Here is a 72,089-nt window from a genome sequence, read left to right as displayed (position 1 = left end):
TTTCCGAACTAGTATAAAAACTCTTGTGTGTTTGTTTCCTTCTTCCCTACTCTTTTACTTTCCGCTGTGCATTTAATTTCCGCTTTTACTTTCTGTTAAGTTTCTCTTCTACTCCTCATTCTCTTAACAATTTAGTAAAAGCCTTAGAAGAGTAATTTTTAATTAGTAAACGTTCAGATACACTGGTAATCGATTACCAATATATTGTAATCGATTACACCATTTAAAAAACAATTGGAACATTGCAAATTCAGTTAAAAGATTTTTGAAATCAAACTTTGCCACTGGTAATCGATTACAGGAAACTGGTAATCGATTACCAGATAGTAAAAACTCTGGTAACTTAGAAAATTTTGAGAAAAATCTTTTGAAAAAAAAAATTGTGCTGTTTGTTTTTTGAAAAATCTTTTCAATACTTCCCTTGTGAAGTCTTCTTGATTTCTTCTCTTGAATCTTGAATTCATCTTCTCTTGAATCTTGAAATCAAACTTCTCTTGATTCTCTAATCTTCTTGATTTCTTCTCATGAAACTTGAAATTAATCTTGATCTTGAACTTGTTGACTCAATCTTGAAATCATTCTCTTGGGTTTTTTGTCATCATCAAAACTACTTGAATCAACTTGATTCATCATCATGAAGCTTGCTTCTACACTTGATAACGTAGCTGAGGAAAATGATCTCTTTATGAGAGAAATGGTAGCTCCAATGAAAGTTAAGTTTGACAAATATTGGGGAGAATGAAATCTATTGATGGCCATAGCTAGTGTTTTAGACCCTAGGTGTAAATTGCACATTCTTCATGCTTGCTTTCCTCAAATATTCAACTGTCAAGAACTTGCTGAAAAGAACATGAACAAAGTGAAGTCTTCTTTGTTGCTTTGAGTGTTGCATAATCATCTTCTAATGAAAGGATGGTTAGTGGCAGCAACGCTTCTACTAACTATGTGAACAAGTCTTTGGTCACCACTAGATTTGATGAAATACTGAATATTGTGTGTGCAAAAGAAGCTTGCCCCCAATGAAATCAAAATTAGGTGTTTATCTTGAAGAAGGTATTTATATTCTTGACAGCAATAACTCTTCTTTTAATACTTTGGAGTGGTGGAAGAGCTATAGTTTGAAATATAAATCAAAGATGACAAATGATATATTAGTTATCCCAGTCTCAACTGTTGTAGCTAAGGCTACTTTTAGTGTTGGAGGCAGAGTTATAGATGAATATCGATCTAAATTGAATGAGGAATCCATTGAAGCACTCATTTATGGAGGAGATTGGCTTCGCCATAAATATAATATGAAGAGGAAGAAAAAGGTTTTATACTTTTTTATCTCTAAATTGTTCATTCTTTTTATAACTATTGAAATTATTTGATGCTTTTGTCTAATAACAAATTTTTTCTTTGTTTTGAAGGTGAATGAACAACTTCAAGAAATCAATTTGTAGATTTGATGCTTGTTTGGTTGCTTTGCATTTAGGAGATCTTGTTCTAAATTTTTCTTTTGACTTAGGAGTTATTGTTTTTAATTTGTGGCTTGTTAGTTAAGGCATTATATACTTTGTGAAATTTTGTTGTGGACTTGTAGCTCCTCTGGATATTTTTTGGAGTTGTTTTGCGAGGAGTTTGGATCTACTAAATTTATTTTGGATATATTTTTGGAAGATGTCATACCCTAATTTCGTCCGGGGACTATCGTTTGCTGATCTTTTTATCCTCGCTAGCTGAATTGAGCTGTTCGACACCAGTTACTGCACAAGACGAAAGATCATTCGACGTTTTGGTAAAGAATATGAAAAATACCCAAAAGGGAGGGCAAAATGGTCATTTTAAGCCTTTTCTGAACCCTGGCTCGCCTGGGCCCCCAAATAGCTTAGGGGTGAAGTAACCAGCTTGCCTAGGCGAGCTACCATGACCCCTAATGCCATCTTTTGCTATAAATAGGCGTGAGGGAGGCTAAGTAAAGGGTTCCAAGGTCCAGCATTGAGAGAAATCAGAGAGAACAAGAAGAAAGAAGAGAAAAATGAGGCGGAGGCGCTACCGAATTGCGACCGTAATTGACTTCTTCATCGTTCTTCGTTCGTCATCCGATTAGTTTTTGTTTTAAGGATTTGAAGGCAATATATGCACCCTTAGGGGTCCTCTTTCTTGTTTTGTGCATCTTCATCTCCTTTTTCTATCATCAGTAATCTCATTTTCTTCTTGTAAAGTATGTTTTAACTGGTCATTAATGCCGCAAGTTATCTTTAAAGAAAGATTGAAGGTTAATAAGCAAAACCAAAATAAAACCAAATCATAAACTTCTTCATTTCATCAAATATCGCTTGAGATCGTTTCAAGGTCCAACGCCTTAACGAATCTCCCTACTTTTCAAAGTTTAAAACATCGTTTCAAGGTCCAACGCCTTAAACGAATTTTATTCGCAATTAAAATCATTCCTTCAAAAAACATAAAATCAATGTAACACACAAACTTTCATACTTAAAGAACTACATAGGTCTGAATTCCTCATCACACCTGAGGATACGTAAGAGCAAGGGCAACACCCTTGTCGACCCCCAAAAAATAAATATGAAAAAGGAAAATACACAATTTTGAAGTCATGTTTTGCACACTCGATTAAGGACTATTGTGACTTGTGACGTGCACGTGGGATGCTAATACCTTTCCTATGCGTAAACAACTCCCAAACCCCCATTTTCAAAATCCGCAGACCTTCGTCTTTTTGGTTTTTCTAACATTTTCCTTGAATAAGCATTGGTGGTGAATCCATGCATTTTCTTCATGAGAAGACGCATCTTTGGCTTTTCGCCTTGCCCTCCCGCCGAAGGGTAGGTTGCGGCAGGTGCCTTAAGAGATAAAAACATTATGTTTTTACTGACTATAATGTGTGGGGGTAAGTATTTGCTGCTAGTTCTTATCTTTTTCACCAATATTTCGTTTTATATTTATAGGTGTTGGTGTGGTACTACTTGTAATTAAGTTTTATGCAACAATCCTTTGCACATTTTGTGCTTGGATTTGACTATTAATAATTATACATTTATAGGGGAAAAAGTAAATTTGAATTATTTTCTTTTTTTTCTTTAATATTATTAGTCTTTAGAAAACATCAAATAATTTAGGTGATGAACAAGACCCATTGGCCTAGTTAGACCTATTGGTTTGTTTATATGCCCTTATATAGAATAGGACATGTAAACAAGCTTTCAAGCCAGGGTCAAGCTTTTAAACAGGCCAGGCTAAAGCTTAAAAAAAAGGCTTGTAATAGGTAAATAGGCTAGGCTTAGGCTTAGTAATTATAATGTAGGTCAGGCTCAGGCCTGCCAAAGCCTGACCTAGCCTGTTTCCACCCCTAGACATGTGTAATGTTCCCTGCTCACAAAGATAAATTATTTGAAGTCTTTTTCAAATTCTACAAAAGGATTTAAAATGAAAAAGGAATATGCATTACTTTAATCAAAAGTGATCATGGTGTAGAATTTGGAAATGAAAATTTTCATCTATTCTATGAAGAAAATGATATTCTTCACAACTTCCCAACCCATAGAACACCACAACAAAATGGTGTAGTTGAGAGGAAAAATAGATCATTGTAGGAAATGGCCATGACCATGCTTAATGATAATTCCACTCCAAGCACTTTTGGGTTGAAGCAATGAATATTGTTTGCTATTTACAAAAAAGAATTTACATTAGACCAATTCTGAAAAAGACTCCTTATGAATTGTGGAAAGGATGCAAACTCAACATTTCATACTTCCATCCATTTGGATGTCAATGTTTCATATTAAACACTAAGGAAAACTTGGAAAAGTTTGATTCCAAGAGTGATATTGTAACATTGCTTGGATGCTCTGAAACATCTAAGGCATATAGAGTATACAACTCTAGAACCTTGGTAGTAGAAGAAGCAATCCATATGAAGTTTAATGACACCAAGCCTGATACAGAAATATCAGAGTTGGAAGAGTCATGTGCAGATCTCAAACTAGATGATGGAATCATGCCCTTAACAACCAGGCAGACACCAGAAGCAGACACACCAGATCAGGCATTGGATAACCCTCAAGAAGTAAGAGAACCAACTAGATGATTGCTTAGGAAGAATCTTTCAGAAAGTCAAATTATTGATGATCCCTCAACAAGAGTCCAAACAAGAGCATGACTTAGAAATCAAGGCCATACAACACTAATATCTAAAATAGAATGCTATGGAAGTTGAACATTGGGTCAAGGTGACGCAAGAAGAACTTGACCAATTTCAAAAGAATGATGTTTGGAAGCTTGTGGAACTACCCAAAGGAAAGAAGGTAGTAGGCACCAAATGGGTATTCAAAAACAAGTTGGATGAGGCAGGTAAGGTTGTGAAGAACAAGGCAAGGTTAGTTGCCAAAGGTTACTCACAGCAAGAAGGTATAGATTATACTAAAACTTATACTTCGGTTGCACATATAGAGGCAATACACATTTTACTATCATTTGTAGCTCATAATAGAATGAAGTTATATCAAATGGATGCAAAGAGTGCATTCCTTAATGGACTCATCCAAGAAAAAGTCTATGTAGAACAACCCCCTAGGTTTGAGAGTGATACACTTCCCAATCGTGTTTTCAATCTAAACAAAGTCATGTATGGACTAAAACAAGCTCCTCGAGCGTGGTATGAAAACCTTAGTTCATTTCTCTTAGAAAATGATTTTGAAAGAGGGAAGGTAATACAACTCTGTTCCACAAAAAGTGACTCTTAATTTATATTAGTTAAAGTTTATGTAGATAACATTATCTTTAGTGCTTCTAATGAACCTTTATGTGAGGATTTCTCTAACTTAATTGAGACTAAGTTTGAAATGAGCGTGATGGGTGAACTAAAGTTCATCCTAGGATTAAAAATCAAACAAACAAACCTTGGAATATACATTCATCAAACCAATTATGTGAAGGAGCTCTTAAAGAAGTTCCACATGCATGATGCTAAGGAGATGAAAACATCTATGCATCCAACCACAAATCTTAGACTGGACGAGGAATCCAACAAGGTGGAAAACCCTCAGTACATAGCAATGATTAGATAATTATGGTACCTTATAGCATCAAGACCTAACATTATGTTCAACATTTGCTTATGTGCAAGATTTCAATCAAAGCCAAGGGAATTCCACTTAATAGCTATTAAAAGAATATTTAGATATTTAAGTGGAACTATTAATCTTGGTCTTTATTTTAAGCAAGGGAAAACATTTAGGTTAATAAGCTATTGTGATGCTGACTATGCTAGTGATAAACTTGAGAGAAAAAGCACCAATGGAAGTGGCCACTTCATCGATGGAAATCTTGCCAGTTGGATTTGAAAGAAGCAATGATCAATAGCTTTGTCCATTATAGAAGCTAAATACATGTCAGCTACAAGTCATTATTCTCAATTGATATAGATCATGAATCAACTCGAAGACTACAACAACTTTGAAAGCAGAATTCCTATCTACTATGACAACAAAGCAACAATAAGTTTATCCAAAAAAATTAATTTGCATTCTAGAGCTAAGCATATAGAAATTAAACATCACTTTCTTAGAGTCCATATTCACAAAGGGATAGTGGATCTACATTTTTTACCCACTGAAAATCAGCTTGTTGATATCTTTACAAAACCCCTCCTTGAGGAAAGGATGATTTTATTAAAAAAATCAACTAGGAATGGACTTTATAAAAGAATGATTCATTTCTAAATAACTTTGAGATCAGAGTACTCATCAACCAATGACTCCTAGTTACTACATTTGCATGCCTGGATGACCTATGACTAGACGCATACATACATATTCTTGCATTAAGTGAAACACAATGCTTTAAGGTAAGAAAAGTGTTGTGTGCATTGCTAAGTTGGCACTTGAGTAAAAAGCTTATTAAATTCCCTTCAAAAGCACAAGAAAACTGCCCATAATCATTTTTCTTCCCTCCTATATTGTTGCAACATGCCCTTTTGCGGGCGAGCGAAGGCGAGGCTCACGGGTGCGCTTTCCAAAGGAGGAAAGATGCGCGGAGTCGCCACCAACATTTATTTGTGGAAAACGTCGGAAAAACTGAAGGAAACCGGTCGAAACGAAAATTCTAAGTTCGGGAGTTGTATTTACGTTTGAGGAAGGTATTAGCACCTCTCACATTTGTCTCAAAGGACAACAACCTATTTTTTAGAATTGTGAAATTGTGTTATCTTAACTTTTATTTCCTTTTTATTTTTGAGGTCGACAAAAGCGGGGCTCTTGCTCCTACGTACCCTCCATCGAAGAGGAAATCAGACCTACGTAGTTCTTTCTTAAGAGTGAATCAAGCGATTATTTTTACTTGAAAGGTGATCATTTTAAGGCGTTGGACCTTAAAAATGATCCATTTACTTGATAAGGAAAAAACTGAAATGATAAACTTTCAAACCCTTTTTAGTGACTTTTTTGTGGACGAGCTTGACTAGGCGAGTTGATTTTAGCCTTAACTTCACTTTAGTTATTAGTCAATTCGATTAAGAATGAAAAATCCCAAAGAGAAAACGTCCGATTGATTTTTTGGTTTATTTTACTAAAAGATATTTTTTGATTATTATATTATTATTTTACCTCTTTTTGGTTTAACCGTGGTTACAACGTGAACAATCGGTTAGATTTTGTTTTAACAGTGATTAAAGGAGATTACAACACAAATGATCGGTTGAAATTCATTTTATCATTTATTAGGCGAGAAAACGGCTTAAATAAACGGTTAAAGCACGTTAAAAACGGAAGAAAAGAAAACTGAAAGTAAACGAAATTAAAGTGAAAGTACACAAAACAAGAAATGAATTGAAAGTCTCGGATTCGAAAACTTACCCGTTGAAGAATGAAGAACGAACGAACAACGGTGAAGAACGATGAAGAATTTCCACAGAATCGCTTACGGAAGCATTACGGAAGTACTTCGACTCGATTTTTCTTCACGAAAACGTGTTTTTTTGCCCAAAATAGCCGAAATGCATAGCCAAGGGTCTTGAACCTTTTGAAACAGCTCCCCCCCCCCCCTCCCCTATCTATAGGAAAAAAGGGACGTGCTTGCCGCCCATAGACTTAATGAAGAAGATTTCTAAGCGCACCCGAATTACTAAGTTCACCCCTCTTTTCATATTTTACGGAAAAGTTACGGAAGCCTTACGGAAGTATTTCGAATTTTATTTTCATCTTTTTTTTCCTTCCCTTTCACCAATGCTAAGTGGAATATGCTTACCTAAGGTTTTCGGAAATTTTACGGAAGCCATGGAAGCCTCGGAAACCATTTTTCAAAAACGTGGAGGAGCTTGCCGCCCAGTTGCTTCCTCCTTAAGCAACCCAACTTCCAAAATGTTCCGGAAGGGCCTAGATTTGAATTGCTATTTACACCCCTATCTTGATAAGTTCACCCCCCTTTACCTTTTTTGGTGATTCTTTTTCCGTAACGTTACGAAACTTTACGAATTTCGTAATGATACTTATTTTCTTTCCGTAAGGTTACAGATCATGTATTTACTCTTTTTTAGCTTTCGAAGAAGTTACGGAAACTCACGGATTGCGTAACAACACCTCCTTTTGGTTTCCGCCACATTACGGAATTTCACGGATCGCGTAAGCCTGCTTCCTTTTGATTTCCGGCATGTCTCAGGACTTCACATATTGTGAAACAAAGGATGCCAAGTATCTCAAAGCGGCCGATCAAAGGTTGCATATTATCAAGTAATAATCCCCGGACGAAATTAGGGTATGACATATATCATACACAAAAAGCATTTATTTCTCACACTATTGCAAAAGAAACCATCTGATGTAGCTCCATAAGGAGCTTGTAGGCCTTGGATCTTCTTCATCAATGGAGTCCTTTGCTTCTTGAAGATCAATGGCAGCAGAATGGAGAAGGAGGAAAGCTGATTGGAGACGCCACTTCAAGGAGAAGATGAGTCAAGAACAAGCTCACAACCATAGGAAGCCATGGATAAGAGCTTTAAGGTAGAAGATGAGTGGAGGGAGAAGGAGAGAAGGAACACAAAATTTTATGTCCCAAATGAGGTCAGAACTTTGAAGTGTAATTCCCAAATGATCAAAGTTGAAAAACTACACACATAAGACCTCTATTTATAGCTTAAGTGTCACACAAAATTGGAGGGAAATTTGAATTCTATTCAAATTTCACTTGAATTTGAATTTGAATTTGTGGAGCCAAATTTGGAGCCAAAATTTCACTAATTATGATTAGTGAATTTTAGATATGGTTCAGCCCACTAATCCAAGATCAAGTCCAAGATTCTCCATTAAGTGTGCTTAAGAGTCATGAGGCATGTAAAGCATGAAGGACATGCACAAAGTTTGACTATATGATGTGACAATGAGGTGTAGCAAGCAAATGCTCACCTCCCCCTTAGGATGGTCCAAAATTTAATTGGATTGGGCTTCTCCGAATTCAATTAAATTTCTCTCCAACACACCCACATCAAATAGTGCACTTAATGCATGTGAAATTACAAAATTATCCCTAATACAAAAACTAGTTTAGGTGCCCTAAAATAGAAGGGATGAAAAATCCTACATTACTACGATACCCTCTCTACACTATGGAGCCCTAAATACAAGGCCCAAAAATAATGAAACCCTAATCTAATATGTACAAAGATAAGTGGGCTCATACTTAGCCCATGGGCTCAAAATCTACCCTAAGGCTCATGAGAATCCTAGGGCCTTCTCCTGCATCTCTGGCCCAATCTACTTGAAGTCTCCTAGCCATGGCTCTGGTGATGGGTCCCCTCCTTGGGAAAATTGCATCACCATCCATGAGTCCATTCAAGTTGCACAGTCTCATGAAGTCACTTTTGTCCAACAAGAAGTAATTGTTTTCTCTACCAGCTCTAGCAAATTCTAAAGATATTCCTCCACCTCCATCATCCAACCCTGAACCACTTCACTTCCAACACCCTCACGCCAACCTAAATTCGTTCCATCTCCACCACCTACTCAACCACCATCAACCACACCTCCTTCACCACCCACTCAAGGACAACATTGATGTTCTTCATCATTCTTCTCGTTCTTTGTACCCCCTGCCATTTTGGCTAATGACAAAAGGGGGAGAAGACTTGGGAATTTTGATGTAACAAGAGCAACACACCTCACTTAAAATGAGTGTTTTTGGTAGTAAGACTATGTACATCATTTTTCCATTGTCTACATTTATATGAGTGCATGCATTCATCACTATCATTTTGAACATGTAGAAGAGGTCATTGGACTCAGTCAGAGTCTTTATACATACATTAAGCATTCATATATAAAATTTGGTCATCGTAATCCCTCTAAGCTAAATCCATATATTCATATCTCTTTTTTTATCTATGTAAGCTCCTTGAATCAAAATTTATATAGTTTGTCATCATAAAAAAGGGGAGATTGTTAGAACTGGATGATCCATCACTGAATGATCAATTATTTCCCTTTGGTCTTAATGAATAACAAAGATATAAATTTATGATTACTAATGATTTACATGTAAGAATACAAGACACATCATATGGAAGCATTACAGTAATAACTTCCTATACTTCAACTCAATTTATGATTATCGCCTACTCTATATTTTGTACCTACTCTTAAAAAGCAATATCCAGTGTCTAATGTGCTGCCAATAGAATAAACGTTGAAAAATAGTGGACTTAAACACTTACATAAAAATTTCTATCTTTTATAAGTGTAGTCCGATTACGAGTGGATTCGTTCATACTATAATTTGTTTGTTTTAGATTCTTCTTTATTACTTGATTTAAACTAACGTTTGAATCTAGCATGATTGAGACAGATTTAGAAAGAATTTATTCAAGAATGATCTGTTATCGGAATCATACAGAGCATGTCTTATTTAGAAATATTCACACCTTCAACTATCATTATGCCATAAAGACTGATAACTATCAAATATTGAATGTGTTGATCCCAATGAAGATATGTTCCTTCAATAGCTACACATGGCCACTCATTTCAACATTCTAGAACAACGAGAAAAAAGATGAGAGAAAAAAAAGAAGAGAAAAGTAATCAAGTCAAGAACTCGAAGAGAAAATGATATTATCTCAAGAGAAACATTGAATTTAAAAAGTTTAGTCTTTGCCTAGAAAATTTTAGTTCTAAGCTTAACATTTTCCTTATAAACACACTTTGTGAGTGTTGGAATCTCCAATTCTATTTTCTAACAGTTATTTGAGAAAGCCAGGACTAGCTTAGTGATAAAATAATACTTGGTTAGATTCAGGGGGAGTCTTAGGGTAGTGTCAGTAATGGCAAGAAAGAATACTTGTTGTAATCAGTTTGATTAGTGGAACCCTTTACAAGTTAGTAAGAGAGAACTAGATGTAGCTCAGGTTGAGTGAATTAGTATAAAACTGAGTGTTTCTACTACTCTCCTTCAGATTGTCAAAGTATTGACACATCTTTACACACCAGTTTTCTTTCAACCATTTTTTTTATAAATCACTAGACGACAACCTGTTATTGCTTGCGAAAAATGTACCTATCACTGGACGATAGTCCTTGTGAACTAGTTTGTTTATAAATCAGTTCCATTGTGAAAAGATCTAAAAAGTTTATCTAACACACTATTCAACCCTCCCTTCTAGTGTGATTTATTGTATTTCAAAAGTTTGCTTCTTGGACCCAAAGTTCTCTCCTTCTTCCTTTTCTTCATCTCAAAGCAAGTTCCTCGAGTTTGATAGGTAAGGGAATCTTTAAATTAACTTTAAGCTTATGTTTGATGTGTTAGATGATTGTTTTTAGATTATTATTTGTGTTTATTTCTATGTTCATGTTTGGAAATGAAATATTTGAGTTGGATAGGGATTGGAACTTATTAGAAGGGCAAGAATAACAAAAAATCATGATTTTGTAGACCTTGTTTCACCATGGCTAAAATTATTTTCTCTATGGCTAAAATTTGAGTGAGGTCTCTGGACCTTGTTTTACCATCAATAAAATTATTATTGTTGCAACTAAAATTTTTGCTGTAGCTAAAATTATTTTCTTTGTAACTAAAATAACATATTTTCGCTTCAGCAAGAATTTGTCAAGTTATAGCAAAATTTTGAGTAAGGTATCTGTTCCTTGTTTCGTTGTGGTGAACTTCAAGCTCGCCGAGGCAAAAATGGATCTTAAAATTTTCTTATATTTTCCTTTGAATTATTCATGAGCTTATGAATATTTCAAGAAATACATTAAAACTCTGAAATTCTGATATCGATGACAGATGTCGTACCGGATGTCACGACATCACGCTTCAGAACATGCAGATGATGTTTGACAGTATGAACAGATTAAACAAGTAAATAACACAAGAGAATTGTTAACCCAGTTCGGTGCAACGTCACCTACATCTGGGGGCTACCAAGCCAGGGAGGAAATCCACTAAAATAGTGTTAGTTCGAAGATCTAACAGCCACTGTTTACAACCTTCTCACCTAACCACTACCCGTGCAACCTCTACCTAAGAGCCACTCTTAGATATGAGAACCCCTCTCACTCCCTCTCAATCACTCTCCCGTGTTTACAATTAAATCAAATACACACCAGAGATTGCTCTCTGAACAATAGAGATCAACTCTACACACTCAGGTCCAACACTTGATGTTAGAGTAACATCAAGGTGGCTCACAAAACACTCAAGTCCCAAAACTCACAAAATAACTCTTCAATCCCAGACTTGGTACAAAACTCGTGCAGCCTTCATGTTTATATAGCAGTGTGCGTATCTGGGCTGCAACTACTTGTGCTGGATGAGATCTATCATTCTCCTGAAAATCTGCACTTAAAGATCTAAAAGGTACAGTTTGATCTTTTAGTTTTTATCTTTAATCTTTAATCCCTGAACGAACTATTCAAGTTTGTAATTCGAACTTTAATTATCTTTTAATTCGTTCCTAAAGATAGATCGCCAAATCTGTTGCTAACTGCACATTAATCTGTTAAAGATATAACAGATTTATGTGTCCAGTATTTTCGGGCAGGATGTCCTGGACATTGTATCCGACATCGTGGATCCTGCACAATCTGTTAAAGATATAACAGATTTATGTGTCCAGTATTTTCGGGCAGGATGTCCTGGACATTGTATCCGACATCGTGGATCCTGCAGCTTCAATTCTTCATTTGACATTTTATCTTGCCTTGTGCATTGTGCAGCCCGATCTTATTCCTTGACATAACGTTGGACATCATGTGCAGCAACTCCAGCTTTCCTTCATTGTCTAAGTGCTTATGTTTTAACAAAATTTTAGCCAATCTTTTAAAGCTCAGTAAAGCTAAGCACTAACAAACTCTATGTTATTTCTGGAATTCTTCTTAAGTTTATTGATATTCATATGTTGAGATTTATTGTTGGATCATGAGAACTTATGGTGTGTAAAGTCTCCTGATGTGTAGATGAATTATGTGAGAGCTCATGATTGGTGATAATGATATGAATAGTGAATTGATGAGAAATTGAACAAGATGTGCATGATGAATTGATGATAAATTGAATGAGATGTATGAAGTTGATGTCATGCTATTATCATGTAATTAAATTTGTTTTACAAACTAATATAAGATAATTATGATATGTTATGTTGAGTAACTATATGTACATGAGGACTCATATATACTAATTATTGAAGTGATGATAAACATATATGTCTTAATTATTGTAGTAAGAAATTCTCATAATTATATTAATTGATGAATGTCTTGAGTTAGGTTTGTTGATTTCTTGATGATGATATGAGATGTGGTTAAGATGATATTGTTTTATGATTAGAGTTGACATTATCTTGAGATTCACCTTCATGAGTTTTTGGTGGGTTGTTTTCTAGAATTCAAGGTGTTGGAATGTCTTGTTGTGCTTATTGAACTATAGGTGAGTTCATGAGCATGATGAGCATATGAATGGTGAATTTATGATATTATAAAATCTTATGGTGTTGAGATTGGTGAGTGAATTTGTAATGACATATGATATTGATTTGAATGATTATACATACATGCATTGGTTAATGACATTGAATGTGAGTAGGCATGTAAGTTGAGGGTGCTTGGTGGGCCCTCACCTAGTGTTAGAGGTTGTCGGTGGTGGCTAATTGAAATGAGCCTATAGAATGAATGGGTGTGTGAACCCCTAGATAGGTTAAGGTCTTTCCAAGCCTTACCAAGGTAAGCCATTACTCACGCTCATCAATTTTTGATAAAAACCACACTTCCTCCATAAGGTTAATTCAAGTATCCTCGAATGATCAAGGTGTGACTATATTAAGGGATGTACTTGGGTTAATCGCTCAAGGTGAAATCTTACGAGAGTAAAGAGTCATCATGACATAACATGATAGTTAGACATGTGCGTTGAGAATTGTGCTTGAGAATAATGTGTTGCTTGATGAGCCATGGAAATATTTTGATGTTTTATGAATGATGGATTGATGATGACAATGGAATACAATGATTGGATTTTATGTAATGGTCAATGAACTGATGATTATTTTGAGATACCTTGTTTTGAGGATTCTAAGACTTATGCTTTATGTATGATTTTTACATGTTATGTTATATATGTGATCATAGTAGATCATGCTTTAATTGTTAAGTTTTATTCTATTTTAGTATGCTTGTTTTAGTAACCTTACTCTTGTGTTGTTACACGTGTGGCTCATGCTTGTGATGGTTTCATGTCTGACATGTAATGCCTAAAATTTTGATAACTGAAAATAAATGTTTAATGTTTTTCTTGTGATATTTAATTACTTGATTAATTTGGATGAGTTAAGGTATTGTGTGAATTAGCCATGTGTGATTTGCTTGATGTGGATGTTGAGTTATGTGGAGTTTTATTGACTTACGTTGAAATTATGAGATTTCTCGCAATCCTGGATTTGTTAACCGTTGGATCGCCTTCAAATTTTGAATGTAGTCTTGCAACCCAAGTCTGCACGCTTTGACCGTTGGGATTTTCAAAATACTATTTGGAATACGACATATGATATTTTCATTGAAGCGCTAAAATTTGTTGGAGCAGAATTCGCCCAGGCAAGCAAAATTTCGCCTAGGCAACTCTGAGTTGGATTAGCTTGCCCAGGCAAGCAAAATTTTGCTTGGGCAAGTCTTGTAGGCTACAAATACGTCCAGTAGCATAAAACAACCATCTTGCTTCCATCTTCTTCCCCAAACCCTCACCCAACACCCCTAACCTCCTCCTCCACCACCACCGACCATCGGTGACCGCCACGAGCTATCGTTGCTTGCCACAAGACCACTGCACGAAAAGGAACACTTTAATCATAGTGAAATCTTCAAAACTCAACTCAAGGATTTGGTAGAGAATGGAGCCTCCAATCCTCCCTTCACAGTTTCTTCGAGGTAACTGAGATTTCTAAGCCTTCTCCTAGTTAGTTTCAGCCTATCTTTGCATCCCTTGTGACTTGGGTACCATTATTGGATTTTTTACACTTGCTTTGAAAAACCCTTGAAAATGAGATGTTGTAAAAGTTGTTCTTTTATAAAATAGACTTCGTTTTTGTAACCTTCATTGAACCCTAGTCACATTGGTGTGATCAGAATTTCAAAATGACGTCTCTTTGATGTAGATCTCAAAACACCCCTTTAGCCCTTTTTTAAATTGAATGTGTATTTGACACCAGAAGTTGAGATTAACCTTGTCTTTGAAATATATACTAAATTATCTTCGATTTGGTATATAGAGTTTTGTGTTTGGACAAATAGAAGTGAATCTAAGAGATCTTAGAACAACACCACAAGGAACTAATAGAGAGATATAGATAGGTGAGGGGAGTTTATTGTTTGTTTACAACTTTTGATACCATAGTTGGGGTCAGGAAACCCAATTATAGGGATGTATGCATGTCCCTGTGCATGCTGGTTTTCAAGAAAAATTGTGTTTTTAAATAATGGGATGTGATATATTTGTTATTGATATGCATGCTAGTTTTCAAGAAAAAAAATGTGTTTTTTAACTAATGGGATGTTATATATTTGTTATTGATGATTGAAATTGTCAATGATGTTGTGTTGTAATGATTGAAATTTTTGGGAAAAGTCTTAATTATAGAGGAGACTCTGTCCAAAATTTTATATTTGTTCTTCTATTTACTTCTTTACTAAAGTTTAAATAGGCATAAGAGTTTGTTTTGAATACCATATTTCTCCTCTTTAATTTAGATTTTTCCTTAAAATATCAATCTCATGATATTATGGATTGTTGTTGTATGAGGTTTATGTTGCCTGAAGACCTGGGGAATGTGAATCCTAGGCATGAATTTATATGGATGTATGTGAAATGTGATTGCTTGTGATGTTGATGAGATGATATTAATGTGGATGATAGTGTTGAGATGAGATGATGTTGATGCTAATAATGATATTGAGATGATATGATGTTGATGTTAATAATGATATTGAGATGATATGATGTTGATAATGATATTAAGATGAGATGATGTTGATGTTGATAATGATATTGAGATGAGATGATGTTGATGTTGATGATGTCATTGTGATGCTGTATGTTATGTATGTACATGAGGGGTGCAGTGACTATGTTGGATATCCATGGAGGGGGAAATTAGAGTGTTTAAAGAGTTTTAAGCATCCCTGGAGAAATAAGGGGGATGGCTTAAAATCTTTAACTATCCATGGTCAATGCATTGATGATGCTTATGTTTCATATTTCATATTGCATGGAAATAGTATAAACATTGTCAGTAAGTACTCGTAGTTTTTCGTGAGAAAAATTACTTGTACTTGGGGGCGTGTCACTCAATTTGGAACTTCCTTGAGACTCAGGTTGATCACCATGAGGGGGAAGTTTCTTGTGCATGATAAGGTGACCTCGACACTTGCTGCGTAGTTTTCCTAAGTGAGAGTGTCATGTGGACACGCTTAGGCTATTTCCTGATAAATGGTACAACATTGCATTTTAGAGTTGAGTTAGGTACATGCATCATTCTGAGCATAATTGGTTTGAATTATGGAAAAGTTGATGGCTAGTTTGCTAAGTGTACATTGAACTGATGGGTTATTGAGAATAATTATGGTTATTGTTATTGTTTTCTTGTTAATCATTTTCATTCGGTGTTTGTTGATCTTTTATAATAAATTCACCCTTGCAATTTTTGTACTGTGTGATTGGTGCCTGTGATGATCTCGAACTTTCGTTCGTGGGATCAGATGAGCAGTAGTAGGTGACTTGGAGGGAAGTCTTTTGTTGACGGAGAGTTATGTTTTGTTATCAACTCTTTCTTAGTTGGTTCCTTGGCTCTTTTTGATTGGGCATGTAAGTCCCAGGTTTAGATATATATAAAAACTGAATTATGTTTTGATATTTGAATGATGTATAGTGGTTTAATATATATATATATATATATATATATATATATATATATATATATATATATATATATATATATATATATATATATATATATATATATATATATATGTATGTATGTATGTATGTATGTATTTACTCACGTGTTTGTGTGTTGTTTGATGAATGTATATCGCAAAAAATTTACCATATAGTTAGTGATATCGTAGTGATGAGGCAGGTCGTTGCATGACGTATGTGGGGAGCATATAGATATGCAGTGGTCCCATGTCTCTGGAGGTTTCATGGAATGTGTATCTGGATGTAAAGACACATTATCTGTTTTGTTTCCTCTTTAAAGTTATCTAAAGTGTTGGCCAGCCTAGAGTTATCCAAAAGAGATGAAAAAGGCATGTCTTCAGCTTCTGCTTCTTATCTAGTCCAAATGGTAACTCCTAGGGGGTAGATTATAATTGTTTCTCGCACTTTATTTTTATGAGCAATTATCCTTGTTTTTATAGGATTTTTGTTAATAAATTGTTGCTTTTGTAAATAAATTGCATTAAATCATTTTAGAAACTAAAAAGATAGTTTTTAATGTTTTTTTGCCAAATTTTGATGTTACAAGGGCATTTTTGAGCTTAAAGAAATGAGGAGTTGTAGACTTGATCCTGCTACAACGAGATGAGCTTTTGCCACAAGGAAAAAGGACCAGTGATCAATTGGAAGAATGTGAAGATTTGCCATAGTGAAACTGCACATCACCACAACGAATGTAAAAGCTGGAGACCTTGAGTTAAGTTGAAACTCGCCATAGGGAGTCATCCTCTCGCCACAACAAGAATGGGTCAGAAGTATAAAGATTCAAGTGTAGAAGTCCTTTACAATTAGTGAAGGTTTGTTGTAGTGAGATATGTCCTCACTACAACAAAAATCCCACCTAGTATAAAATAATAATGTAGTTTCAACTCTCCTTAAAAGAGCCTGTAACATATTTGTGGATACCTATTGTTCATTTTTTTCATATTTAATATTGGAAACTAAAAAATTATCTTTCTCTCCTTTTTTATTTTCTTCACTTGTGAGTCTTATTTTGAAATTTTATTTGTGATCAACTTCAGACACAAGTTTATGATGCAACCTTGGAACTCCTGGGTTTGTCTCTACAACATCTTTAATACCTGGTTTGAGTATAGATGATTTAATCAAAGACTCAAGCATAGCTTCCTCCAGTGCTTCTTTCTCTGCGGGATCTAGATCTTCATATATAACTCCAGGTTAAAGCTCATTTGCTCTCTCCCGCTTCATATAGAGTCAAAACTTATACTCCATGCTCAGCATCAGATTGGAATCTCTTAAGCTCCACCAACTCTTTCATCCTCTTCTCTTATTTAGTACATGCCACAATGGATTCTAGAATAACAGCTTCACGCATTGGCTGACCATTTATGTCCATCATGGTATCCTCCTCAACAACTTTCCTCTGAACCTCTTCAGTAGACAAGGTTTTTAGAGAATCCAGCACCACTTCATCTAGAATCTCTTCATCAGCCTTGCCAGCCAAGGTAGCCAAATGAACATCCTCATTAGCCTTACTTTTATGTTCTTCGAACAAAGTTTTGGTGAAGGCTAGGATGCCTTCTTCCAGCTCAAAAGTTCTTCCTTCTTTTCTAGTGACTTGTCCATCTTGCATGGTTGAAGGAGAAAGAGAACCAACAGCCTGAATCTAGTAAAGAAACACGTAGAAGAAGAAGAAGAAGAAGAAGAAAAAGAGGAAAAGTGGAGCCGAGGCGCTGCAGAGTTGTGACCATGGATCACTTCCTTCGTCATTTCTCTTGTTATTCTTATGCTCTGCACAATGATCGGTTAATTTTTCTTAAGGATTGGATGTAATCTTTGTACCCTTAAGTATCCCTTTTGATATTATATATGTATTAATCTTTTCTACTTATTATTGGTAATTTCATTCTACTCTTAATGCTTGATTCTATTTGATTACTAGAGTCATGAAATTGAATTTTAAGTGAGACTAGAAAGTAATCTTAGAATTTTGTTGGATCAAGTGGCCTCGAAATAATTAAGAAGGCGAGTTAAATTAATTATTGATGTGCCTTGACTAATTAAAATGTATCCTTCTTAACGTCACTAGATTTAATTAGGCTTTTACTAAAAGTTAAGAAAGTAAAGAACAGTAATTGAAATTTAACCAAAAGTAAAAGCGATAATTAAAAGTGCACAGCAGAAATTAAAAGTGTAGGGAAGAAGAAGACAAACACAAGAATTTTATACTGGTTCGGCAACAACCCGTGCCTACATCCAGTCCCCAAGCGACCTGTGGTCCTTGAGATTTCTTTTCAACCTTGTAAAAACCTTTACAAGCAAAGATCCACAAGGGATGTATCCTCCCTTGTTCTCTTTGAACAACCAAGTGGATGTACCCTCCACTTGAACTAATCCACAAAAGATGTACCATCTCTTGTTCTCAATTACAACAACCCAAGTAGATGTACCCTATACTTGTACCACAAAGGATGTACCCTCCAATGTGTTAAGACAAAGTTCTCAGGTGGTTAGTCCTTTGAAACTTTGTGAAGGGGAAACAAAAGATATCTCAGGCGGTTAGTCCCTTGAAATCTTTTGTTTAAGGGAAAGGGAAGAATCAAAAGAATTCTCAAACTGAGTCTTTTTGAATTCTTTGAAAAAGGAGAAGGGAGACACAAAAGAATTCAGGCAATTAGTCCTTTGTTCTTATGGAAAAGGGAGAAGAGAGACACAAAAAGAATTCTGGCGGTTAGTCCTTGGCGAATTCTTTTTGGCAAAGGGAGAAGAGAGAATGGAAAAGATGAATAGCACAAGTTTTTTATCAAAGAACTTTTCTTGAAAGAAAATGTTTTGAACAAAAACTTTTAGAAAGATGAACAGAAATGAAACCAGAAAGTTCTGTTGAAAGAAATGAAAGAAGATGTTGAAAGATAGATTGAAAGATAGAATGATTGAAAGAAATGATGGATCGTCTTAAAATTCATGCCATGGTCACATATTTATAATCTTTTGATGACTCAAGTCAAAGTTTGTGACTCTTGGCAATTTCTTTTAAAACTAGTCACTTAGAAAAGTTGTGACTTTTGAAAGAATCTTTAGAAACAAGTCCCTTGAAGAATTGTGACTTTTGGAAATGAATTTTTCGAAAACAGTCACTGGTAATCGATTACCATTAAGGTGTAATCGATTACACATCAACAGATGTGACTCTTCATTTTGAATTTTGAAAATCTTAACGTTTTAAAAACACTGGTAATCGATTACAGCTTTGTAAATCAATTTGAAAAACAACACAGGCTACTGGTAATCGATTACTACCTTCTAGTAATCAATTATCAGAGAGTAAAACTCTTTGGTAAAAGATTTTGTGAAAACTTCATGTGCTACTCAATGTTTTGAAAATCTTTTTAATACTTATCTTGATTGATTCTTCTCTTGATTCTTGAATCTTGATCTTGATTATTCTTGAATCTTGATTCTTGAAACTTGATTCTTGAAAACTTCATTCTTGAATCTTTGGAATTTGCTTGACTCTTGATTCTTTGGCATCATCCAAATAACCTTGGAAGGCATTGCTTCCACAAATTTGAACCGAATGATTTTACTCTCTATGTTACGTTTCTAGGAATAGAACATAACGTTTTGATTGCAAAAATCACAAGAATATAATTGTAATGCTGGGATATTTACTGTATATGCAAGGGATCGATATTTAGTAAATGTTCTTAGGTTCCAAGTGCGAGGAATCAACTTGGGATAATTATGTGTGCATCGGTAATGTTAGAAAATGATTTATACATGTTAATCTTATTAAGATACTAAGGATATTAATGATGAAATCCAATTATATGTCTTCTTAAGTTAATTCGAGTCGTTATTATTATTTCTATAATTTACGTATTTCTAACGCACTAAATTCCGTATTTCCATAAATTCATTATTTTTACTTTAATTTGTCTTTAGTTAATCAAACCATAACCAATAACATTCAATTAAATTTGTACATAACTATTAAACTAATAACCTTTATCTGAACGAATTAAGTAAACTCAAGTCCGGAGACAAACTTTTTTATAAATGTGAAACCTACAACGACAATTGGTACGCTTGCCAAAAGTCTTAACAAAGATCACTATAGACAAGTTGACCTTCTTTCCCACCATCACATTGTAGATGTAGAATCTTCCTCTGTCACTCACATAATCTCTTGAGCTATTTTTGGGCATCACAATATTGAAGATGATGATGTGGATGATTCTGAATATATATGTCATATTTGCACTTATTTACTTGCTTATCAAACATGAAAGGTCAAAAATCATCATACAATAGTTTATCCATAGTTTTTTGGGTTATCTCCTTCTACCAATCCTTGTCAAACACAAGACCTTCCTCCAAGCATGCAGACAAAACAACGGTGGTGGTTGGAGAAACAATCACCTCTTTTTCGTTGACGGTGCCTCTAATGATGACTCTATCGTCATGAGCAGTACCCTAATAAAAGGCATATGGTCTATAATACCATGAACTAAATTTTTCAAGGAAGTTTGTCCACCCAGGTCGATCAAAGAGGTCTCTAATAGGAAATCCCTCTTCTTGATGGTCATTGAAGTTCACTCATCTTCCAGGGATGAAAGCGTTCTCGGGGTAGACCTTCTTAGCATCGTCTTCATTTCTAATGCCTAGGATTCTTATAAATTCATTCTTCTTGGGTGTCATTGTTCACAAAGATTAGACCTTTTTCATGAAAATATGAGATTTTTTTAACTTGATTTCTCATACTCAAAGAAGAAATAAGGGGATTTTTTAGAGATTGAAATTTCAAGAGTCTCTCTAAGTGCTTGCCTTTGACTTTTATATGTTTGAAAAACCAGAAAGAGAAATGAACAATAAAAGCTTGTCAAATCAAATTAAATATTTTTTGAAACTATCATTTCAATCATGGTGAAAAAGACGACACACATTCTTTGAGGGAAAAGCGAAATGTTTCTTATCATTGTGAATAATTTATTCTTTTGATTGTACATTTGGACAAACATCAATTCTAATAGATTAATGAAGACTATAAAAATATATCATCATCTGATAAAAAAGATGCAAAATCATTAATCTGATAAAGCATACATATTTAAATTTTCCCTTATACAAACAATGTGATCCTCAGACAAAGGCTTTGTAAAGATATCAGCCCATTGATGATGTGTGTCTACAAATTTTATATCAAAAATACATTCTAGCACATAATGACGAAGGAAATGATATCTTATTTCAATATGCTTTGCCTTTGAGTGTTGTATGAGATTTTTAGATTGGTTGATTGCACTAGTATTGTCACAATATACATGTATATGGTTTTCAAAATTAGAGTAATCTTTTAGTTGATACTTTACTCATAACAATATTGAGCAACAACTGGCATCAAACACTTATTCAACTTCAACTATAGACAGAACGATGGAGTTATGCTTCTTTCTTACCCAATATATCAAATAGGGTCTAATGTAATGACATCCACCACTTGGGCTTTTTAATTCTACTATGTCTTCTGCATAGTCTGCATCACAATATCCAACTAACTTGAAATCATGATTTTTCTTATAAAACGAACTAAGGTTAGTGGTGCCAACTAGATAGCGTAAGCATAAGATCCTTTTAAAATATTTAAGATGTGATTCTCAATGATTAGACTAAAATCTAGCGCACGTAAACAGATACTATACATGATATTAGGTATATTGGTTGTAAGATAAAGAAGTAAGCCAACCATACCTCTACAGATCATATGATCTATTGATTTACCTAATTTGTCCTTGCTTAGAGGATTGGAAGCATGCATAGGTGTTTTCATGGGTTATGCATCTTCCATCTTGGACTTTTTCATAACTTCCTTGGTGTACTTCTACTAATGAATGTATATGCCTTTGCTTTCTTGCTTGATCTGAAGCCCAAAGAAGAACTTAAGTTCTCCCATTATGTTCATCTCAAACTCACTTTTCATCATATCAGAAAAGTCCTTGCACAAAAATTCATTAGTAGCTCCAAAATTAAGATCATCAACATAAATATGCACTAAAATAGAATATTTGCCAACTTCTTTTATGTAAAGAGTCGTATCTACTCTGTCTCTCATAAAATCATTTTCTAAAAGAAAAGAGTTTAGTCTGTAAAACCAAACACGAGGTGCTTGTTTTAGACAATACAAAGCCTTTTTAAGTTTGAAAACATCATCTATAAGAATGGGATCTTCAAAAAGAAGGAGGTTGTTTAACATACACTTCCTCCTCAATAAATCCATTTGAAAAAGCTTTATATTTTTATGAGCATAAAAAAAAAGCCTGATTCTTATAGCTTCAAGTCTAACAACTGGAGCAAAGGTTTTGGTGAAGTCTATACCTTCTTGTAGGTTATAGCCTTGAGCTACTAACCTAGCTTTGTTTCTTACTACTTTTCCCTGTTCATCTAGTTTGTTTCTGAATACTTATCTTATTATAATGATACTTGTTGAGATTAAAGGACATAACTGAAAATTTATGTATTTTTATTCATATTCATTGACTTGGACTGTATATACAAAAAGATTAAACTAGTAAAAAAGGAAAGGATTAATCAAAATCTAATATAAACCTTAGAGATATAATCCTACTAGATAAGATAAAAGTTTCCTACTTTCCTAGAAATAAGCTAGCATATCTCTTAATCTCTACCATATCACAAATAGAATTATATCTTAATCTCCACCATATTATAATAGAATCATATGTTATCGTATCTCCCAAATATCTATCATATCATATCTTAACACCCCCTCTCAAGCTGGAGCATACAAATAAAATGCTCCAAACTTAGAGCATAACTAAAGCATCAAAAACTGAAAACATCTCCAAGGTAAAAGACTCTAGTGCACAGAGTACGACACCAAAAGCTAAAGATTAATTAAAGATTCTTCTTCTAACTTAGATGATGTGAGGGATCAAACTGAAACCCACAACAACATTGCAAGGACGTTACAGACTCAAATATCGGCACAATAGGACTTGAAATAAGCATAGGAAGAGTTGACGAGTCACATTTTCCAACACTCCCCCTTAAGCTAAAGCTTATTATGCTTTTAACTTGTTGCAATACATTACCATTCAAACTGATTAGAGAGTGGTTGAAAACAATTGGGATAAACTAATGTCCATGACATCAATGGATGAGACTAGTAAGCAGTTGCTGAAAAAGACGAATCTTGACTAGATCAAACCCCAAGGAATGTAATTGATTAGGACAATGCCAATGCATTTGGGACAAAGACAGATAAGGCCAGTGCAACTATGACAAGGACGAAGCTAGCAAAGACGGATCTAAGGGGGTTAAGCATGGACCATAGCCCCGTCCCCATGAATTCATATATATATATATATATATATATATATATATATATATATATATATATAGAGAGAGAGAGAGAGAGAGAGAAAGAAAGAAAGAGAAATGATCAAAATATATTGGTGTAACTTTGAATAACTATTATATCGTTTAATAACTTTCAATTGGATAATGTTTACTTAAAAACCACCGTTGGCTAGAAAGTTCCTTTCACATAGATCATATATACAAAATTTCATATAAATCCAAAATTATTTGCTACCTTATTCATATAGATAAAAATCAACATAATATAAAATTTTCAAAATATACTAAAATATGAATAGTATGATTATCTTCTTATTGTTGCTCAATTTTGACAATCTCGCATATACAATTTTGGTAATATGTATATATAATTAAATGGTTGGATCAGTAAAATTTACATTCTATATCAAGTTATAGAATGATTTAATAGTTATTTTCAATCTATAAGAACGAAATCATAAATGATTTTGGAATAATATGAAATTTAGTATATGTAATCTATGTGAAAAGAACTTTCAATCCAACGGTGAGTTTTAAGAAAATATTATTAAGTTGAAAGTTATAGAATGATATAAAAATTACTATTGTATTTTAATTAAAAATTAAAAATGTATTTATTATTCTTTTCATAATTAATTAAAGTGTGGGTGATGGGTACATTCATTCAGGCAACCAATGGAGAAGAGTATGAATATGTAAGTTACTATTCCTGTAGGTATGGGTTTGGATACGAGGATTTTTTAAAATGCGGATACGAGGATTGAAGGAAATTTTCCTTAATAGTTAGGAAATTTTTATTCTTTATGCGGATGTTAAAAGAAACAAGAGTATGTCCTAACCTAGAACAATTACCAAAGGTCCTAGGATCTACAACATGTTTGATCATTAAGGATAGAGAAATACATGAATCCGTAGGTGATTTGTGATCTATGCACTATAGGATATGTTACGGAATGATGTAGAAACAATGGGTAACTTCCTAACAACTTAACCGATGACTTCATGGTTCTTCCTCAACCGGAACCTCTCTATTCTTCACATGGGAAAAAGAAAAATTATGTGTGACGGCTCGGTACATTGGGACCATATCTTTTTTTATAGCATCCTAACTTAATAGGGTTCTCATTATCCCCTAATGAGTTAATAATGCTCATTTAATTGTCTAACGAGCTCAATTAATTTGATCACATAAAATAAAAATCACTAATAATAAATAACTAATATAATTACCTTATAATATTAACCCACTTTAATTATGGTAATAAAATCCAATATTACCCTTACCCTTTAGTGGGTTAAGACATGATGATTAGTCACCTAGATGCATTATTCTTTTTTGAATCCCTTGAGACATATTTCTACTTCGCTATCGATTAACTTCAATTTTATATTAAAAAAGTATGTTCTTGTTATCATTAGAGGCATGATTCTTCTCTGATTCAAAGATCATATGTTTGGAGGCACTTTTTTTTATCTAGGATTGACCCGATTGAATCCCATGTTAAAAGTGATAATTCTACAGTGTCAACACTACTAGAAATACGTCTTTTTAAGTCAGTTATATAGTGTTTTTAACGACGGTTTTTAACCGTCGTAACAGCCACCGTCGTAAAAGGTGGAAATATTTTAAAGACAGTTTTAATAACCGTCGTTGTAAATTCAGCTTTTTACGACGGTTGTTGATGAACCGTCATTGTATATTTATAATTTTTACGACGGTTGTAAAATAATTGTCTTCGTATGTGACATGCAAAAATGGCTTTTTACGCCGGTTATAAAATAACTGGCGTAGTAAGTACAATATACTAAGACGGTTGTATTATAACCGTCGTAGTATTACCAATTTTTTTTAACTTTTTTATGCCGGTTGTGAAATGACCGGCGTAGTAAGTGCAATATACTAAGACGGTTGTGGAATAACCGTCGTAATATTGTTTTTTTTTTTTAGTTTTTTTAATTTTTTTTGTATATTTCTTTTTTTTGTTTTTTTTTTAATTTGATGGGAACCAAAACTATCAAATGAAAATGATGCAAGAAATTAATAAGTCTGTCAAAGCAAATTTATACTAGATTTTCATTCTAGAAGAAATGATCATATTAAATATTTTTAAAAATAAATTAAATTAAACATTTTATTTGTAATTTAGTCAAATAATAATAGTAATAACAATAAATGGGGATGATCTATTTAACAGAAATCCTGTTATGGATGAATTTCTACAGTCCACAAAAAGTTAAAAAAATGTTCATATCAACGACACTCATAATATGCTACATCTCCATATCAATAGAACCAACATTCCAATCATGCGTGCTAGAATCATATCACAACTGCATTATTTGGAAATTAAATAGCACCTGCAAAAGACATAAGAATTCAACATGAGTAAATATCAAAAAATTCTTTGAAATTATGTTTATTCCTCAATTATATTAGCTTACCAAAACGAAAATCTGATTAAACTATATGAAAAAAAATAAATTTCATGCTCATGTTAAAGCCATAGAAAAATATATTTCATGAATATCATAAAAAAGGCAAATTAGAACATACTTCACCAGAGCATAACTCTGCCAAGATACAGCCGAGAGACCATATATCAATCTTTTCATCATATTGAAGGCCTAACATCACTTCAGGAGCAATTTCGATATCAAAGTCAAACAATCATCAGGAGCTGCGATTGATCACGAGCTTCCATGAGAGATGGTTAATGATGCACCAAAAAGTCAAGCAGCATATGTCGACAAGATATTTTTCTTTAGAGTTAACTCGTCGGCCTTCGCAGGACTAATGGGCTGCATCAATCAATCAAATCAACATAGGCAAGTGAGTAGCACGATTATGCATTCAATTCTTAATCTCACTTTGCAACCAAATAATTGAAATTTACCACAAAAAAATAATATTCATAATTATTTCACGAGTGAGTAAAACTTTCAAGGTTTGCTTCGACTGAAAGAAAGAGAATATTACCTTGTCAAGTATGCGCTGTAGGCACTGGATTTCGTTCTTAGCATAATCAGAACCTTTTTCCAAGTAATTCTTGGCAGCTTTCAAGTAAATCTTCTCGTGCCTAATGATAAAAAAAAAAGGATTAGTAGATTACCGCATCTAGTTTCTTATTTTGGGCAAAGATTGCAGAACATATGCAACACAACAATGCAAATTAAACTATTCTCAAGTGACATAACTAAAAGCAAATGTTCTAGAAGGATGATGTTTATTTAAGTTACCTTGAGGCAGAACCCTTCAGATTCTCAACTTCCTCTTCCATTCGGGTAAGACTTTACAAGAAATCCTCAAAGATATACTTACAGGAGCAAGACTTTTGCAATGTCCACACCTAGCAAAATCACAAAATTTATTAGATCTAGCAGTATGAGTGTTTTCACAATATTCAGTGTGTAATGTAAAACTAAGTTTTACCAAATTTTAGTCCAAACCACAACATGAATTGAAGACAAAAATAGAAACAATACGAAAATTATTAGTCAGTACCAGGGTGCATAAAACTCAACCAAGACATCTTTGGTTTCATCTAAGACAACCTCATTAAAATTTTCAGATGTAAGCACCACTACATTGGAAGGAGCTGTAGCAATCTTCACAGTATTGATGCCTATCCTCAACATCACCATAATAGTCAGGAAATCCCATTAAAATTGCAAGCCAAAAGCACATAATAGAAGACAAAGGGAAAACCAAATTGTATTGATGCCTATCCTCAACATCACCATAACTAAAAAATATAGGGAAACTCGGAAAGTGTGTAGACAGTGATGTTCATGTAAGATATGAATGAAACCAAAAAGTTTAGTGGCTTGGTAACATCTTTCCTACATAAAATATTTTTCCTTTTTTTCAAAAGCTGGTGCAAGATGGCTAATTTCTGATATGTCCAATTCAAGATAATACATTCCCTCAGAAGTTACACAAACATGTTAATATCACAATGCCTTCGCCTTCATAGAAATTAAAGCACAAGGTTTCAAAAGCTCAAGCAGTACCTCCTTCTGTATTTACAAACTCAGCAAGTGAATCAGCAGTGCGTGGCCCTTCATACCTATGGGAATTTTCCAAAATCAAGTATTGAATGCAAAAGGAATGATAAATGTGAAATGACAGGTAAATAACTATGAATTAAGATATAAAATTGTGTCAATGTTATATTCCAATAGACAAAAATCTCCTCACTTTTTGGGTTCAAGAGATCCTTTTGGAAACCACTGAATTGTTGGGTACCCAGAGACTCCATATTTGCTGCACAAACTCTTGTGCTCATCACAGTCAACCTACATTACATTAAAAATTAAGCTGTCAATTTAATGGGTAATGAAATTACTGAATCCTCACTGAGAAAGGTAAAATGGAAACAATAAAACATACAGGCACAAGAAATCTGAGTACATTCACAAGAAATCTGAGTACATTCACAAATCTGAGCACAATAAAAACATACAGGCACCATATTTGCATAACTCTTTGAAGTCCATGTCTGCATATAAACCTGCAGTTCTCCAATTGCAGAAAAAACACATATTATAATACATATTAAAAGAAGAGTAATAGAGGATTTTTACATTCTCATTCAATCTACAATAAGAGTTACAGAGGACTTTTAGAATAACTTTCTTGAAAGTCATACCAAAGTTAGTTAGTAGGCAATTAGAGTATAAAGATTAAACTCTTGAAACAATTTGAATGAAGTATATATAAATTTAACAGCTTTATGGAACATAAACAAATGACAGAATTATTAAAATTGAAAATAAAAAAATCAAAACCTTTTCCAGAGTTGCCATCCTGTTTGACAGTGATACCATTGCACCCTCTTGTAGACAAAAGGTTGTGATAATCTTCCTCAAGAGTGAAAAGAGCATAATGAAAAGGGTTAAGAAAGGTGTATAATATGAATGAAGAGATTACTTGAACTTGAAGAGGTGAAGGAGGAGTAAGAAGAGCGGAGATTTCAGTGGCACAGTGAAAGCCAATAGGGCAAACAGAGTCCATTGACTATGGCAAATAAACCTGCAGGATGACTATGCATATTCATGAATGGAAATGTCCTAAGACACAGATTACAACAGAAATAAAATTCAGCTACAAACCTGAAATTCTCGGCAAGAAGGCACACATTAGTGTTTAAGTCATCACCACCAATAACGACGAGCCCATCCAAGTCTACGTTGTTAGCTGTTTCTTTCGATTATTTAACATGCACCATGCAAGTACACTAAACAAGTGCATCACACTTGAAACAAGCTAAACAAGTGCTAAAATTAATTAAACATGAGCCCTAACAAAAGTCACCTTTCTATGTTGCTTAAGACATTACCATGTAGACAAACAAATAACATTTGTAATAGAGAGCTCATATGGCCGACAAGGGAATCTATGAACTAATAATTGCGTTGATCCTATTAAAATGAATATTTTATAATAAAATAAAACCACAAACTAAAACAATTTAAGCATAAACAATGGAGACCTTAATTGTGCCTTGCATATAATCAAATGAAACAATTGTTTGAAATTTTAAACAAAATGATGTAATGACACTAAAAATGTTCTACTACATAATGAAAATCCTCTTTAGCATCCGTTTTTCCTAATACTTAAAAAGAATGTTGCCCATTTTTGGCGAAGTGTGGTGATGGCCTCCACGTCTAACGGTGATCCATCAGAAAACCACTACAAAATTAAGAATTGATGACATTATTAGTAACTTAACAAATATTAACAAAACCTACAATTGTAAGTCAATGCATTACGTATACCTTGTTCCAGTCATCCTTCAATCCACCAGTCACTATGCACCACATCCAATGCATGACATAATATCCGCACTCGTACGCTCCAGTTTGGACATGACTCTAAATTGAACAGTGAAAATTGTTAGTTAAGATACAAGACTTCAACATGTACAAACACTTCATTAGAAACAGGTAGAACTTCAATAATTTCTAACCTTTGGTTCAACCCACCGAGGTGCAGCTTGATTAGACATGCCTTGGAAAGAACTGGTTATTGTCTTCATTGCACTAGTAAAAAAAATACAAACAACCATATATATGACAACCATTATTTCTGTATATGTAACAACAGTTACCTCCACAGACCATCATTTGTATATTTGAATAGAACCTGTTAATTGTGGCTTTGATGTTAATATCTGGCTTCTTCCTCAGAGAACAAAACCAAACAACCGTGTTTTCCCTTGGACACAAAACAAATAGTTGCCAATGTGCCTTGAAATTGACAATTACAATTAGGTTTTTATTCAAGCAAAAAAACGACTTTAATTACAACAACCGTTCAACTTACTGATGCAAGTAAGCCCCTAAGTACAACTGCCTTTGTGATTCCTTGACCCATGTTTGAATGTATTCTTGGCATTGTTCACGTCTGTCCTTAGCATTGTGTATAGATTGAGGCTCCAACAGACCATATAGTGACTGATCAACTTTGCTTCTACCACAGTTATTCATAAAACTATTTGCAACACAAGTCATGAATATTGTAAATGTTTTAGATTCAAGAATGTTGGTTATGACGTAATCAAACATAAAGGTTGAAGAAAAATGACTTACATGGTCCACAGCTGCAGGATAGATATGTTCAAACACTTGTCACCTGATATTATTTCCGTTAGATCAGCATGTGTGATGAAAAATTTTGCCCCAACATCAGGAAGTCCAAATTGCGTCGCCTCCCACGGCACTTCCACTGGACTCTTATACACGTAAAACAATGTCTACATCAATTCGCCCAACGGATCAGGTTCCGCTGCAACCTCAGCCTCACCAAGACGTCCAACTGGCAAACGCGCATTATGATTTGAATCCTATATGGTACAAGAAAATAAGTAGTAAAGTTAATCACAAATGGTGTATTAAATTAAATGACATTAGGCAAGGCGATAATTATATTACTTACATCAGTTATAGGCTTCACTAGATGTCTGGGCCATGCAATGAATGTGCTACTCGCGTCCCTGACATACTGAATCTTTGTAGTGGGAAACGGGACACTGGCGTCACCATCGTAAATTGTGTCAACACAAACCCTTACTACATCATCTGCATAAGCAACATTGTGTATAATGCCACCAACTCCATACATTTTTCCCGAAGCCACCACCTGTGTACTATCACCACACACAATGTATAACCCCACAATAGAAGCATCAAGTGTAGACCGCTCCTTAGCAACAACATTTGCAGCAGCCTCGGCACAGCTTTCTTTGGTGCTGACACGTGCAACCAATACATCAGGGATAGATGGTCTACAAGGAGCTGACTGTTGCATTTGAATTTGTGATAACTCACTCTTGATCGCATCCTATTGACTATGGACTTTTCTTCCTTACTGATAATAAATTTTCAAGTCCTCGACAAATAATAATAATAAAATCTAAAATTATTCCCATCTTCTCCATCCATTTTTTTAAAGAGTTGTGATTTTATAATAACTGGTTATAATTTGAAGGGAAAGAAAAAAAATAAAAAGGAAACCCACTAAAAAAAGGAGAAAGGAACAAGGAGATGTTTTTGGCCTTTGCTTTTATGTTTGCCTGATACATGACAGTGAGATTGACAAGTTTGGTAGAGGGAGATAATTTGATTCCTTTTATTTTTCAATTTAAGTTGCAGTTTGCCTGTGAATTGTATATGTGAGAAAAATGGATTATAAAAGGTTGGCCTATCAAACTCAACCTAACAAAAGTGAATTGAAATTTGATTCGATTAGTTTAAAATTTAATAATAATTTTTTGGATCATAATAATATTAAATTTATGAAAAGTTCGATTACATTAATATTAAGTTGAACTCAAAGCCTGCTGTTTTGGGTAACAAAAGCATGCAGCAAGCTTCATGTGCTTAGGATAGAGTACAACATGAAAGTTTGTATTAGAGTCAAGCTGCGAACTCAACTCATTTCTAGACATGTTTTTTTTTTCTAATTTCTCATTTAGTGTCAACTATCCCTACTCTAATTTTATTTATTATGTTTTAATATTTAATCTTCTATACTTTTGTAGATTTAATTTATTGTTTTAAATATACTATAGCAATGTGACTGTTTTACTTACAGTATAGTCTAAAGGGACATAAAAATCTAACATAGGAACAATGAATTGAATGAAACAAGTGAGTAATAATGTTGAAAGTTGAAATTGCAGAGATAGATACCTGGCAGAGAATGTGAACCGCAATGAGGACGAGAGAGGCACTTGCAGAGATTACCAAACAAATGTGAACCCTAGCAGAGATCTATATGAATAAAGTAATTTTCCTTAGTAACGAACAAAATTCAATTTGCTGCATCAGGAATTGTAGCAACAGATAACGAATTGGTGGAAATAATAATAAAGAAGGGTGAGGGTTACTTACGTAGACAAAGTGAGTGCTCCAAGAAAGAGAGAGGAATGGACTGCGACGGAGGTGCAGCGGAGGACGAAGGTGACGGCAAGCAGAGAACTAAAGATGCGAGGCTGCAATGAAAGGGTAGCGAGTCTGGTTCAGGGTTTTGATTATTAAATTGAAATAATTAATTTTATTGTACAAAGTAAATGAATAAATAAATAAAAATATCTAAAATAGTTATAATGTAAAATCAAACTGAGCTAACAACTGCTCATAAGTTTGGTTCGGGTCGAATACCAGTAAAAAAGAAAAGTTTGTATTAGAGTCAAGCTGTGAACTCAACTCATTTGTAGACATGTTTTTTTTTTCTTCTGAATTCTCATTTAGTGTCAACTATCCCTACTCTAATTTTATTTATTATGTTTTAATATTTAATCTTCTATACTTTTGTAGATTTAATTTATTGTTTTAAATATACTATAGCAATGTGTGTGACATGTTGCCTAACTAAAAAAGTGAGAATTTAACCTTCAAATTGTTAGAATCCAATTGATGTTCACTTGATTTTATATAAAATGTTACAATATAATATAAAACATAAAGCACTAACTTTTATTTATAGTAATAATCTATCATAATTCTAATTAAATAGGAAACAAATCATGAGATAATTGTTAGAATCCAATTGCAAGGTATGGGGCTGGAGTCCCACATTACAAATATGAGATTTGAGTGTCAATTTAAAAAGGCCTTGGGCTCTCCAACTGCAATGGCTAGTTTTTGAGGATTGGTTCTCTCTTGGTTCTTGTCAATAATAAGGAAATATGAAAGCCAATCCTGGGAGGTAATTCAGATAATAATAAAATATGGAACTAATCTTAACATATAATTGAGATACAATTGGATGTTTTTCATTTATTCTAACATTATTCAACAAAAACAAACAGAAATTATTAGGACTAGTCGTGCCTTATATTAAGGCGGTTTTGCACAACCGTCGTAGGTCTCGTGACTTAAATAATTGCTTTTGTAGTAGTGGTTCTATGATTGTGTATGAGATTGAGAAGGAATTATTAGGACATTTCATAAAAACTTAACACTTAATCTCGATAATTGTTCAAGAGAAGCAAAAGAAATGTTATTTTAGATAAGGATATGAATATAATAAACGCTAATTTGGAGAACAACAAGTGTAATTTACTTTATTTTTTTATTATATAGTCTTAATTCATTTTTAAAAAAATATATAAATATTTTGTTTAAATTCCCTCCCCCGAGGGGTTTTTTTCCTTCTTCTAGCAACATATGTCCACTTCATACGGGCCATGAAATATATGACAATATATATAATGTAAAATTAAAAAATAAACATTATATATTTAAAATTTAAAAATTTAAAAACATCAGTTAATTACACAATGAAAAAAAAAATAAATTAAATGACAATTAAAACCTTAAAAATCATGATACTTTAAACATTAAAATTTAAAATAACAAAACATTAATTTTTAAAAATAATGTAAATTTAAATTTGCACAAACATATATGTAATTTTTTAAAAAAATAATTAGGTTTCTTTTTAAAAAATTATCAAATTAATTAATTAAAAAATAACAATTAATTAAACAATAATAATTATTTAAATTCAATAACCCATTTTAAAACTTGAAAAATTAAAAAAAAACACTAATTTTAAAAATTAACATAAACATTCATTTTTTAATAACATAAATATTATTAAGCATTGATTTTAATAAATATAAACAAAAAATAATTATTTAAATTTACCTAGTTCATAAAATTTAGAAAACTACCCTTTTGTGCATCAAGTGGTGCGACATATTACATATATATTTTTGGATGAAAATAGAATGAAATTATCTTTTTACATGCAATGTAATTCACTCACTGTACTTGATGCCACAATTACTACTTTGTGTTTGCTAAAGATACAATTTCTCTAATGATTCTACCCTCTATCCCATTGGTTCCCCGGTAAGACATCTTGCAGTTCAAACTAAATTATTATTTATCACAAACCCCAAAAATGAGATGTAAAAGAGTACTGAGAAAACAGAGAACAGAGAAACTGATAGAATAGTTTTGTGATGTAGACAGTATGACAATCAGTAAAGCAGAGAATTCTCCTTCTAAGGTTTACCTGCTCAGTTCTTTAAAATATCAATTCACAATGAATCCTATAAACTATGTAACCAATTTTGTAACAGCTTTACACTCTATGGAACCTATGTAATCTATAACAACTTTAACAGCCCAGGATGCAATTGAAAACATGTATCAGCCCAGGATGTAGTTATAGTATGGCACCTAACATTGTGTCCCTAACTAATTTATTCATGTTTATTTATAAAAAATAAAATAATAACAAAACTTGTTTCTTCAAGTTACATTGCCTCTCCTTGGCGGAGCCAGTTTATTGATCACCACACTTTACTAACAAAAGCATAAAAGGGTGATGCGCTGACCAAGAGATTGTATCTAGACACCATATCAGTTTCACAACAAATTAAACTATCTTTTATATATTTTGCACTTCTTTTGATGACATTCTTACACGTTTGGTTTTGGTTGGTGCATTCCAAAGGTTGCCTTTTTATCCTGAGAGATTGATTGATAGCACTATTGAATACAATGTTTGATACATTTTATAGACCTTATTACAATTACACAATAAAACTCTGTCAATATGTACATTTCAATAATAGCATTGCTGCAGGGTTTTACACTATGAGGTGAATATGTATTTTACTGGAATCTTAATTAAACCTGCAACTGAGTAACCAAAGTTTATTTTAAACCCAAAGTAGATTATACTAACAATTTATTTAGGCTTACGAAAACCTATTTCTAAATGATTTGAATAGTTTTCAATAGTTTTGACAACTACAGAATAAATATGTAGAAAAAACCTACGCTAGTCTGGCCTGTACCAAAACTAGATGATGGTAACAATTTATTTAGGCTTACGCATGCTACAGTTATATTCTGAATTCAAGCTGTTACCTGAAGTTATTATCTTACCCAATTTTAAACAATTTTCAATGATAAACAGGCATCAAAATGGAACAGGGGATTGCCAAATTTTGAGCTCATCCTTCAACAATAACCATAGATAAGAATTTAATTATTTGTACTAACCTGATGGGGGTAAATAATGAAAATGAACCATTCGCTGGGACCTCCCCTTTTAGATTGTTATTTGTGAGAACTGTATGTCCTGTCAAATTTACAGTCCCCATATCAATTAGAAACTTCATAAAAGTTCCCTACATCATTGTGGATAAATTAAAATTAACACATGGGATTCAATATTAACTTAAGAAATAGAGACTTGGACAAATCTCTCGTGTACTTACAGTAGGCTACAGACTGTGTGTGTATAAAATAATGATTGTTGAAGCATAACTCATCAAGCACAACCAAATGTTGAAAACATCTACATGAACCTTCTGAAACTAGGTAGCCAACACAACTGCAAGGATGACAAAACTTACAGAGTTAGCTCCTCTAGCTTTTGCTTCTTCAGATGTCTCTAATTGCTCCACTCGTCCAACCTTATACCTTCACAATGAAAGCACCGTACTAAGTCTACAACAAGTTAATTAGGAAGTCAACAAGTAAATTTATTATTGAGATTTAACACATACATTCCAATCTATCTAGAATTAGCTACAATGATCTATATGGCGCACAAAATGAACATTCGGAATTTGCATTTAATAAATATAGTATCACTAGTTCACTAGCAACTATCAAATCAAATCCATGTCATCCTTACCCACATGTAACCAGCTTTTGAACAGCATCATCAATCCCACTTTCAGATATACCAACCTGAACCAACAAGTAAAAACCACTCACTGAAGAGATAAACTAACAGGAAAACAGGTCAAGAACCAAAGGCAAATAATACTCCAACAACAAAGCTTAATATTCAAAATAAAAAGATAAACCAAAGGCAAATAATAATTCATACTGGTTCATCGGAAATAATACACACTTCACAATGACAGAATAGAGGAGGACAATAGGGGGATGCGCAAGGTATTATTACGCTACAGCAACCTAGGGTTACAAGTGAGAATGAAGACATCACTAAGCAATGAACCCTTTTCCCTTCTCATCCCTAAAATCCAAAACAAACAAACACAGGAACGACATTGCCATAAGTGGTCATTAATCCGGGCCTCGCCGGCCATGAGTGTATCAATGACCCTTAGAAGGAGCTTCGTGGGCTTGTATCTCGGGTCGGACTCTCGGGCCGGATCGCAAATGAGCGGGACCCATGCAGGTCACGTGCGCTTACTACCGCCTAGCTTAGAATGTGTGTGTCAGTGACAGAGGTGAGAGCCTCAGAGGGGATTTTAGAAACGAGTAGGACATGGCGGTGAAGAGTGTAATGACCTTGGCTTAGGCTAACACAAATGCCTTTGCATTGACCTGCGAGTTCTAAACTTATCGGGCTAATGACGACGACCGGAGAACACAACTGGACTTAGAAGTAATCTTTCAGTCGAGCTCAACGCGCTCAAGTTTCAGTAGTGATGACCCCGACAGCATGCACACCTGCGAGTTAAATTAGGGTTGCTTAAACAAAGACGATCCTTTAGCAAACCCGTCTTTGTTTAAGTTTCCCATAATTACAAAAATGCCATGCTCTACCATTCTAAGACGGTTTATTTACAACCGTCTTAGAAATCTCGATGTAAAAACAAAAAACTTTGCCCCTAATTACAAAAATACCATTGTCGCACATTCTAAATCGGTTATGAATAACCGTCTTAGGAAGTGCGTCGTAAAATGAAGTTTCTTTAGTAGTGCAAGAAGAATATTTCATAGTTCTGTAGAATGCAGTGAAGATACAACTTTATGGAGTTTGATTATTCAACTCATTTGGTTATATCACGTGTAGCCATACATAGTGGTGGATGCATGTTGCAAGTTATGGGGCACAAAGTAATTTTTTTATTTAAATATATTGAATAATTATTGTTTTTATCCCATAAAAATAGATATTGCCCATATTAAATAATTATTTTAAATAAAAGAATGTAAAAATAAAAAATAAAATAAATTATATTAATTTTATACTTTTAAATTCATAAAATTTTAGGTATTATAGTTTTTTATCATAAAATTGTGTCTTTTATAAAAAAAAATTGAAATATTTTTATATAAAAATATTATAAATTATTTCTTTGTTTTCACTAAAGAAAGTTTTTGGATCCACCATTGTGTCATACATGTAAAAATATAATAATGTTATACAAAAGATTAGAAGATTAACTAATAATATAAAAATATAAAACTATTCCAAACGAGCTCCAAATAAGATTAATTTGTCTTTTATCTCCTAGATAAATATATATATATATATATATATATATATATATATATATATATATATACCAACTAGATAGGATAATTGCCTTATTTTATCATATCCTAACGGCTATAGAAGTCCTTAAGAGATAAGAAGATAAACTAGAAGATAAAAAAATACACTAAATAAGTTAATTATTGTATATTATTATATTATAAGGGCTAAGTAGTAAAAGAAAAACGAGGAGATATATCTAATCTCTATCAAGAATTTTGGAATTGTTTGGGACACCCTTCATTTTTGTTAGGGCACCCAAAAAATTTCCTAAATGGTATTTTCGGTTATAAATAGCAGTATGATTTTTCTATTTCTGCAGCACCATTTTTTTTTTCAAAAAATTTCGGTAAGTCAGTGTACGTTGCTTTCGTTAAGGGCCGTTTGCTAGCGTATTTGTTCTCCGGTGGTGTACATGTGTTGGTGAGGAGTACACAGTGGATTTTGGTCACTTTTCGTTGCCGAAGAAGAAGAGGTACGCGAAAAACATATGGATTGGTGATCCGTATGGGACATACGAATCACCAATCCGTATGGGACATTTCGGTTATAAATAGCAATATGGTTTTTTTATTTCTGCAGCGCCATTTTTTTTTTCAAAAAATTTCTGTAAGTCAGTGTGTGTTGCTTTCATTAAGGGCCGTTTGGAAGCGCATTTGTTCTCCAATGGTGTACGTGCGTTGGTGAGGAGTATACGGTGGATTTTGGTCACTTTTCGTTGCCAAAGAAGAAGAGGTACGCGAAAAACATAAGGATTGGTGATCTATATGTCCCATACGGATTTTTTTTAATTGTTAAATTAATTATTAATAATTTAGTTAATTTATGTTTTTACTAATTGTTGTAATAATACATTGCTTAAAAATTGATATAGTAATGATTAATAATTAAATAAATTTATATGAGAATGATTATGTATTTATTAGATTTGTATGACATTTTAATGAAAAAGTTCTATAAAATATTTAGTGTAAACAACTATATTTGTGTGAATTGAGATTGAATTTGTTAAATGTTTTATTAAGATGAATGAAGACCAGTAGATGTATGATGTCTGAAGAAGTTGAAATGAATGTCAAAAACGAGGAAGATGTTGGTGTTAAAGTTGATTGCTCTGATGCCTTTAATACTTTTGAGGTATTTGTGCAATAAAAATGAGGAAGATGTTGGCGTTAAAGTTGATTGCTCTGATGCCTTTAATACTTTTGAGGTATTTGTGCAATTTGTTGTTGTTGGTATAGGAATTATATTACATAGATGTTTACTCATGGCAAACTTGATTTGAATTATGTTGTAGTTGTTTGGTAGCCGTGAGGAAGTCTTACAATGAGCTCGATCGTTGGCTCATGACATCGGATTTGTTGCCGTTATGATGAGGTCCGACACCAATACCGGTGTTCGAGGAAGAGCCTCATTTCTGTTGATAGCTTGTGAAAGGAGTGAGGAGTAAATGCCTAAGAAACATAATTTGGTTAGAGCATGCACTGGCAGTAGAAAATGTGGATGCCCGTTTAAGTTGTGTGCGAAGCAAGTTTCGGGAGGAGACGGCTGGGTGGTGAAGTTAATTTGTGGGATTCACAATCACAAAATGGCAAAGTCATTGGTTGGGCATCTGTATGCAGGTTGAGTGACAAAGGATGAGAAGAATGTTGTTGCTGATATGACGAAGTCCATGGTGAAGCCAAGAAATATTTTGTTAATGTTGAAGGAGCAAGATGACAACAATTATACAACAATCAAACAAATTTACAATGCCAGACATGCTTACCATTCTTCCATAAGAGGGAGTAACACCGAAATGCAACAATTGAAGTTGCTGCTTGATCGAGATCAGTACATTCACTGGCATAGGGTAAAGGATGATAATGTTGTACATGACTTGTTTTGGAGTCATCCTGATGCAGTAAAGTTAACCAATTCTTGTAATTTGGTTTTCTTGATCGATAGTACCTACAAAACAAATAGGTATAAACTGTCGTTGCTTGATATTGTTGGTGTTACACCAACAGGAATGACATTTTCCACTTGTTTTGCTTACTTGGAAGGAGAACATCTTAATAATGTTGTTTGGACTCTAGAGCGGTTTCGAGGTCTTTTCATGAGAGCTGATGCACTCCCTGGAGTTATTGTGACTGACAGAGATTTGTCTTTGATGAATGCAGTAAAAAATGTATTCCTGGATGCTATGAACTTGTTGTGTCTGTTCCACATTGACAAGAATGTCAAGGCAAAGTGCAAAACCCTAGTTGCTCAAAAGAATGCATGGGATTATGTGATGGAGGTTTGGGGGAGTTTGGTTGACTGCCCCAATGAGAGTTCTTTTAATGAGTACCTTAAAAACTTTAAAATGAGTTGCTCTCCGTGTGCCAATCAGTGATTCGTATAGGTTATAAATTTCTTTAAAAAAAAACCATACGATGATCCATATGGGTTATAAAATAATTTTTTTTAAAAAATCATACGGATCACGTATGAGTTATAAAAAAAATTTAAAAAAAAAACCATACATATGGGTTAAACAATTTGTTTTTTTTTAAAAAAAACCATCCGTATGGGTTAAAATTTTTTTTTAAAAAAAAAACCATACGAATCAGTGATCCGTATGGGTTAAAAAATAATTTTTTTTAAAAAAAGCATACGGATCAGTGATCCGTATGGTTTACAAAAAACAACCAGTGATTCGTATGATTCATACGGATTAACAATCCGTATGAACTATACTGATCCGTATGACAAAGTTTTTTTTTTATAAAAAATTTAATTTTAAAAAAATTAAAATACACAATAATTAGTATGGATTATAAAAAAATATTAAAAAATACCCATACGGATCAGTGATCTGTATGAACCATATGGATCACTATGGGTTTTTGTTGACAAAACGCAATTTTTTCCAGCAAGGCTTCAAAATAAACCGACAACAACAACAAACACCAAAAAAACAATTACATATAGAAATATCATCATGCAACAAACTCAAGATAACAAAAAATCATTCATTACATCAACAAAAAAAACTTCAACGCGGGAGGATCACTAACCTCGAAGAAGATTTTCCAACCAACAGCAACAGTCCCTAATATGAATAGGAAGAAACGACACCAACAACAACCGTCACTACAATAGAGGAAGATAAACGATGACTAGAAGTGGAACAAACAGCAACACCAATGGCGGTGACAGGAAGACAAAGAAGCAAATGTAGAGAGGAAGAGAAAGAAACGACACCAAGAAAAGAAGAGAAGACGAAGCAAATGGAGCGTAGAAAAGATGAAAGTGAGCCTTTTATATTATTAGGGTGAAGGGCATTTATGTCTTTTCACCACACCTGCTGGGTGCATCAAGTAACTCCCCAAGAATTTTATTCCCTTAACATATTATGGACCCGGGCCATCCATAGCAAGCCCATAATCACATCACAGGCTCCCAACCCAACTCCTATAAAACACACAGAACCCACTTTTGACTTTTACTTTCCTCTTTCTTTCCCTTTTCCTCGTTTCCACAACCCTCCCGAATTCTTGAGACGCTTCCCGAATCCTTTCACACACACGTTGCTGAATCTATATATCTAAATCCCTTCACTTCCCATTCCTAAATCCTCTTACAAAAACTATACAACGTTGCTTTTGTTTTGTTTTGTTTTGTCTCTCTCTAATCATTCCAATGGCCAAAGAAGGACCCAACTGGGACGGGTTGCTCAAATGGAGCATTGCTCATTCCGATGGGACTCGCCCCACTCGCAATTTAAGGTCCAAATTCAATTTTCACTTTTTCTTTTAACTCTGTTGAGTTGAAGCTGTGTTATCCCTCTTTGTGATGATTTGGGTTAATAAAACTATGAAATTTCCGTTTTCATTAGTTTTTTGTTGCTGGAAAACGCATACCCATGTTTCAAAATTTGATTTTTGAATGAAAAATATGTTTTTTTTAATTGTGATTCGTGGAGTTACTGATTAGTAGTAGAATAGGGTGTGATTTTGTGATTTGTGGTTCTGTAGTTTTTTTATTCTTTGAGGGGGAAACATGGATCGTGTGGTTGAATTTGAATTGATATTATTGTGTTCTGATTTTGTAAATTTGTGATTGTATAGTTATAGTTTCTTTTCTTCTTGGTGGTAGTCATTAGCAAAATTTTAATGTTTTTGAAAATAAAAAGGTGTGTTGTAGTTAAACGTCGAGAGGCTTGTGTTAATAATATTCATTTGACTATGATTTGATTTTGTTAATTTATAGCTGTAGTTAAACATGATATATTTGCATAGTTTTTGTTGCAAAATTGTATACCCATTTTGGTCTATCTCAATTGGTTGAGTATGCGTGAGTTGTTATAAACATCTGGTAGTTAAGTTCGATTCCTATGAATAAAATAATTTGAAAATTTAATACGGAGGCTGAAATTAATACAAGTAGACTTGCTTTTGATTTTGTGATTTTTATGATTTTGTAGTGAGGAGGATCGGAGATGGTTTATGGAAGCGATGCAGTCACAGACCATTGATGTTGTAAAACGTATGAAAGAGATCACACTTGTGATGCAAACTCCAGAACAAGTCTTGAAAGACCAAGGAGTTACCCCTGCAGACATTGAAGGTATTCTACATTTACCTATGCGCAAGACTAATTAGAAATAAACTGCCGTTTATTTTGTGTTAATGTTTGGTTTTAATAACCTCATGCCAACTTTAATTTTTTGCAGATATGTTGGATGAGTTGCAAGAGCATGTTGAGTCAATTGACATGGCCAATGGTGAGTTTTAAGGATTTTGAATTGTTATGCATTTGACTTTGTTGATGAGAATAGGAATGCTGTTATTGAAGCACTTAGTTGTCTTGCTTATGTTTATGGTAGTTATGTGGAATTCATACATATATTTGGGGATCATGATTTAATTCATTACTGGGATTTTTAGAAGCTGTCTCAGCGATGTTCGCTGGATGATGAAGTTCTTCAAATATGGGCAATACAGGGGTCAGTGTTGAATGGATAATAATCACTTGTTTCAAATTATTATGGAATTTAGGTTTATTTGTTCTGGCTTCATGGTGAAGATGTTTTTCTTTTGTCATGCTTTTTCTGAGAAATTTTGACTCATAACTTTCCTCAGTATTCTAGTTGTTTTTGTTCTCTTATTTTCCATGCGATCATGACAATAGTTCCCATTGTTGAAATTTGATTTTTCTGCTGTTAGTCTTCACATTGTTCCTGTTTGCATTTGCTTTATTGTTGGTGTTTTGATAATGAGGAATGTTTCGAATACAGTCCTTCAAACACACCCTTTCTAATTGGTTTGTTAAAATTTATTGAAAACTACAAAATCAAGAGAGAAACATTTAATATGATGTGAGACCCACAAACTTTTGTTATTTTCAATAAATTTCATCATATAAGAGAGTATGTTCAAAGCTTGTGTTAGTCGGTGACTTTTGTTATTTTCAATAAATTTCATCATATAAGAGAGTATGTTGAAAGCTTGTGTTAGTTGGTGTGTTCCTAGCATTTTGCTTTGATAATTGGTTGGTTAATGGATTTGTGTTTTCTATGATTCAACACCTTTATGTCTCACCTATGTCTTGGTATTACCTGTTACCAGATCTCCATTCAATTGGTGGCTTGGTTCCTCTTCTTGGTTACCTAAAGAGTTCTCATGCCAATATTCGAGCAAAGGCTGCTGATGTTGTGACCACAATAGTCCAGAATAATCCTCGAAGTCAGCAACTTGTTATGGAAGCAAATGGCTTTGAACCTCTTATTTCTAATTTCAGTTCAGATCCTGATGTGACTGTTAGAACTAAAGCACTGGGTGCAATATCTTGTATGCAATATTATACTTTGAAGTTTTGATATTTTGTTTCTTGAGATTAAATGGTACTGATTTTTCTATTCTTGGGAACAACTTGACAGCACTAATCCGGCACAACAAACAAGGCATTACTGTATTTCGTTTGGCAAATGGGTATGCTGCTTTGAAAGATGCACTAGCCTCTGAAAATGTGAGATTTCAAAGGTAATAAGGGTTTTCTCTGAAAAGTTTCTAATTGTGGTATTCCCTTGGAAGATATCAATTAAAAGTAATTTGTAATGTAATGTTATATCCTCATTATTGGTTCTGTATGTTATAGTTTAATTATAATGGCTCAATGTCATATGATGATACCGACTTGATTAGTTTAGAGATTTTTCAACCCTCGTTATTAAATGGGGAAAATTGAATTCTGACTTGTTATTTTTATAATCTTTCAGGAAAGCTCTCAACTTGACCCATTACCTGTTGCATGAGAATAATTCAGACTGCAACATCGTGAATGAGCTTGGGTTTCCTCGACTGTTGATGCACCTTGCCTCAAGTGAAGATTCAGATGTCAGAGAAGCTGCCCTTCGGGGCCTTCTTGAGCTTGCTCGCAATACTCAAGATGGCAAGGATGGCAATGAGGAAGACAGTGAGAAGATGAAGCAACTTCTTCAAGAACGAATAAACAATATCAGTTTAATGTCAGCTGAGGACCTTGGTGTAGTCAGGGAGGAGAGGCAACTTGTGGACTCCCTGTGGAGCACTTGCTTCAACGAGCCATCTTCTCTTCGAGAGAAAGGTCTTCTTGTGCTTCCAGGTGAAGATGCACCCCCTCCAGATGTTGCTAGCAAATTTTTTGAGCCTCCTCTTAGATCTTCGACTGCGAATCCATCTTCCAAGAAAGACTCAAACAATGAAAAGAAAGAGATCCCTTTGCTTTTAGGGTCAGGGCCTTCTCTTGCAGACACTAACAACCAAGGTTCAAATAGAGAAAATGCTAATAGCTGAAAGCTTGGATGCTTTCTGCTCTGTTTTTTTTTTGCCGTGCTTTCTTTCTATCTTATCATACAAGTAATTTCATATAGGCTCTTTTTTTCCCCTTTCTTTTCTCACCTTAGATTGGTCTTCCATTGTATTTCAAGAATGATCTCATGGTATGTGACACTATAACTAGCCTTCCATTGCAGCGGTGAATGCCTTCAATTTTTTGCACTTGATATTTTTAAATACTTGTTTAGATGTTACAGTCCCACTCTTACATGTATAAAAGGATCTACTTGTCCACATTATCCTTCAATTTTGGGTTTGGGCAGTGTGTTTCTAGTGAATAAAAAGAGAGAATGATAGTTATGATAGTTATGATAGAAAATGGACTGATTTTATAATGGTCTCATGTTTGGTGCATGTGTGTTCAATTCTCTCTTTTATTTTGACCTTTTTTTGTGTGTTGGTATATAGTTTAAGTTACTTAGTTATCCTCTCCAACAAGATTTTCATAGGATACGAGAGAATATGAGCGTGTAAACTTGCATTATTCAAGTTTTTTCTTATTCAAAAATCATGAAGGTTATGTGAGAAATGTTCTTTCGGTGCACCATTTTCTCTATCCATTTGCAAATCCTTATTTTGTAAGCAACCACAGCCGTAACTCTGTAAGGGAGTTAGTTCTCTAGTTAAAGGGGATGATGGATTCGAGGGTTTTGGTGGAAGTGGTGCAATAGAGTTAGAGTGGAACAAAACATGTTTATGGTGATGGATTTGGGTGCATGATGGTCGATGGAGCAAGGAAAACCAGTTCAATTGTGTTTTAGGGAGGAGAATTTTGTTAGGTATGAAAATATAGGGTATATGATTCATGAAAAATCGATTCCTAGAACATTGAGAATAAGTTAGGAGCAAAATTTTATAAAATTGAGCGACAGAGTAGTGTTTTACAGTAGACAGCTTAACATTGGAATTCATGCCTCTGGATAAGTTACCTTAGAATTGTTTATTTTTTGGAACTATTGATTTAACTGTCATATTATTGTTGAAATAAACTGCAAGATCTAATGACTAATGTATGCTTTGGAGTTGTGGTGATTGTAATCACTAAGATGCATGCATTACTATTATTATTATTATTGGTGAATGATAAGACTTGTGAGTGTGAACTTTGACAAATTATATTTTTGGTGTGCGATTTATATTCTGTTGTGTATATTTCTGTATATTACTATTTTTATTCGGGGGTGTCCGACCTTCAACAAATTGTTTGTTATGAATGTGGATGGTTGAAATTACAACCTTTATGTTGTTTGATTGTTTTGTGTTATAAGTGGTTTCTTCTGCTTAAGGGGTCCCGATTGATTTCTTGAGAATAGTATGTAGGCTTGAGTTTTGTCTCTCTTTCTTGTTCGTTTTAATGTACATGTTCTTTGCATGTGACATGAAGGCTACGCATACGATGTAGTGACAAAAGTCAAGATGACTGGATAGCGAGTAAGGAATCAATGGTTATATTTCTTCTATGAGATGGTGAGATTACGTTGAGAAAGTGGATGATCAAACAAAGATACACTGGATATAGTGGGCGGAAAGGTTAGACTAACTTGGGGGATTTGGTGCACTCATTTGGCACTGGTAACTCATATGCCTTACTTTGCTACTCTTGACGAGCCCTGAGACCATGTTTTTTTAGTTAGGAGCTTAGGGATCGATGTACATTGTGTCGTATGTGACAATCATTCCCGACTGTCATCCACAGAAATATGTAAGACTATGTGATAGACTTGGAGAATTGGTGGCAGATGTTGGGCCCTAATAGGTGATGAGTGTGCTAGTAATGCGCTTAGGATCTCGAGAGTGTTGTTTCTTTGGAGAAATCACACGTAGTGGTTAAATAGGGTGTACTTATTCTTTGTCTGATTATTTGTTTGTGACGTTTGAGGAGCAAAGGACTTGTCCCTACAACCAACAACTTTCAAGTACTAACAATGCCGAGGACACCAAGGCATCTGCGGCTTGGCATAGCTGCAAGAGAGTGGGTATGGTCATGCATAGTAACATGGACTATGGACTACGCATTACACTTGTCATACTTGAGTCCACTTAGTGCCAACAGATAGATCGGATGTAGTACCTGTTACCATAGACCACACACTGACCTACTACATCTCATTGGAGTCACATCTCGCCTAGAGCTCCAATATTATAAAGATTCTAGCTTGTATTTCGGATTGGAAAAGCCAATTCTTGTTGACTCTAGTGGAGTATGATGGGCAGAGCAACATTCACCAATACAATGTGGAGAGAGTGCACCTAGTGGATGTTAAAGATGATCGAAGAGACCATTTAGACATGTCATCCGAGGAGATCGAGGAGTACCAGGAACTTTTACAGTACAGTTAAAACTCTATAAATTAATAATGATAGGACCAGAGAAATTTATTAATTTAGAAAGTTATTAATATATCGATAAATTAATAATTATTAATTTAAAGAGTTTTTAAGTAATTATACTATACATACCAAACAAAAAGACAAATTAGTCTATGCCTCTTAGAATTACGTTGCAGCGACCTTGGGACTCAACGTAAATTAGTAACTATTGTGTTCATATGCATTGAAAATCAATAATGACTTTTGAAATACAGTAAATACCGAGGAAGCACTTATGGCGTCGAACACTTTTCACAACTTTATGATATAATACAAAAATACAACACCTGAGCTATTGGATGCAATAAAAAAAGTTAGAGATGAACTCCAAATAGACTTGAACTTTGAAGGAAAACAGACAACTATTGAATCATATTTCAATAGAGTGTAATATATTTTTTTCAGTTTCTATGAATTATTAATTTATGATTTTCTTGGGATCGAAAATTATAAAGGGATCTCACGGAAAATTATTATCTTATTATTTTATCGAGTTTTTCAATTTTTTACATTGGCCCAAGTCGGGACCGAATTTATTATTTTAGAGAGTTTATTAATTTACCAAATATTAATTTAAAGAGTTTGTACTGTAGTTGGAACCGACTTAGGACACATCTTAGTAGTTTAGTACTTCTAGTGTGATAGTTGTCTGATCTGGCCATAATTTTTTTTTTATTGATTTTGATGTATTTTGAGAGAATTTTCTCCAAGGGCATGTAATTTGTTGTAGCAAGGGTGTAAAATGTATTTTGCTTGTTAACATACCATTATGGGTTGTATCTATACATTTCTTTTGAGACACGACTAGTTTTATTTTATTTATGTATGAAAATTGAGTTATTCTATATCTGCAATTATTTTAATTCGAGGCAACTATTTAGCATTTTTCGACTAACACATTTTGTTTTAAAAAAAGTAGGAAGATGTTTTTATTATTTGTAAGTAACAATTAAAAAAAATGACGCGTATTTCTAAAATAAATTAAATTAAAGCGTTTTCAAGAACATTTTTGGTTTAGAATTTAAGGTGTTACAATAATGGTTCTATCCGGCTTGAATAATATTATCATTGGTAAAAGATACATGTGGTTTAAACTAAAAATGCCTTATAGTAATAAATTTAGATTGAGTCTATGTTTATTAACAATATTTTACTGTACCAACATAATTTAATGGCTTAAATATATTTTAGATCTCTAGTATTTGCTTTCTAATAAAATTTTGTTTTGCATTGAGTCCCTCATAAAACAACATTTTTGTTTTTGGTCCTTAATATTTTGTTTAGTCTTGAATAATGAAAAATAGAAAAAATTTAGCATAGATGAAACACAAAATTCGCTAATTTATAAAAATAAGTGTCAAGGACAAAAAAAAACTTGATGTTTTATTAGGGACTCAATGCAAAACGAAAATTTATTAAGGAGCAAAAACAAAAATTTGAATATTTATTAGGAATAAAAAAATATATTTAAGCCTAATTTAATTTAATTAACTTTTTTTTTCTCGGAAGCAACCTAATCTAATGCACTTGTTATCTTTTTTTTTCCTCGATATGTGGTTGATGTGTATGCAAGAAAAGTTATGGGAGTGGTTTGTCTATCTTCCACACCCATTCCAATTCCTCCACTATGTTATGTTATTCAAGGAAGGAAAATAATGTTAAGCCATAAGACATTTGTGTCTTAAGATGAACCAGGAATCTTAATTATTTTGATTAGATGCAAATAAATATAAAGATTAAAATCTATGCCTTATGAGCAATTAGATTGTAAACATCAAATTTGTGTTTGAAGTTTCAAATAGAAGCATACATTTGTTATGATCTGATACAACATTTAAGGATGCAATTAAGACTTCATTTAATACTTTGTGTTTGTGATTCGTTTTGCACAAATTGTCTTATATGACATTCTTCTAGGATCTATCGAAATCCTGGAAGAATAAAGAAACGATCAACACTTTGGAGTTCAAACAGTATCAAAAGACACGCCCTACTGTGACAGACCTACTCTAACAAAATGCAAGTGGTTTATGTTGAAGTATTCTTCAACCAATCTAAAGAAAATGGTTTTCCGGCATGAAGATGATGTGCATTTAATGACCCAACAGTTGCATCTTCAGACGTGAGATCAAGTAAAGAAATCTATTTGTTTAGAGACAACAAACACTTGAAGAATAATGCCTATAAATACCATAAGCTTTGAAGAGATGAAGTTACGAACCCATGCACTATTATTTTGAATTCTTCTTGTAAAGCTTTCTGTAAATTCTTTGCAAAGTTCAAAAGCTCTCAAAACACCTTGAACATCTTGAGAGAAAAGACTACGTGTTTAGATTGCATATTCATCAATAAGACGATTAAGAACTAATCAATGAGCCAACCAAACAACAAATATTCTTATTTGTATTATAGCTAGCACTAGCTTGGTAGGACAAAGAATACTAGGTTGTTCAAGCTTGGCTATAAGCTTAGTTTGTAAGAGCCAGAAGTGGCAGTGAAAAATATTTGTAACCTTGAGAAGTTAGTGGAACTTAGTGGTTGACCAAGAACTAGATGTATCTCAGTGGTAAAGACAAACCAGTATAAAATTTTAGACTTAAATATGTTTTTGATCACTAATATATACCCAACTTTAGCATTTGATCCCTGATAAATTTTTCCTTCGAATCGGTTCCTGATATTTGAAAACTTTTGTTTTAGATCCATGTCGTTAATCAAGTGATGATGTGTCCATTAAATATTTGATAGCATGATTTGTGATGGCTCAAAAATTGCCAGTATTTGTTTCAAAATCAAATTTAAAATAAATTGCTTTCTCTCTCCTATTCCCCCTTTCTTTTTCTCCTCTCTCTCTCTATCATCTCTTCCATTCCTCAACCAAATTTAAAATGAATATGTCTCCTTCACTCCTTCTCCATCATCTTCCTCTATTGGTTCTATGTCTTCTCATGAACTAATTCTCTCTTAATCCCTTCAATTTCCCCATTTTTTTAATTAATTAGATCTGCAAAATCCTAATTTCTCTAACCTTAACAAAACCCCCAAAATTCAAAGCAAAAGCTGGAGATCCAGCGAGTTCGGAATTGTTCGGTAATGTTCATCTCAGCGATTGTGTTCTCCCATCAGTGCTGTCAGAGTAGGTGGCAAATCACAAGTCGAGGATGTTGGAGTTACTGGAATAGTTTTTGAACTCGCCAGAGCCACCAACGACATTGGTGTCGTAGGTGTGGAAGCTTTCGTTGGCGACGTTGGTGTCCTCGCCGTAGCCGATGAATCTCTCGCCGTGGCCCTTGATGTGGTGAAGTTCTGGCCCTCGACGACGTTGGTGAAGTTCTATCCCTCGCTATGGAAGCCACCAACGATACCCTCAGAGCACAAAGAGCCCCCAACCCTTCCCTCCCCTTGTATTTGTATCCCACTTTCATTTCATTTTCATTTTCTCTCCAAAAACCTCTCTCTCTCTCTCTTCTCTCTCTTTTCCCTTTAAACGTTGATCAATGACACAACACCGTTTTGATGGTGAAGATGATGCGGTGGCCGTTTGAAGGGTCCCAAACTTACCCTAAGCTCTCTACGACGCAACATTATTGATAGAAACTTCACCAAAGTGGTGCACCCCGAGCAAAATGACAATGTCCTTATTTGGGGGTTTATTGACTTTTTCTGTAATTTTAAAAAATATTAATTTTGTGGGTTAATTGGAAGGTTTTTACTTTTTAAAAAAATTGTTGTTGTTGGTTTTTACTTTAAATGATTCTAGCGGTTTTTAACTACCAAAAAATTTAAATTTGATTTTGAAACAAATACTGGTGGTTTTTGAGCTGTCACAAATCACACTATCAAATATTTAACGGACACGTCATCACTTAACTGACAGCAAGGATCTAAAACAAAAATTTTCAAATATCAGGCAACCAATTCGAAGGAAAAATTTATCAGGGATCAAACGCTAAATTCGGGTATATATCAGGGATCAAAAACATATTTAAGCCAAAATTTTGTGTCTGATATTTATTTCTATGTTTATCTGACCTTGGGTTTGAATTTGATTTTGTGGTTTGAAAATTCATTATAGCAAAATCTGTTTCAATCATTTGATTGTGTTCGTTTGGGAAAATTCATTATTTGTATTTCAAATATGTTTTTTAGATGATAGCTTTGTTTTATGAAAAAGATTAGAAATTTTCTAAAATTCCCCTTCTTGTGATATTTGCCTTTACAAATAATATTTTGGCATAAAAAATGATAAGTGATGTTTAATGAGAGAGAGAAAAGTGAAAAGTATATTTATTAAAGAGTTTTGATTTGATAGAGAAAGAGAAAGATAAATAGAGAGAAATGATAAGTGTTAATTAGATATATTAAAAAAATAAATGTTCTAATATCATTACCAAAAAATGAATCCTTTGATACTAATCATTAAGTTTTGTGGTCTTTTTCTTTGTGATAGTCAATGTTCGCTAACTCTAAATAAGGCTAAAATATATTTTTTATCCTCATAAATATGGAAATGTTCGGATAAAATGCAAGTCCACTCCAAGATGATAAACCACCCTATATATCTTCCTTGAGTTGCACTTCTTTTTGTTGTCTTCAATGGTTAAATCAACTTTTGCGCAAAGTAGGTATGCACAATAGTGGCACATCTTTTTAGGTGAAGAAGGAGTTTGAATTTGATTGTTCTCTTACTTTCTTCATTAGACACATCCTTGGAAGGATGTTTAAACATTCTCTACATAAAGGATCAAGAAATCAAAGCATTAAATCGGTCTTTAATGCTTCACAGAACTACTATTTGTCTTTTGATATTGTATGATCCATTAAACACAGATACAATTCTTCTATCTATTGGCATATCAAATGAAAATTTTGAAGCTTAGTATTTATTTGTATCAAATCAAAATTATTATGGGCCATACTTCGTCTTATGCCTCAATAGAATGAACTTAGAGAGGTTGTTGGTTCACTTGGTTGCTATAACCTCCTCACCTTCAGTGTACAATCATATGGTTGCTTGATATTTTCCATTCTAATTATGTGTATTTTACTAGATCATCGTCTCATTAAGCTAGTTTGATAATTAAACTGTTACATCATAAAGATTTTGGACCTCTCCAAAAATTAATAAGCGAAACACATGTTGATCTGTCTTATTAATATAACCTTACTCGACATTGATAGGTTCAAATAACGATGCCATCTTTTAACAATATTGTCCCTACCAACCAAAAAGCAGTCATTTCCTTCCAAAAAAAAGCAAGAAAATAAAGAAACAATCATTGTAGGTGTTCAATAACCTTGTAGTAAGGTTAATCACTTGTGAGATAAAATTGGCCACTATTGAACACTTCATTAACCTTGTGATATTATGAATAACATATAACAAAGATTATAGAAAATTAGATAAGTCTGTTAGGAAGTTAGTTAGTTAGAGATGATGTGCTCTACAAATAAAAGCCCGTGTAATTTTCATCTTTTTTAATTAATTCAATATGTTACCACATGAGTATCAACATGTTCTCAATCTCTTATGAATTTGATCTTCGTCCCTATGATCCATGGATTCAAAAAAACATATCCATAATTTATACAACTACATTTATTTACTCTAACCACTCGTTAGATAAAATTAACCATATTCACATATATAGTTAATCATGTGTGATAGTCAATTGTTTCATAACACTATTAACCACTTATGAAATGTATAATGTTTAATAACCTTGTGGCATCATCAACAAGTTATAAAATAAAATTAATCATAAGTGCAAATTTGCCTTAGTGATACATATCAATAACCTACTTTTTGACTTGTCTTTTACCTCTGTGTCTCCAACTTGAGCTTCAAAGTGTCTTTAGAGATAGTCCTATCGTTGTACTTGGAAGTGACGCTGGAAGATCATTGTCATAACCATTGTCAAGCCAAATCCAATAGGAACAACTAGTAATAGTTTGGTTTCAAATATAAGTAAAAAAAATGCATTGATTGTTGGTTTTCAATAAGCAAATCTCAAGCCAAATCCCGATGGAACAACTAGTAATACTTAGTTAGCGTGAAACCATTTTTTTACTTATATTTATATCTGGTCAGATACTTTGTTCTAAAAAAAAAAAGTTTAAGGATCCTCACTTGTTACTATTTGTTTTTGTTAAACTAATTGGTAACTCTTTAAATTATTTGAGAATTTTTAATTAAGTCTTTAAATTAAAAAATATAATTAAGTTTTTGATTTGTAAAACTTTTGTAATTGAGTTTCTGTATTTAGTTTACAACAACTTGAAATCATAAAAAAAAAACAATTTGTGGCAATTATTTTGGTATACACTATAAGTATTCTCTATAAGAAATAATGTTGCTCAAGCTTTGTAAAACCATTGTGGATGAGAAACTCTTTCCCAAGTCTTTAATGTAGGCAATTTTAAAAATATTAGGTGTACTATTTGGAATCGAAAAACCTCCATATTCAGTTGCCAACCAAGTAGCCTACTCAGTATTCAAAGAACTTTGGCTAATATAATTAAGGTAAGAGGGAAACTTTATCTTCTACCAGAAAGATAAAAATATTTACTAAAATTAAAAATAATCTATTATCAGAGGAAAGATAAAAAAAAATCATTTTTTTCCTACAATTAATATTGAATGGTTATGCAAAAGAATAAGGTACATGCCTTACAATAATATATTAGAGAGCTTCATGCATAAAGGTATAACTTCCATTAATATATTAAGATAGTTGCGAGATTGAAACTCACATGCTTAGGAGTTCACATGCTGGACCATTGCATATTTGTCTTGGATTTAAGTATCATTGTGCCATAATACTATGATATGCCATCATAAAAGCTATAGGCAATGCCACGACTAATACCATATATATATGCAAAAATGCAAATTAGAATTGACTTGGAAAAAGTTAACGTGTAAATGACACAAGGACACATGAGTTTAAGAATTACAAGTCTGTATAGTAATGTTATATTGCTAAAAGCATAAATCCTAGAGTAAATAAATACTCGAATGCACAACGATTTAGACAAGAGTGCATGAGCTTTATATGTCATCTTGAACATGAATAAATATCATATCTTGTCATATTACATCATCATGACACAATGTTATTCTATGCCATTATATAAATGTTGAAAGGTGATGTGGTCTATCCTACACGCCTAAATTTGGAATTGATTTTGCCACGTAACTATGTCATGAGCAACATTATGCTTTACAATGGACATAGTTAACTCAACATTTATACACTCACATGATGACGATTTGACTTTTCATATACAAAAGCAAAATTATTACTATTACATGTATTGTGGAGATAAGTGCATATCTAATTCAATTTGATGTGCATGTTATATGATGTCCCCCACATACACCGTGAACTTGGTGTTGGTTTTTCTTTGGTGTGGGAGACACCTATGTCAATCTTGTCATTGATATGCATCACTGTAGGACGTGTTAAGAATTACATGCCTAATGTTGTTAGCTTCTGCCTTATATTTGTAGAACGACATACCGATTGTTGGTATGTTGGATAACCTCTTACATGATAATAGGTTTTAAATCACACACGTATGGAATGATAACCTATTGAGATTTTGTCAATGCTCAAATGAGTTCATGTATTCTTCGTATAAACACCAATGTTTGGCTAATTATAGACCGATAGTGCATTCAGCTAAGCATTAACTGATAAACACTTTCGGCTAATCATAGATTAATAAACACATTCGGGTAGATAAAGACCGAAGATAACTAATTTATTTGGCTAAACACAAACCAAAGAAACAAAGTTACTTAGCTAAACATCGACCGAAAACAACTTGACTAAAAATAGACCCAAAAACCTAATTAAGTTACTCAACTAAAACAAACTCAAATGACTAAGTTATTTGACTAAATAAAGAAACTAAGTTATTTGGCTAAATAAAGAAACTAAGTTATTTAGCCAACTTAAGATCGAAATAAATCAAGATATTCGGCTTAACAAACTCGACTAAAAATAATGAACTCCCAACTAAGCCAATTGAGGACTACAACTACGTTGTAGACTGAAAAGGGTCTACGAACCCCTCGGCTAGATAAAAATGCAATTACTTGATAGACCAAGAGAGGGTACATGAACCCCTTTGCTATTCGACCACTCGACATATGAAATAGGAGTTAAATCCCTTTGACTCAAGTAAACTACTCAGTGACCGAAGAGGGTCTATGATCCCCTTAGCTGAAGCTATAACGACTACTCAATAGATTAAAGATGGTACACAAACCCTTTGGATATTCGATGGACCAAGAAAGGGTACACAAAACCCTTTGGATATTCGACGGACCAATAGAGGATACACAAATCCCTTAGCTATTTGAAAGATCAAGAGAGGATACACGAACCCATCGACTATTCAGTAGATTGAAGAGGGTCTATGAACCCTTCGACTTAACCAAACACTCCTTAATCTGTCAAATTAGAGGATTTTATATGGTACTTGGCTAATAAAAGCATGTGTGCAAATACTTGAAAACAATTTGATATAAAAAGACAAACTGACAACTCAACATTGTGAATAGACCAACTCGGCTTTCGGTTTGACCATCCAACTTGGTCTTAAAAATAACAAGTTAACAATTCGGCATCCCGACTAGACCTACCCAACTTTTGGTTTGACAATTCATCCAATTTGATCTAAAAATGAAAAATTGATGAATCAACATTATGAATTTACCTTTTGGAATTTTGGTTTGACCATTTAGGCATTCCAACTTGATTCAAAGACAAGTTGAAAATGACTCTAGTTGATATTACTCATGATTTGATTTCTCGTCATTTTGGTTTGACCTAACGACATTCCAGGGTGACCTCTTGCATTCATGATTGATCTGATGAGAAGTTGAATTTGACCTTCACTCAACATCTAGGATTGACCCTATAGGCATTTTGGGTCGATCGCTTAAACATCCTAGCACGAGTTAAACGACCAACACTCAGCACAAGTAACCCAAGGTAGGGTGCTTGTACTTGTATAAGCTCTATTGACTCAAAGCTTTAAGGGCATGTGCCCTACTCAATCTTTCAAGAATGCACTTGACCGATTATTGACTAGGACCTATAGAATGTCACTCTGTTCAAGGGATCCAAAGTTGAATATCACCTAACCTTGAATTTTGCAAAGGAGGGAAATGGGTTACTAACAAGGGAATTACCAATCCAAACATAGATAGATTCACCTTCAATGATGAATAATGAAGAAACACCATGACTAGTTGGTAGAATAAAAATTGGAAATCATTCAAAAAGACTCAAGTGTCTTAAATTGCCTTGAGCATTTCCGATGCCATTGGCCAATCTTTCCTCGAGTGACTTCTATTCGGCCTTGAGTACTCTACACTTGTACAGTTCCACTTAGAGCCTCGAACATCTTCAGCTAGGCCTCACGCCAAAAGTATATTCATCTTAGGTTTATGCCTTGTGCGTCTTCGGATTTGACGTACAACTAAAGCATCTTGAGTTCATCTAGACACCTTAAGCTAAAAAGTACTTACAACTCAACTAATATGATCAGTTGCCAGTGCTTGGGTGGTAGGTGTACCACTTAGTCATACAATATTCCCACTGGCTGACCAACCTTTAATGAGTTAGGAGCCGTCATATCCACCCCTCATTTAGCAATGATGTTCCCAAACTCGAATGAAAAGATAATAATAGCCAAAGTTGAGTGACCAAGCAAATACCAAAGACCAAAGAAACGAAGTCACTCGGCCAAACGTAAACCAAAGATGACTAATTTATTTGGCTAAAAATAGACTAAAGAAACTAAGTTATTCAGCTGAAACAAGATTAGACTAAGTTGCTTAGCTAACTATATAGACCAAAAATTGATCAAATTATTCAACTAAAAATTAATAGACCAATAAAATTGGCTAACATTTAGAAACAATTATTCTACTGAGTAATTCCTAATTGAGAAGTTAAAGAATGAAAGACTAATCCGATACTTAGAATAAAAAGTGCTGATTCATTAAATCAAAATGGAGGTACCATATTTGACAGACCGGGCCCAAGCCTTTACAAAAAAGAAATGAAAAATATTAAGCTAAAAGTTGATGGTAATTGCTTTGGGCACCCAACATTTTTGCTGGAACACCCAACAACCAAGGTGAAAGGGCTAAAATGCCCTTCACCTGTTTACTATAAAAAAAAAGGTGACTTGTCCGTACGAATCACTCGTTCACACTTGTTCTTCCACATTCATTCATGCTTCTTCTTCCTCCATTTGTTCACACTTCTTCTTCGTGGTTCATCTTCTTCGTTGCTTCCATCACTGTTTTTCATTGCTTCTTCTTCTTCTTCTTCTTCTTCGTTGGTTCATCTTCTTATAGGTAAGTTACTTTTCATTCCCTGTTTTGCTTGATTCATTCATTAAAATATTTTAAAATTGTTAGTTAGTTTTAAAAAATTGTTGAAACCAAAATTTAAAATATATTAAAATTGTTTGTTTTAAAAAATGATTTAAACGAAAATTTAAAAGATTTTAAATTTGTTAGTTTTAAAAAATATTGTGCAGATAATGGTTAGAACTAGAGGTCTCGGACGGGCTTTAGGCCGAGCAATAGGAAAAGCTCTGGGGAGGAGAGAGACTAGTGACGATGATGATGATGCTCCCAGCGGTGAAGACCTATCGCATCTGCCTGTAGGCAACGACAACAGGCGCGTGTTGTTGAGGATCCTCCTACGGTCGTAGAGGATTTAAACGAAGAGCAGCAACAACCACATGTTGAAGGTGTTACTGATGTTGAGGGTTTTCCAGGCGGACCCCATGACACATCAATTTAGAGAGATTTTGAAAATCACATTGCTCTGAGAGTCTGGAATGGAGAGGTATGTAAATCTTAAAAAACATAAAGCACGTAGCTTATAACTTATTATTTTTTTGTTACATCATTGATATTATTGTTTGCAGGAACGTCTTGAACTGAAGCTATCTTCCCATGGAAGGAAGATGACTAAGGCACTACCCCTGTCGATGTATCGTAGGCGTCTGGACAAACTGACCCTTGATGTTGTGTGTTGGATTCCATATGGTGACCACTGTTCATTTAGAGAATTTGAGGTCATCTCCTTGTTTTCTGACCATCTTAGATGGGGTCCCTTGGCGGTCATTCATCGACCGGAGAGGGTTGTACGACAGTTTGGATGCATCCAGACCATTCCGCCACATCTTGTTATTCCTTCGGCTTCTGTTGAAGAAATGGATGCTAGATGGATGCAATTTGGTGATTATATTGCACCTGTGGGGCAAATTTGCGTAGTGCCAGACCAGTGTTCGTCAGATTACATGGAGTGGTTCTACATGGTTTCACATCTATTTATGACTTCGACACAGTCAGGGAATCCTCCTAGAGTTCCGTCGATTCAACAATATTAGACATTTGTTGAACTCGATGTGCCTCAGCAACCGGTGACGACAGCAACATCTGATGAAGCAGACGTTGATGTGCATCGTCATGGACATCCAGTGATAATATAATTTTTTTTTTGTATTTTGTGTTTGTTGTTTTGTTTTTTATTTTATTACTAACAATTTTTATGTTTGTTTTTTTTTCACTAACTAGGATGGTTATGTAGCAATTGCTGATAAATTGGAGAGGCTACTGAACTTGAGGATCCTGACTGAAGGAACAGAAGCCTATACTGTTGCTAAAGAATGTCCGAGCATTGCAAGAAGCTACATTGGCCAACCAACTATAGGTCACAGATCGAGGCGTAGGCGGCGTATGGATGGTCATTGAAGTTTTTTTTTTGCCTTATATATGTGAATTTTAATTTTTTGGATAATTTTTTTATTTGGTACATTTATTTATTGATATTGATAGTTGGTTAATTTATAATTTTGGTGTTACTTACAGATACATTTTTAATTATTTTATACAAATTTTTGTTATCCGTTTATCGTTAATTAGCCATTAATGTTGATTTGAGGAATAAATCAATTAATCCTTAAGAAATTAGGAATGTATGTTTTTTGAAACATTTAAGCCTTATAAATCATTTTCAAGCTTGACAACACATTGTGAATTGCATGCGTTTGTTTAAAAAAAATGAATACTACACCTACATACTGACATAGAAATGACTACTTAGTTATTTTAGTGTTGATAGTAATAATGCATGTCTGATGCAACATTAAAGCATGACACAACATTGTTGTACTTGACAACACATAGGAAGTGGCACATGTCTATTTAAAAAAAATAACACAAGCAGTCTAATTGAACAACATCTATATATACTACAAAAACACTCTCAACAATCACACATTCTCACCAGTCTACCTTTAGAAACCAAATTCTACTCGAAACTATGACATTTTTGGGAGAAATAAGCAGTCAGGCCATTGTCAACTCTAGATTAACTTTTATTTTTCCAAATGGATCGATTATTCACAATGAATCTGGTGTTTATTTCCAAAGTTCCACTTTGATACCCATTCGAGTACCTAATGGTTATGGTTTGGAAACACTAAAAAGCATAATGCACAATACCCTTCAACTAACCAATGATCAATATTTGGATGAAATTTACTACCGACAGTCATCCGCAGATGCAGGTAACCAATTTGCCTTTCAATCTATGCAATTGAAAAATGATGATGATGTTAACACAATGTTAATGTGTAATGATCAATACTCGTGTGTTGGCCCGATTGAGTTATTATGTACCATTGGTAGAACATCGGATGATATGTTAAACTTACTTCAAGCCACTATGACTCCTACTCATGATGTCCTGCTATATTACAATGGGAGGTGGAACATGCCACGCTAAGATGACTTTGTGGGTTATTCGTTCATAGGAAAAATTCCAAAAAGATTTGACATTCCTTCGAGATGTAGCATCGACGGACTCAAGGATGTGATCAAGCAAGTTGCACCTCAAGGAATTCCCCTTTATGGTATTCAAGAATCACAAATGGTAAGACAATTGTTTTTTCGACAGCCAGGTCATTCTGATTATTCAAATTTTTTTTATCAAATTTGAAATAATTGAGTTGAAAACTGATGATGACGTGCTGAAGGTCTTAGTAAAGTCTAACTACTAGAAACAATTTGACCCAATAGAAATTTTAGCTGTTTTTAATAAACCAGTAACCAAAAACCAAAATGTTTTTAGTAAAGTCTAACGACATGTCTCAGTCGCAATATGATTCAATGCAAAATTAGTATTATTTAATTGTAGTTTTTGATGCATTTTCTGTTTGTTTCAACTCTATTGCAAGTTAATGTAATGTTTAAATAGGTGTTCATTAACTAATGAAACCGTATGTTTATTATTTTCAAAGTACTTATTTATAGAAACGTCAACAAAATGTCAACAAAATTAGTGGAAATAACAAAGCATTGCGTAAGTTATCTTAACAAAGCAACACAAGTAGTGGAAATAACATGCACAACGTAACAAAATGTCAACAAAATAATTATTTACATACACGTCAGTGGAAATAACATATTTTATGTTCATTCTTCACCTAAATCAACAAATTTGGTTTTCAGTCTGGACAAATTTGTGTAACACTGCATTCTACCTATGTATGGGGTAGGCCACTGCTTTGCTTGATAATGATAATGTGTATTCCACAACAACACCAATGGTGGTAAAGGACAATGGTCTCGTAAAAAAACCTGTTACATAACGACAAACAGATTCAATGTAAGATAACCAACAACATTGTCAGCATTTATACTAACATAATAATTATGCAATTACATGAACAAAATGATTCCTATACACCTAACCAACGCATATTGTGCGATGCACAAAAGAATCTTGTGGTGGTTGACTTCTAAGAGGAAAAAATGTCATGCTTTGTTGTCGTGAAAGAGAAACAACGATCACATTGTATCGTGAAACAATGACATATCCCATATTTGTAATATTCATCTACTTGTCTATGGTAACCTACATGTAACAGACAAAAATTAGCGGTTACTTAAATGTTATTTTAAGAAAAAGTCACATAACAATAAACTTACGCACCATAGATAATCCATCAACAAGTAAGGAACACTTTAATTCCTCAAATCTCTCTATGCCACCAAGTAGGTTGATATACTCTTCCGACCAGCTTGTGAGTTCTTTATGCATATGGTTGTGCACCAATGACCACGATTCTTCACCCATACCCAATAAGACAACTATTGCATGATAACCACAGCTACCATCAGCTTTGACATCAATAATGTTTTCAATAGAATCCTGGATGCACGGATGAAATTGATCCTACATTGGAGTACTCCATCTCTTTATTGGTTGCTCAGATGATGATGCACTACGTTTCACTGAAGAATTACTATTTTGCATAGAGTGTAACACATCAACATACTCCCAATAAAATGGATCATGTTTTATTGACTTTTCTTGTTTGGTCAGCGGTTTTTTTGGAGCACCTTTGATCTTCACCTTTTCTAGAGGAGGACACATAGAGTTCAAATCAGGATAAGCAATTTCCCGAAGCTTTGTCTTCAAATGTACTTTGTCACAAACATCAAGCTGCTTAAATCGTTTCGATATGGTTTCCATCTCCTCAGTTATGGTCACTTCAGCCTCACATAACCTTTGATCTAAAAAATTGAGTCTACGCCAAAAAATGTGGATTGTCTATAGTGGTATGGAGCCAATAACATATTTAGACAACCCATATGGACATGGAAGACCATGGGTAGTCCTCATGACACATCCACAACGTGTAGGGTTTTTGCCTGCATAAGGTACACGCTCATACTCAACAACAATTTCATTTAAAGTGTACCTTGATACCATGCCAAGTAATTTTTTGTACAAGGTAACTTTAAACACATGCCCAACCACGTGCGTACTTGTCTCAAAAGATGCTTTAATTTGGGTGTGTTGAAGTGTCATCATGTTGTTCATTGCTTCCCAAACATTGAATATGTCACCAAGGCTATTTTGTATAAGTCTCTTTAATGACCAATGAGCAATCTCAACCCTACAAATGAATTATACAACAACGTATAAACAACCGCAACATTTTTAATTAACTCAACACTTAAACAAATCAACACAAACAAAAAACAATATTCATACATGTTAGTAGTTGTGTTTCCTAGATGCATCACTTTGTTAGTCCATGCTTTAACAAATTTTTCTTTGTGTGGAATCACCCATGTTTGGCACACATAGTCGACAAACATCAACCACAGAGAGCAAGCCATTTCAAAGTTTTTAAGGTACTCACTCTCACATGGATAGTCAACCAAACTTCCCCAAGCCTCCATCACATAATGCCATGCATTTTTTTGACCAACCAAGGTTTTGCACTTTTCCTTCACATTCTTATCAATGTGAAACCGACACAACAATTTTGTACCATCCGAAAATACAATTTTCACTGCATTCATCAAAGATATCTCTGTCGGTAACAATAACCCCAGGGAGTGCACCAACTTTCATGAAAAGACCCCAAAACCGCTGTAGAGCCCAAAAAACATTGTTAAGACGTTCTCCTTCCAAGTAAGCAAAAACAATAGAGAATGTCATTCCTGTTGGTGTAACACCAACAATATCAAGCAATGACAGTTTGTACCTATTAGTTTTGTCGGTACTGTCAATAAAAAAAACCAAATTACAAGAATTGATTAATTTGACTGCATCAGGATGACTCCAAAACAAGTCATGTACAACATTTTCATCCTTCATCCTATGCCAGTGAATATATTGATCTCGGTCAAGCAACATCATGAGCTGTAGCATTTTGGTGTTATTCCCTTTTATGGAAGAACGATAAACATTTCTGGCATTGTAAATTTGTTTGATTGTTGTATAACTGTTGGCATTGTACTCCTTCAACATCAAAAGAATATTTCTTGGTTTCACCATGGACTTCAGCATATTAGCAACAACAATCTTCTCATCTTTAGTTAGTTGACCCACATATGGATGCCCAACAAATGACTTTGCCATTCCATGATTGTGAGTCCCACAATTAATTGCACCATCCTTCTTTCTCCTCCCAAAACTGGTTTCGCATGCAACTTAAACGGACATTCACATTTTCTACTGCTAGTACATATTCGAACCAAATCCTTCTTCTTAGGCCTATACTCACCACTCCTTTCACAAGCTATTAACAAAAATGAGGCTCTTCCTTTAACACACCAGTATTTGTGTCTGACCTCATTATCAAGATAACAAATCCAATTTCATAAGCCACTGATCGAGTCCAATGTAAAACTTCATCACGGTAGCAAACAACTATAACACAATTCAAATAAGGTCCGATATCAATGAACATTTATGTAATATAATTATTGTACTAACAACAAATTAGACAAATACTTGAGAAGTATTAAAGGCATCAGAGCAATCAACGTGTTCTACTTTCACGCCAACATCTTCCTCATTTTCAACATTTATATCAACTTTTTCAGACATGATAGTATCATACCTCCACTGTTCTTCGTCCATCTTAATTAAACAGATAACAAATTCAATGATAAACAAAAAATGACTTAAAAAAATGATATAATCACCTCATTTGTTAAAGTCACAAATATAACTCTATATAAAATTTTTAAAAAAAATGTGTTGTACATCATATAGCCACAAAATATATTTTCATTACATATCTTCATTAATATATTCAACTATAACAAATAAAAAAATAATATTATAATTAAACAAATAACTAATAAATATCATATGAATTGTTGCAGTAAACATCCAAATACATCATTCAATTAAATACCAAATTTGTTTAACTATTAATTATTGTAATAAACATCTAAACACAACATTCAGTTAAATATCAAATTTGTTTAATTATCAAAATTTGTAAATATTTAAATGTATAAAAAAATTTCTAAATAAATTACAATTTTTAGAAAAATTCTAAATAAATTATAATTTTTAAAAAATTTGAAAACTTGGCAATCCGCAATCTAATTAATAAATTAATTTTTTAGCAATCTAATGTTAGTTTTAGTAATTTTTAAAAGTTTATACATCTAATAATTTTTTTTACCGACCTAATTACTAAATTAAATTTTTTATTTTTTTTATACCACTATAAAATAATATCACCAAATCAATATTATAACAAAAATTACACTACAAAACAAATTAAAAAAATAAATTAGAAAAATATATTTCGAATTAAAAAAAATTCATATGGATCAACAATCTGTATGTGTCATACGGATATATATAATCACACGAATTGCCAATCCGTATGTTTTGAAAAAAAATTACGCACCTCTTCTTTTTCGGTGACGAAAAACCACCGAACTTCACCGTATATTCATAAACAACACACTACACCACCAGAGATAACAAATGCTTGGAAAAGGAGACTAACGGAAGTTAACAGAAGAAAGTTGGGATATGTTAAGTGCACCCAACAATATTGCTGGTGCACCCAACAATTTATTGAATGGGCCATTTTGCCCTTCATTTAAAAACTTAAAAAGCTTTTTTTTTCACTCTTTCGGAAGCATTCTAACTTCTTCTCTTCTCTCTTCCGCGAAAGCATTCTAACTTCTTCTCTTCTCTCTTCCGCGACGAGCCTCCTGTCCCGTGTCTTCTTCTCTGCGAGCTCGCTGCTTGTTTTTCCCTTGGACCCATTTGCCTTCGAGGTAGGTGCCCGTAACCTTCCTTTGGTTTTGTTATGCACTATAGTTGTAGCATTTAGGGTAGGTTAGTGGAACCTTAGGGTAGAAGACGCTGGAAAAAATGGGGAAAGGGTGGTTACGGTGGCGCCTTCTGGAAGATCTGTTTCGGGTTCTTCCGGAACTTCCGGAAGAACGTGTTCTGGAAGATTTTCGGAAGAAGGGTTCTTCCGGAAGCACTTTACGGAAGAACCCCTTCTTCCGGAAAGTTTCCGGAAGAACTACTTCTTCCGGTAGTTAGTTTTTTTTTAAAATATTGTTTTTCTTTAAAAAATAGTGTATTTTATTTATAAATAAAGTTGGTTATTTGTATAAATTAAGTTGGTTATTTTTGCTAATTGTTTTTGTTTATTTTTTATATCATTTTAGTTGAGTATTTTACTAATTATTTAATTTTAAATTAGTTATGTATTTTTTTACACGAATAAAGTAGTTTGTTTTTATAAATAAAGTTGTGTGTGATTTGGAATTTTTTTAAATACTAATTATTTTTTATATATGATATAAATTAAGTTGTGTATGTTTTGAAATTTTTTTTCCCATTTTTGTTTTATTTTTATATATAATTTTAGTTGTGTATGTTTACTAATTATATATTTTGAAATTAGTTGTGTTTTTTTTTGTCTATAAATAAAGTTTTTTATTTTATTATAAATAAAGTTTTTTATTTTATTATAAATGAAGTGTTTTTTTTTTATAAATGAAGTTGTTTATTTTTTTAAATTAAGTTGTGGATGTTTAATAATTAATTATTTTTACATTAGTTGTGGTTTTTTATAAATGAAGTTTTTTTTTTTAAATTAAGTTGTGGATGTTTAGTAATTAATTTTTTTTATATTAGTTTTTTTTTTATAAATGAAGTTGTTTATTTTTTTTTAAATTAAGTTGTGGATGTTTACTAAATAATTTAGTTGTGTTTTTTTTTATAAATGAATTTTTTTATTTTTTTTAAATTAAGTTGTGGATGTTTACTAATTAATTTTTTTTACATTAGTTGTGTTTTTTTTTTTATATAAATGAAGTTGTTTATTTTTTTTTAAATCATGTTGTGTATGTTTTCAAATAATTTGATTTAAATTAGTCTTGTTTGTTTATAAATAAACTTGTTTTATTTTTATAAAGAAAGTTGTGTATATTTTGACCGAAAAAAATACGTGTTCGACATGATTTGCAGATCATGGCTAGAACACGAGGTTTAGGTCGTGCCATAGGTAGACTTGTAGGCAAAGATAGACATGATGACCATGATGCAACTGATGTTCCCGAGAGGCGTAGGCCTACTGCCTCAGCCTGTAGGCAACGGGTTCATCAGATGACTGTGGATGCACGTGATTTGGCTGAGGACGTTGCTGACATGACTAAGGATGTCCCTGATCTGGCTGAGGAGACACCTGAGATGCGTGCGGACATACAAGGTGCTGATGGTGCTGAGGGGTCAGATGCTGATGATGCTGAAGGATTCCCTGGTGGGCCACATGACCCGTCAGTGCTGACATCATTTGCGGACCATGTTGCACACGCTGTTTGGAGTGGACAGGTATTTTAATTTGTTAATTATTTATCATTGTTGATTTGTTTGTCATTAATTTTTTTCAATAATTGTATAATTTGTACTTCAAATCAGGAACGTCCTGATTTGAAGTTGGTGTCACATGGGAGGAAGGTGACATTGATTGGGAGGCCAGTGCTTGAGATTGAAGGACTGGTTAGTGCCACAGGATTAAGTCCACTGATTGATTGTTCAGTTCTTACTGGCGATCCTGGACTAATATCCGCATTTGTGGAGAGGTGGCACAACGAGACCAGCACCTTCCACCTTCCGGTAGGAGAGTTGACGATCACATTGGATGATGTGTCGTCACTCCTTCATTTGCCTATCACTGGCGCGTTGCACAGTTTTCATGCTCTTTCTACGGAGGAGGCGAGATTTTTGCTGACAGAGTAGCTTGAGGTGTCTGCCGAGGAGGCTAGAGCCGAGACAACACTGACACGTGGGGCATATGTACGACTAGGATGGGTTCGAGACATTTATGAGATGAGATGTCAGGCCCGGCGGTGGATTGTAGTAGCTCGTGCTTATCTGCTGCACCTGGTCGGTTGCACTCTTTTTGCTAATAAGAGTGCAACATACGTGCATGTGGTTCACCTAGACGCTTTCGTGACATCGGTTAGAGTGGTGGTTATGCTTGGGGAGTTGCCGCGCTGGTTCATATGTATGACCAGTTAGATGAGGTTTCGAGGACCACCACACGACAGCTTGCGGGGTACCTGACTCTATTACAGGTAAATTTTGTGTTTTTTAATATGTTACGTTCGATTATGATTTAAACATGTTTTTATGTTATGTTAACCTCATTTTTTATGTAGTGTTGGATCTATGAGAACTTCCCTAGTGTGCACCAGTGCGTGACAGATGATACATACCAGGAGACGTCCCCACGTGCTTCCCGGTGGTTGATGTCGAAGGCGCACATGAAGGGAATCACAAGAGCACCTTACAGGGCACGTTGTGATGCTTTGACCGTCACAAATGTGTCCTGGTTGCCGTACACTGAGCATCGGGGGGTTAGGGCCTTTGAGCTGATTTCATCATTCCAGGGTCAGCTGAGATGGGGTCCTATGGTGGTCACAACTCGACCGGAGAGGGTGGTACGGCAGTTTGGTTACATCCAGAGCATCCCTCCGCCGCATGTTAGTGCTTGATTGTCACACGATGATATAGATGACAGACGGATGCATTTTGCGGAGCACGTACTACCTGCGGGTGAGCTTTGTCTAGTGCCTGGGCAGGTATCTGCGGATTACATGGAGTGCTTTTTCCGCATATCTCACCCATTCATGATACCGACCCAGGCAGGTGACCAGCCGAGAGATGCACCAGCTGCAGACCCTGAGGAGTACATACAGCCGCCCAGCCCATAGGTTCCAGTGGCATTTGACCCCCCTCCACATGTGGTAAGATTTTCTGCGCGTTTAATGTTTGATGAGTTGTTATTTATTTTAAATTTTATAATAAATGTTTTTAATGATTGTCACATGATGATTACGACGGATGTGAGGCGATTGCACAGAGGTTGGAGCGTATGCTCAACCTTAGGATGGTCACTGCAGGCACAGAGTTATATAAGATTATGCAGGACTACCTGACGATCGCCAGAGGGGGAGCCAATGCTGATGGAAGTGTCAGGGCTCGTCAGAGACGCCGCACGGAGCATTGATTATTGTATTTATTTTTTGTCTTGTAGTTGACATGAATTTTTGTAATTATTACAGTTTTTTGTTTAATATAGTTGACTTGTTTTGCACAGTTTATTATTTTATGATATTAACTGACGTATCGATTCTGATTGTGATCGTGGTCCTTAAGCGAAGTTTTGGAGTATTTTAAATTTATTTTTAAAAAAAGTGAACCTAAAATCATGAGTTTTGTTCGTAAGAATTACATTAAAAATAAATGTTTTTATAAAAGAGGCAGGAAATCCAAATGTAATTACTAATATTATTTTTTTTTACATGCCACCACCATACATAGATGCAGTCTATTTTTTTTTTTATAAAAAAAAGCTATAAGTTTTGATAATAAAAAAAATTCAATGGTCAATTCATTCATAATTCATAATTATGTGTTAGTAAGATTTTTAAAGTAATTATCATATATAATAAATTATGATTCGATCATAATTTACACTATTAATATATAAATTTTTCTTATATAAAAAATAATAAGCTCGTATCAAAAACAAAATAATCAGAAAAAAAATACATGACAATGAAATCGCCATATAAGATACTACAAAGATCACTTTAAAAAAAAAAATTCATGTTTAAGTACCCATTTTTGGGGTTTTTTTCCGTGGGAGCGCGAGTGCCGTAAGACAATGGAGGGCCGCTATTTCTCATGTTTGGACGTCAAAGAACCCAAAAAAATTATTCCTGTTCCCCGGTTCCGTCAAATAACACCTAAAAACAAAGCCAGAAAATCCAAAAAAATAGGAAAGAGACCTTTTTTCATGTTCAAGTACCCATGTTTGGGGATTTTTTCCGTGGGAGTGCGAGTGCCGTAAGACAATGGAGGGCCGCTATTTCTCATGTTTGGACGTCAAAGAACCCAAAAAAATTATTCCCGTTCCCCAGTTCCGTCAAATAACACCTAAAATCAAAGCCAGAAAATCCAAAAAAATAGGAATGAGACCCTTTTTCATGTTCAAGTACCCATGTTTGGGGTTTTTTTCTGTGGGTGTGACAGTGCCGTAAGACAATGGAGGGCCGTTATTTCTCATGTTTGGACGTCAAAGAATCCAAAAAAATTATTCCCGTTCCCCGGTTCCGTCAAATAACACCTAAAAGCAAAGCCAGAAAATCCAAAAAAATAGGAAAGAGACCCTTTTTCATGTTCAAGTACCCATGTTTGGGGGTTTTTTCCCTGGGTGTGCGAGTGTCGTAAGACAATGGAGGGCCGCTATTTCTCATTTTTGGACGTCAAAGAACCCAAAAAAATTATTCCCGTTCCCCAGTTCCGTCAAATAACACCTAAAATCAAAGCCAGAAAATCCAAAAAAATAGGAATGAGACCCTTTTTCATGTTCAAGTACCCATGTTTGGGGTTTTTTTCTGTGGGTGTGCGAGTGCCGTAAGACAATGGAGGGCCGCTATTTCTCATGTTTGGACGTCAAAGAATCCAAAAAAATTATTCCCGTTCCCCGGTTCCATCAAATAACACCTAAAAGCAAAGCCAGAAAATCCAAAAAAATAGGAAAGATACCCTTTTTCATGTTCAAGTACCCATGTTTGGGGTTTTTTTCCCTGGGTGTGCGAGTGTCGTAAGACAATGGAGGGCCGCTATTTCTCATTTTTGGACGTCAAAGAACCCAAAAAAATTATTCCCGTTCCCCAGTTCCGTCAAATAACACCTAAAATCAAAGCCAGAAAATCCAAAAAAATAGGAATGGGACCCTTTTTCATGTTCAAGTACCCATGTTTGGGGTTTTTTTCCGTGGGTGTGTGAGTGCCGTAAGACAATGGAGGGCCGCTATTTCTCATGTTTGGACTTCAAAGAATCCAAAAAAATTATTCCCATTCCCCGGTTCCGTCAAATAACACCTAAAAGCAAAGCCAGAAAATCCAAAAAAATAGGAAAGGGACCCTTTTTCATGTTCAAGTACCCATGTTTGGGGGTTTTTTCCGTGGGTGTGCGAGTGTCGTAAGACAATGGAGGGCCGCTATTTTTCATGTTTGGACGTCAAAGAACCCAAAAAAATTATTCCCGTTCCCCGGTTCCGTCAAATAACACCTAAAAGACAAAGCTAGAAAATCCAAAAAAATAGGAAAGGGACCCTTTTTCATGTTCAAGTACCCATGTTTGGGGTTTTTTTTTCCGTGGGTGTGCGAGTGCCGTAAGACAATGGAGGGCCGCTATTTCTCATGTTTGGACGTCAAAGAACCCAAAAAAAATTATTCCCGTTCCCCAGTTTCGTCAAATAACACCTAAAAACAAAGCCAGAAAATCCAAAAAAATAGGAATCCGACCCTTCTAACAATTAAAATAAATTATCTTTGAACCATTGAAACAACACATTCAACTTTATTATGTGATTTAAACACGCCATAATAAATAAAGGTTACATCAACGAAAAAGCAAAAAATAAACATTGCATTCAGTTGTTTAGCGAGTCACCTCGTCTTCGATTTTCACAACATATTTAGTAAAAACAACTAAAATTTCTATTGGTCCATATTTTTTCCAATAGTTAGATTGTACTGACACCTTCAGCAGTTCTTCGTTGGTCCTCAGCTCATTTATTTCATATTTTATAAGCGTATCTGAATACTCAAAGCGAGCTGGTTGGCAGAAAAACAATCGTCTTACCGTTTGTGATTCGTGAATTCCAAGAGGGGGAATCCCTTTAGGTGCAACTTGTTTTATTAAATTCTTCAGTTCATCGATGGTACATGTTGAAGGAATTTGAAATTTCTTAGGATTTTTTCTTGTGAACGCGCATCCAACAAATTTGTTCTACGGTGGCATGTTCCATTTCTCGTTGTAATACAGGATCGCGTCATGAGTACGGGGCCTAGTGCGTTGAAGTAAGTTTATTATTCCATCTGGTGTTCTTCCAACAGTGCATAATAACTCAATCGGACCAACACAAGAAAATTGATCATTACTCATTAACATTGTGTTGACATCGTCATCATTTATCAATTTCATACACTGAAAACGAATTTGGTTACCTGTATCGGTGAATAGCTTCCGGTAGTGAATTTCATCCAAAAATTGTTTGTCGGATAGCTGAAGGGTATTGTGTATTCTGGTTTTTAGGCTTGCAAAATCACAGTTGTTTGGTACTCGAATGGGCACCGGAGTTGAAGTTTGGAAGTAAACGCCAGCATCATTGTGAATAATTGATCCATTTGGAAAAATGAAAGCCAACCTTGAGTTGACAATCGTCTGACTGCTAGTTTCTCCTAAAAATGCGATACTTTGTGTATCAATTGGGAGACTATGTGAAAGCATGATAATGCGTGATTTATTAGCCGTGTCTGCTATATATATAGATGGTTGTGACCGAGTGATTGCTTCACTTTGTTTACAAAAAAATAGACACGCGTGAACATGTTTCTTGTTTATGTTTCCTTCAGAATGTGTAGTCAAGTCAGTCAATGTGTTGTCGCGCTCAAACTTTAATAGCATGCATGTCATTATGTGTTGTCAATTATGACAATGATGTATGCTACACGCGTAAATGATTTTTGTTGGACCAACAATTTCTTTGCTTAACCAAACAAGTACTTAATAATATTAATTGGTTAGTAATGGGTTACAACAAATTATATCGCATAATGAATACAATTACATAAACAATGCATGTTTAGTCTTCATTTAGGTCGACATAGTGTCTTTTGAATGACATCAAGCTTGTGTATTGCTGCATTCTACTAATATATGGAGTTGTCCACTGCTTTGCCTGAGAATAACAATTGCTTGACCACAACAACGCTGGAGGCGATAAGGGACAATGGTCTTTCAAATAAACCTGTTGTACATGAACAAAGATTATATCATGCGGTGACCGTGTCAAATGAACCAGCAAAGTCATTGCATAATTGTTATACTAACTATATTCAATGTACCCGAACAAAATGATTTCCAAACACGTGACCGACACATATCATGCGGTGCCCAGAAGAATCAGGTGGTGGCTGACTTCTAAGAGGAAAAAATGTCATGCTTTGTTGTCGGGACAACGATACATGGATTACGTTATACCGTGATGCAATCACATATCCCATCTCCGTTATATCCATTCACTTGTCCACACTAACCTGAATCAACCAAACATACACATGTAAGTAATTTAAAGTTTGTTATTAAAAAAATTAACCCAAAAACATACCTTCGAAAACCCATCAACAAGTAGGGACAACTTTAATTGTTCAAATCTCTCTGTGCCACCGAAGAGGTTCATGTACTCATGCGACCACCTGCCAAGTTCTTTAATCAATTCATTACGCACTAACGGCCACGAATCTTCCCCGATACCTAATAAAGCGGCAATGGACCGATATCCACAGTTCCCGTCTACTTTCACATCCACAACGTCACGAATGAAAC

General features: G+C 34.1%; 3 protein-coding genes and 1 long non-coding RNA gene across 4 annotated transcripts; 1 reads left to right on the top strand and 3 right to left on the bottom strand.

Annotated features, from left to right (window-relative positions):
• Positions 1 to 26,058: 26,058 nt before the first annotated feature.
• Positions 26,059 to 27,065, bottom strand: LOC114404962. The gene is made up of 3 exons (XR_003665161.1): positions 26,792 to 27,065; positions 26,369 to 26,613; positions 26,059 to 26,172 (listed from the first exon to the last, which is right to left on the bottom strand). It is a non-coding gene; the product is annotated as an uncharacterized LOC114404962 (long non-coding RNA).
• Positions 27,066 to 29,338: 2,273 nt separating this feature from the next.
• LOC114366893 lies at positions 29,339 to 30,330 on the bottom strand. Its single transcript, XM_028323957.1, has 5 exons — positions 30,143 to 30,330; positions 29,963 to 30,034; positions 29,787 to 29,859; positions 29,596 to 29,691; positions 29,339 to 29,509 (listed from the first exon to the last, which is right to left on the bottom strand). Exons 1-5 carry the CDS (start codon positions 30,328 to 30,330, stop codon positions 29,411 to 29,413), a joined length of 528 nt encoding a protein of 175 aa, XP_028179758.1. The 3' UTR covers positions 29,339 to 29,410.
• Positions 30,331 to 41,056: 10,726 nt separating this feature from the next.
• On the top strand, positions 41,057 to 44,743 carry LOC114415035 (hsp70 nucleotide exchange factor fes1-like). The gene is made up of 6 exons (XM_028379538.1): positions 41,057 to 41,334; positions 42,033 to 42,175; positions 42,282 to 42,332; positions 43,177 to 43,398; positions 43,488 to 43,590; positions 43,827 to 44,743. The coding sequence occupies exons 1-6, from the start codon at positions 41,249 to 41,251 to the stop codon at positions 44,380 to 44,382; spliced, it is 1,161 nt and encodes a 386-aa protein (XP_028235339.1). The 5' UTR covers positions 41,057 to 41,248; the 3' UTR covers positions 44,383 to 44,743.
• Positions 44,744 to 60,734: 15,991 nt separating this feature from the next.
• Positions 60,735 to 63,278, bottom strand: LOC114366816. The gene is made up of 6 exons (XM_028323849.1): positions 63,150 to 63,278; positions 63,004 to 63,065; positions 62,195 to 62,415; positions 61,254 to 61,414; positions 60,831 to 61,049; positions 60,735 to 60,752 (listed from the first exon to the last, which is right to left on the bottom strand). Exons 1-6 carry the CDS (start codon positions 63,276 to 63,278, stop codon positions 60,735 to 60,737), a joined length of 810 nt encoding a protein of 269 aa, XP_028179650.1.
• Between the last annotated feature and the right edge of the window lie 8,811 nt (positions 63,279 to 72,089).

The sequence above is a fragment of the Glycine soja genome, chromosome 1 (assembly GCF_004193775.1).
Source record: "Glycine soja cultivar W05 chromosome 1, ASM419377v2, whole genome shotgun sequence".
Taxonomy (NCBI): domain Eukaryota; kingdom Viridiplantae; phylum Streptophyta; class Magnoliopsida; order Fabales; family Fabaceae; genus Glycine; species Glycine soja.
This window is presented reverse-complemented; position numbering and strand designations above follow the sequence as displayed.

Coding starts and splice junctions, on each gene's coding strand:
- LOC114366893 (XM_028323957.1), bottom strand. CDS start 30,330: ATGACTTGTGTTGCAAATAGTTTTATGAATAACTGTGGTAGAAGCAAA. Junction 29,692..29,786: donor CTCGGTGGGTTGAACCAAAG/GTTAGAAATTAT, acceptor TGTTCAATTTAG/AGTCATGTCCAAACTGGAGC. Junction 29,510..29,595: donor TGAAGGATGACTGGAACAAG/GTATACGTAATG, acceptor TTAATTTTGTAG/TGGTTTTCTGATGGATCACC.
- LOC114415035 (XM_028379538.1), top strand. CDS start 41,249: ATGGCCAAAGAAGGACCCAACTGGGACGGGTTGCTCAAATGGAGCATT. Junction 43,399..43,487: donor AGCACTGGGTGCAATATCTT/GTATGCAATATT, acceptor ACAACTTGACAG/CACTAATCCGGCACAACAAA. Junction 43,591..43,826: donor GAAAATGTGAGATTTCAAAG/GTAATAAGGGTT, acceptor ATAATCTTTCAG/GAAAGCTCTCAACTTGACCC.
- LOC114366816 (XM_028323849.1), bottom strand. CDS start 63,278: ATGGACGAAGAACAGTGGAGGTATGATACTATCATGTCTGAAAAAGTT. Junction 63,066..63,149: donor ATGCCTTTAATACTTCTCAA/GTATTTGTCTAA, acceptor ATTGTGTTATAG/TTGTTTGCTACCGTGATGAA. Junction 61,415..62,194: donor TGATGAATGCAGTGAAAATT/GTATTTTCGGAT, acceptor TCAATTTTTTAG/ATCAAAGGTTATGTGAGGCT.